This window comes from Lactuca saligna, chromosome 9 (genome assembly GCF_052625555.1).
Source record: "Lactuca saligna cultivar CGN05327 chromosome 9, ASM5262555v1, whole genome shotgun sequence".
Taxonomy (NCBI): domain Eukaryota; kingdom Viridiplantae; phylum Streptophyta; class Magnoliopsida; order Asterales; family Asteraceae; genus Lactuca; species Lactuca saligna.
Window position 1 is genome coordinate 58,550,784 of NC_136425.1, and position 62,662 is coordinate 58,613,445.

The 62,662-nt window shown below is 34.6% G+C and overlaps 2 protein-coding genes, 2 long non-coding RNA genes and 2 pseudogenes across 5 annotated transcripts; 5 read left to right on the plus strand and 1 right to left on the minus strand.

Moving 5' to 3' along the window:
* Window positions 1-781: 781 nt before the first annotated feature.
* On the plus strand, window positions 782-2,488 carry LOC145017978 (transcription factor MYB32-like). Its single transcript, XM_078975917.1, has 3 exons — window positions 782-972; window positions 1,065-1,194; window positions 1,812-2,488. Exons 1-3 carry the CDS (start codon window positions 837-839, stop codon window positions 2,326-2,328), a joined length of 783 nt encoding a protein of 260 aa, XP_078832043.1. The 5' UTR covers window positions 782-836; the 3' UTR covers window positions 2,329-2,488.
* Window positions 2,489-15,323: 12,835 nt separating this feature from the next.
* On the minus strand, window positions 15,324-16,344 carry LOC145016375 (protein LAZY 1-like; annotated as a pseudogene).
* Window positions 16,345-26,998: 10,654 nt separating this feature from the next.
* On the plus strand, window positions 26,999-30,503 carry LOC145015926 (glycine dehydrogenase (decarboxylating) A, mitochondrial-like; annotated as a pseudogene). The gene is made up of 14 exons (XR_013666088.1): window positions 26,999-27,028; window positions 27,112-27,212; window positions 27,296-27,490; window positions 27,560-27,710; window positions 28,461-28,646; window positions 28,770-28,883; window positions 28,975-29,127; window positions 29,228-29,416; window positions 29,525-29,597; window positions 29,646-29,657; window positions 29,690-29,799; window positions 29,900-29,998; window positions 30,091-30,212; window positions 30,357-30,503. The product of XR_013666088.1 is annotated as a glycine dehydrogenase (decarboxylating) A, mitochondrial-like (transcript).
* Window positions 30,504-31,403: 900 nt separating this feature from the next.
* Window positions 31,404-32,085, plus strand: LOC145014509 (uncharacterized). The gene is made up of 3 exons (XR_013665547.1): window positions 31,404-31,476; window positions 31,560-31,875; window positions 31,954-32,085. It is a non-coding gene; the product is annotated as an uncharacterized LOC145014509 (long non-coding RNA).
* A 106-nt stretch (window positions 32,086-32,191) lies between these two features.
* Window positions 32,192-32,595, plus strand: LOC145014896 (uncharacterized). The gene is made up of 3 exons (XR_013665664.1): window positions 32,192-32,250; window positions 32,343-32,440; window positions 32,534-32,595. It is a non-coding gene; the product is annotated as an uncharacterized LOC145014896 (long non-coding RNA).
* A 10,348-nt stretch (window positions 32,596-42,943) lies between these two features.
* On the plus strand, window positions 42,944-43,814 carry LOC145016376 (lipoamide acyltransferase component of branched-chain alpha-keto acid dehydrogenase complex, mitochondrial-like). The gene is made up of 4 exons (XM_078974713.1): window positions 42,944-42,961; window positions 43,076-43,455; window positions 43,546-43,704; window positions 43,805-43,814. Exons 1-4 carry the CDS (start codon window positions 42,944-42,946, stop codon window positions 43,812-43,814), a joined length of 567 nt encoding a protein of 188 aa, XP_078830839.1.
* The last annotated feature ends 18,848 nt before the right edge of the window (window positions 43,815-62,662 follow it).

Here is a 62,662-nt window from a genome sequence, read left to right on the forward strand (position 1 = left end):
GCATAAACTCAACGGTATCTGCTCAGGAGTGAGAATCTCGTAAACCATGCATGCTTTATGACTTTCAAACTTTTTAACAATTTTTTAAAATTGTGTCGTTAATCGTAAGTCACTAAAATATATCTTGATGTTAATATTGATAAAAAAGGAAGTCGCATATTGAAATGAAGATTTTAGATAAAGATCGAATTTTCACATTTTGAACTTGTAAAGTATGAATGCTCTATTATTTAATTGTCAATTCCCATAGGCCATATATGTTAACTGGAAGCGTTTGATTCGTTCAACCTTCTCTCTTAATGAAGAGCCATGTAAATGTTGGCCATTCGTCTAGCGATTTAAGCATTGATCTGGTCTCTATTTAGGTGATATATAGTTATTAAGAAAGTCAATAAACAATCTTGAAACAACTATGGAGGTGACTTTTCATGAACCCAACACCACAACACATGAAATCTCATAACGAATGGGTTAAATGAAAGGTTAATTACTACTTCCATAGATATAACCTTCGACATATGAAATGTATACGCCCACAATGGTGGCAATTAAAGTAAGAAGGTAAATATTATACAAAACGCACAATCAAGTAAAAGTAACAAAGGGCTAATTGACATTCTTTCAAGGGAACATGCAGTTTAGAGAAAGATAAAATATTTGATTTTAGGTAAATGTAAAAGCGGGAATGCAGTCACCATTAAACAAATCAAAATTGTAAGCGTCCAACTCCCTTAAATATACAAAAAAAAGATCGGGATTCCAATTGAAAACCTCAGTTCTATCATTTTATTATATAAGAACATCATTTTCCTTGTACAAATTATCTTGTTTCGAACATGAGGTGCAAGTCATCAGCTAACCAAAATCTAAAGCACAAAAAGGGTTTATGGTCACCCGATGAAGATCAAAAACTCAAAGACTACATCATCAACCATGGTCTTGGGTGCTGGACTTCTGTCCCCATTAATGCAGGTAATAAGTTAATTAACATCATAAAGCTATATGTGATAATAAGTTGTGTCATGAATTTTAGAGTTGACTTTATGGTTTTATCGATATCACAGGTTTACAAAGGAATGGAAAAAGTTGTAGATTAAGATGGACTAATTATCTAAGGCCAGGATTAAAGCGAGGGACATTTACCACACATGAGGAACAGATCATCCTCACTCTTCATGGCATGTTAGGAAATAAGTAAGCATGTATAAGGAATAAACTTCTTTATTTTGATTTTTTACCTCATAGGATTTGGTAAACAATTAATTACTCTATTGATCATGACCTCCATAATTGATAAAGATATAATCACTAAATGTATAACTATCATAACAAAAAGTAAATTAATTTAAGAATGCAATGTATTGCGTTATTGTATCTTGGATTGTTCTAATTTTTTCCTCAAAATCTCAACTAGCTGCTAAGCTATATTGTAATTAAGATCATTTTTTCTGGTAACTCGGTTTTTTATAATTGTAAATGTAGTAGTAAAGTTTAGTTGAAGTATTCACTATGTCCACATTTACAAGAATAATCAAAATATGTTGTTATTTATTACATATAGCCCATTAAGTAATATAATGGTTAAAGTAGTCGCACAAGAAAATGATCAGAACACCACAAAAATCATATAACTTATTCACGGTCTATGTAACGCGTGTAGATAACAAAAAATTGTTTTGCACTTACAACTATATAAAAATAATTTAAGCTTGTAAGTTGATAATAAAAATAAGGCCATTTATATAATTATGAGTTTATAAAAAATTATAAATATCTAAGAACCTAATACGGGCACACTTCAAATATCTCAGGTGGTCACAAATGTCACAGCACTTGCCAGGAAGGAGTGATAATGAGATAAAAAATCACTGGCATTCTTATATGAAGAAGAAATTTGCCAAATTACAAAACATAACGCCTTTAGACACATTATTAAATGAAGAATCCTCTTCTTCTTCTTCTTTAAAGTCAACAAGAACAGGTTCAAGTACAGAATCAACTGATGTGGAACCTTTAGATTATTCAAAAGTAACTGTTCTTAGAATCCCACCAAAGATTTTATTTGCTGACTGGCTTTCACTAGATCAGTTTCAGTTGTTTAACAATAACAATTCAGAAGAATTATCATTTTCCATGGATGAATTTAATCATACTTGTAGCTCTCACGAAAGAGTTATAAATGGGGGATCAAGTAGTGGCATTCAAGAAGGATCAAGAGTGAGTAATGATCTGCAACAAAGCCCTGAATTTCAAAATGTGGAAAATGACTTCTATGATTTGATATTTGAAGAAATTATAGGTCCAAACTTGAACATTAATGCATTGTAGTCCATGGCCAGGACATGAGCAATCTAACTCATGATCTTTTTAACCTTGGAGGGAGCTAGACTTAATTTTTTATGAGCTTTTAAGTTCATGAGTTATCTTATCTTTGAAGTTGGACCAACATATTTGCAAATGTAATAAAAATGTCATATCATTTTATTTACATTCCGTTTTATTATTGAAATTTCGAACCATTGTGCTTGTTTTGTTGTTGCAACCAAAACTTCATTATTGGTGTTGGATTAATCGGTTGATCCAATCAAGGAGTTTTAGGTTTGATCCGTATGGCTTTAATAGAAAAGTTTTATTAGTTTAGGAAAGTTACCTTCATGCAACTTCTGTATTAAATTAGGAGTTTATTTTATTAGTACAAATTATGGGTTTAAATTAGGAGCGTATGTTTTTTTTTTTTTTTTTTTTTAATTATTATTTTTTTATTTTTTATAAATAAAAAGTAGTAAAATCATTCCGGATAACGTCTTGTATTCCAAGCATTGTCTTCATTTCCATTTTTATTTTTTCCATGTTTGAGTTCATGCTTGCAAGTTGTAACATCAATTTTCCTTTTATTGTTTACATTGCATTTACACTTGGTATAATACAGTTTCATTGAAGCGGGCGTGATTTAGTTTTGATCACGAGTAACCCCAATTTCTCTTAATCGAGATTGCTCCTGTTAAATATCATCACTAGCCCAATAAAAAAAATATTATTTAGAAGACTTCAACCCGTTCTAAAATTTTCTAAAAATTCTAGAACATTATTGAAGATTATAGAAGACTCCGGAATATACCGGAAGAGTCTAGAATACTCTAGAACGACATGGAAGATACTGGAAGGTTAAGGATCATTCTAAAAGATATTAGAGCAACTTAGACCACTCCAGAATACGGTGGAACATTCTAGCAACATATGGAAGCCTATAAAGTATGTTAGATAGTTTGAGTTATCTAGTAAGTAGTATGTGTATTGTAGTATCTAGAAGCTTCCTAAGAAGCCTATAAATAGATGTGGAGTTCATTTGCTCCAAACCATCCAAGAAAAGCCTCAAAGAAAGCAAAGTGTACGTAGTAGTCTCTGAAATTGTAAACTCTTCTTAAGTGTCTTAATAAAAGTTTTATTGTTTCCCATATAAAGAATCGTGTTCAACAATACGGTATCTATCACACCCCCAAACTTAGGATGGCGGAAACGTCTGGGGGTGGGATGACTTTATGTATAATATCATAACAACGAGTATATAAGTGACCAGAGTAAACAAAACCATCATAAATATAATCGAAAAAGTTACATGGTTTCATGAATTACATGTTTCAAAATAGATTACAATATAATGATGAAATGAATTGTCTGACACCTTAGCGCCCCATCCTCAAAAGCTTGATAGTTACATGTTTTAAGGATTACCTGAGAATACAGGTAATTTTGAAAGAGATTCAACAATTAAGTTTGTGAGTGCATAAGCTTTGTAATGTAAAGTTGAAAACCTTTCTTTGAGAAAGTAGTGTATGTTCCACAAATATCCAATTTTTCCTTATTAACACTACTAGAAAAACAGCCTTTTACGACGCTCATTCCGCGTCGTAAAACGCTCAGACGACGCGCAAATGCGCGTCAAGGAAGGCCCTGTCATAAAGAGAGACGACGTGCATTTACGGCACGCATTTACGACGCGCATTTACGACGCACAATTATGACACGCAATGCGTATCAATGAAGGCCCTGTAATAAAGGAAGACAACGCGCAATTGCGTGTCGTAACCTTACGACGCGCATGTTTATGACACGCAATGCGTATCAAGGAAGCCCCTGTCAAGAAAGGCCATGTCATAAATGAATATGACACACATTTTTGCGTATCGTAATTTTAAATGTTTAAAAAAATATTATTTATAGATTTACTAATTTTCAAATTAAATTTCATTTAATGTCTCATAACAAAAAACTAAATTACAATATACATAAAATACAATCCATTTCATAAAATTTAATGTCATACAAATAGTCGATCCATGGAAAGATAAAACAAATCAATAAAAATTGTTTTCTTCCTATACATGATTATCACATACTAAATAACAAACTTTATTTCATATTCATACATATGATTACATTATTCATTAAAAAAAACAAATACCTACATCTTCGCCTAGAATGTTATTACATGATGCAAGTTGGCCACTTCATTGATGGATCACCAAGAGGAAGACCAACAACTGCTGTTAAGTTTCACAGATATGATAATTTTGGATTAATAAAATATTTAAGAAAACAGAAGGGCAGATTTGTAAATTGTAATTGAACCTTCTCTGCTCCTAAAGTTTCAGTGGCGGTGCCTCTTGTTTGGCGCCATATACAAGCTTCATCTAGCGGCTCCACAAGCTCTATATCTTGTGGGATTTCCACTTTCATCCGTATGTCTGTCCTGCCTATTTGTTTCATAACAACACACCATGATTTTACCTAATATTTTTTTACTAAAGAAAAATAGATACAATGGTGAAGTGAAAGAGCATGTAGATAGAGACAGTTAATTAATTACCTGGTAACAAGCTGTAATGTTGAATATGATCCGCAAGAAGTCCCAAGACACCAAAATTTTAAGCAAACATTTACGTATTCCTATTAAAGATTCTATAAAACAAAATTTTATAAAAAAGAATGTCCAAACCCAACACAAAGTATCACATCCAATTAGTAAATAAATATAAACATATATTGCAGGGGTAAAATGGTAATTTGTGTAAATTTATAACCAAACACAAATTACCAGGCAAATACATATGAACATGAGAATCTTATAGGCAACAGGGGAAAACCACCTAGGTGGCCCACCATCACTACTAATTAAACGACAAGAGTATAATTTTAACAATAATAGACACATCATGTCAAAGTTTATAAACCATGTCAAACTTATTGAGCAATCAACTATGGCTTTTCCAGTAACTCACTCACCCTGTATGGCCAAGGCAGTAACTTTGTATCTCATGAGCTCTATCTATAGGTTTCTTCGGGAGCATGGTGACCTGTCATTTAGAAAGAAAATAAGAACATACTTAAGAAAATAGTAATTGTTGACAGTATAATAATAATAATAATAATAATAATAATAATAATAATAATAATAATAATAATAATAATAATAATTAGATAAGGGGCCCATGCTTTGCAGTAAATTATTGTTGCTTATATATCCGATGTTACAAATAACATGGGGATCGAAAATGTATTTATCAACCGTCAGCATAAACATACAACATCATCCACATATGTTCCACATGGCGATGACCCTAGATGCAACCTTTGGTTCATATATAAAGAATGTTGGAAAGAATGCAGCTTGTGTGCTAGGAAGGTCGCCACCTGGATTGAGCAAATAGTATGCATCCAGTGGATCGATCATAGGAAAGAATGCAGACTTTTCTTGATATTCACAACATCTATCAAATGTATAAGAAATACTTGAAACAAAAGGCATGCGATACACCTCCTGGTTTCTTAGTATTGGTAGATTTTCCCATGGTAGCATCTACAACCCAATCACATGTTATCAAAACAAAACAGACAAACATGAACATGAGAAGGGCATTCATGTCTTTTTCATAGAAAATAGATTACCTGGATGTCAAAGTCTAGAACTAATATCACAGCTTCTCTATCTTCTTCCTCAATTTCACGGATTGCATCTAGTATCAGTTCTGTTCTGAAACAGAGGAAGATAAGGTGTCAATTTTTTTTTCACATGTATTTAGCCAACCATCAATATAGAGTGTGTATTAACTCCCAAAGTCATCCAACTCATCCAACTTTCCCCCTTTTTTCTCAAGAAAGTGCAATTATGAGAATATAGAGTGTGTATTAACTCAAAAAATTTATTCTATATAAAAGAAAATGTGAGCGGATTTGTTGATGTCTTTAGATTTGTTTGTTTGAATTGATTATCATTTTGCTTCCAATCAACACTGCAAAAGTAGCAACATGTGTTCTCTAATTTACTTTTGGCTTAATTTATAACCTTTAAACTCGATATTGTTAGTTTTCCCAATAATTCGACCAAGAACAGAAATCAAAACATGAACTCAATACAGTTCTCCATATGATTCACCTATTTGTATTATGAGCACCAAAGTCTTCTATCTTGTTGAGAGGGATTGTAAAATACTCACCTACTTCGATCAAATGAAGAGCCACTAGTAATAACCTAAACATCTTCCAAAGAACCCAGAAATAGAGGCTTTTTCAGGGTTTAAGGAGAGAAAGCCATAAAAGAAATTGTAGAAGATTTCAATTTACCTCCCCCTCGATATACTAGCACAATGTGGTCTGCATGCCATGCATTCCCCTCTGTAGGATCACTGATGAGCTTTTCAAGTCTACACAAAATCACCAAAAGGATTTATCATTTTTTTTAAATAAAAAAAAAATTACTTCCTCCTTTTAGCAAACCCAGTTGGATAATAATAATTTTAAATACCACCCTCAACTATGTGCGTACATACATTTAGGCCCCTCTAGTTAAAGTTTGTGTACTGCCTTTGTCTGGATCTTTTGTCTCAAGTTCCTCCAGTTTGAAATTTTTAAACAATAAGGTAGGCCATGTTTCTACTCCTTGGATACATGAATACCAGTGGATTCTTCCTGTGTATTTGCTGACCTGGAAAAAAACAAATCAACTATAAACAATTACCATTTCCTTTTTCTTTTTTCGTTTAGGCTATGAATTTAATATCAGTTCTTTACCTCAAAGCGAAGAGAATGTGATGAGATACAAGCTATTTCATCTTCATCCTGGACAACAGGGCCCTCTTCACTTGGGTTTTCTATCAAATTACACGTCTCACCTTGTCATGAAGTGTGTGAAGAATCTGCTGAATTTGTCCACTATGTGAATACTGAGAGCATCTCACTAGCTCATTGCCATAAGATTCATTATTACATTCCCCTTAAATGAACAAATATTCATCCCTTCTCTTTCTTCAACTGTTTCAAGTAATGAAACATTGCCGACCTGCAGAAACACAAGAAAACATATGATAAACTATCTAACAAAGTGAATATCAAGTTTCAAAAGTAGATATGTTCCACAAAACTGATGGGTTTTTGGTCATAAGACATCCTATGTGCTCATACAAACCCTAATGCTTGGATCTAGGTTTCTCTATTGTACATGCTTTGAATCCAAGACTATAAACCCTAATTCTAGCATATGGAAATCAATATTAACATATAATTAGGTTTAAGAACATACCTTGATTGTTATAGAGTAATAACAATCCTAATTCCTCCTTGAATTGACTTTGGAATGCTTAGAGTCACAAGTGTCACTCCTCTAATGGCTTACAAACACCAAGAGCAAATGGAGAAGGTATAAAGAGAGAGGAAAGAGGTTAGAATTCATCCTTAGGACTCCTTGGGAAGGGATACACGAATTCATGAGCCAAGGGGTGTTTATATAGGTGTAAAGATAGGGTTTCAGTCATTATCCTTATCTAGTTGCTTATCCACAAAGCAACCCATAATATAATCCTTGAATCCTTCTCATAGTCAAATTATAAGGCCTTATCACCTCAAATTCGTTCACCATATATTTAAGATAATCCTTACCTTATTTTGTAACTATCACATAATTACAAATCAGCCCCTCTAGTTTAATTAATTACACTTGATCACAAAATTAATTCCTAGTTAACTATTGACCAATATTAATTAAACAAATATGATTTCTCCTTTAATATATTATTCTTATAACATATTAATAAATCATAATAACCTTTCTCTCTTTATTTATTTCTCCAATCAAGTTGCTTTGGTGAAGGCAACCCAAAAGGACCATGCACCATCGGGTCAAGTACATACCAAAATAGTTATGGACTTAGACACTAATCCAACAGTCTCCCACTTGGATAAGTCTAATAACTATTATGCGTATGACTTCAGATCCTGATCTGCAATCGTAGCTTTCCAAAGCCGCTGTCAACTCTGATCCTATCAGATACGCGTGTCCTTAGATAAGGTATCATAGATTCCTCCATTCTAGATATCGTATGAGATATGATTTCTGATAATTCTCTTTGTACAACTTCTCGATTTCTAATTTATGACGACAGACTAATTGAACAAATCAAATTAGCCCTAGCCCGGCCGAGCATTTACGTTTGTCATCACTAAACCATCGAGGGGCCCAAAGATATCGCTTTTATCCTTCTTTGGATAAAAGGAACGGATAAACTTTGATACAATGCTTGCTTGCACTCACTAACCAAATTACACACAACAATATGTTTTATAACACCAAGTTACTAGTGCATTTTCATATTATCAATGTGCAACCGATTAGCAAGATACAACTCACACATCTCGGTTTCAAGAATATAAGATGTTATCGTCTCACCAATCACTTGTGATCTAATTCATGGAGTGATCCAAGTGAGCGTGGGTTTAATCTAATGCTCAAATCATATTCATAAGCACTCATGAACGTTGCAGCAAACATTTGCTTATGTCTAATACTCTTCTAGACAATCCACACACCAATTCACGATAGTCTTCATTCATATCTACTTCCAACATATGAACGACTATGGCCCGTTTGAATAATTCAATTATTCTTAATAAACTCAATTATTCTGGAAGTCAAAACATGCAAAGTGAAACACAAGAATAATACTAATCCCATATGGCCTCAAACCTTTGAGCATAAATAAAACTCCTTTTTATTTATCACCATATCGATTACTCATTATTTGTCGTTTCGGGTAATCAACTTCTTACTTGAATTATTACACTTGTCCCATGCTCCCAGCATGCACACAATGTTTACTTATGGTTCTTACTTTGTGAAATAGATCAAATTGTACACAATTCCAATCATTCTCATTTCACAACTCCAAATCCTTTTTCATAAGTGAAAGAATATCAAATTCTTGCTACTTATAGAATATGCTAGATTCTAACATTCTATGCAATGATTCTTTCGTAATATCATTGTACCAAAGTCACAAAGACTATTGCCAATGATATTACAAAATCTTCTATCGGAGATTGTTACAAGAAAATTCCTTAGATATGATGTCTCTCACTCAAAGTACATTTCTTTGAACATCCTCTTGCATAAAAGTTTCTAATCTAGTCATAGATTTTCAATATTTACTTCCCAATATGGACACGCTTCCATATTTTCCGTATGACAACTCATTTCTTAATAGAATCTTATCTATTCATAATAATGTCGATATGGTCCATTCAATACCATGCTTCCAACTACTCACAAGCAACCAATCCTCGTCGAACTTTGGATTGTCCTTTGATAGTTGTTTAATTATTTTAGTCAAAACCGATTCTAGTCCCTTTTTCTCTAAATGCACTAGACATTTGAAAAATTTTAGAATGGTCAAACATTAAAGCATTTGCAATTGATCCTATACCCGAAGCGTATGGGACATGATGCACAATGTTTTATTTGCTATGTTCTCAAAATTCGAATTGTGAAAAGGAATTCCGTAATCAGAATTGAAATTTTAAGAACACACTATGTACCTTCGACTAAATTTATTAACATTTCTCAACCTAAGCCTTTAGATTTGAAATGAAGCATAATATTCTCTCCCTTAATTATAGCAAAACAACTTTACAACCCTTACGACTTGCAAGGTATAACTCTTGTTTTCTATAATTAATATTGCCAACTTGCAATACGTGCCTTAATAATCATACAATCATAACATTTATGCTCCCACTATCATGATGATTATTATAAAACATAACACTTATGCTCCCACTAGCTACGACATGTATTCATAAACAACTTAACTTTCAGAAAAACAATACTTATTGAATTTCTTAAGTTCATGTTTCTAATACTTAGTACTTTGATAATCTTTTATCAATGCTTCTTGAACTTGTACACCTTTGCCTTCGATAGTTCATATGTGTGTCTAAACAATTAAGACTAATTGCCAAACCTCACAATCTTCTTAAAATCTTTCTTGAGGGCAAGTTAGATTTAAAGTGGTGTATTTGTTCCTATCTTCTTAAAATCTTTCTTAGTGAAAGCATTTCCTCACAATCATTTTCATGAAGGAGGAAATCTTATGACACTTGGATTTAAAGCGGTGTATTTGTTCCTATCCATGTGAATTTATTAAAACCAAAGTTTACGACAAATTCAAACTCATATGGATCGAACTTTCTTAATCTTGATTTCTTGCCTCATGATAGCACAGCTGCCCACCACGTCTTCAAATAAGTTAAGCATCTCACCTTTTTTCTTATCAATGTACCTTTTATTGATCAAGGTGCTTTGCCTTTTATGCGTTCAAAATGAGAACTCATAGAACTCACATGCATAATTAACTCAATTTGAATGGCATAGAAACAAAATAACGTCAACACGATAGGTCGTGAACCTCAACTCGTGTGCTAGTGATGATTGATAAGGTTTATTTGATTTGTTCTTGAAACCTTTCCAGACCATTAAGACTCCCACTAACTTCTTGACATATAAGATTCTCTTGTCATTAACCATTTCTTGACAAACAAATATTCAAGAGTTAGTGTAGCTTTTATCAAAACACTTCATAAATTGGTCCTAGTTGGTCTTTGTCTTATCCAATACATCACAACTCTCCACATTTGATGAATGTTATAAACCTTTAATACTTTTCACTCATTGTCACAATCTTAACTTTAAGACTTGTTATTGGAATGAATTATGATTGACTTTTGATTTAACCATTTCTTCAATTCTTGATTCCTCTACTTAGACATGCAATTGTACTAAGACTCACTTAGAGGATCAATTAAGATATGGTTCTTAATCATAAAGACATATCATAAAGCATAAAAGGTACTCTCCCTTCTTCTTAGAATGGAGAAACTTTTATCTTTCTGCCTACTTGATTCTTCTTATTCATTTTGCTATTGATTTAAACCTTTTTAATCAATTCGGAATTACACTTAATCTTGTAAGTATAATCACATTTACTAAACTTTTAGTAAATCATGATGAATATCTTGTTACTATTATGGTGGACTTTGATCAACATGCAACTTTGTGTACTCGATCTCCTAGTCCTTTCACTTGACACTTTGTCAACGAATTAGTTTAATTATCAAATATGAAATTTCTCATTCATCATGCAACCAAGTTGCGTGATTCCAAATTTCTGTCCAATTGAAACTTTGGGCGATGAGAAACTCTCCCTATTTGGTAAATTCTCGACATTTCCATAAATAACATAACTAAGAATCATATCCATTTGTTGTAGAAATATGCAAACATCAATTTTCATACGATTTCATTGCAAGGGAATAAACAAATAAATAAGTCAAACAAAAATTTATTTTATTTATAAAAGCAGCGGAAAAACATTTGTCCTTACAATGCAAAATCTATTGAAAACTACATAAAAGGAAAATTTCTAACAACTTTATCATAACTATCTAAGCTCAAAATCCAATCTTCAATTCCATGCGATCGAGATCCATCTCTTGTGGTTAGATTCATCTTGCTCTCTTATCAAGCTTCCTTTCTTTTCACCGATTCAAATGCAATCTTATCACATCATGTATTAAGAATCAATGAATAGAAACTTAATTAAGTTAGATAATGGATTTATCTGAAGCGTAGTCATACTTTTGACTCTCCCATCTCTTAGATCTCTTAGGTAATTAGGGCAACTTCGTCTCCAATGCCCCTTCTCTTGGCAATAAAAGCAAATTGACTCTTTTGGAACAACACATGGAACTACTTCAGACATCGCCTTTCTCTTATGATCAAACTTTTCGATCATTGCATGTCTTTAATTGCCATTGTCTATATCCATAGAGGTCTTGAAGGCAGATTCACCAATCAAATTTGCTTTTCTATTGCGCCAAACCATTGCTGATTCAGCAGCAATAAGCATATAGGTGAGATTAATAAGGGTTACGTCGTGGTTCATCATATAGTACTCTCTTACGAACTCACTATACGAGTTAGGAAGTGACTGAAGAACCCAATCAACATCCATCTCTTCACTGACAACAGATCCCATCATTCTTAGCCTATCAATGTGTGACTTCATCTCTAAGACGTGTGCACACACCGACTTTCCTTCTTTATGTTTACTTGCCAAAAGGGCTTGAGTGATATTGAACCTTTCAATTTTACAATCTTGTGGGTTAGGGAGAATAATTGGAGGATGAGGAGGAAGTGAAGCATGATTTCTTGTTCCTCGATCAAATCGTGGAATATCATCTTCATGTGGAATGCTTGTTCCACGGGATTTGGGAAGACCATAGTTGTCGAACTTTGACATCTACAAAACAGGAGAAAAATGAATTCAAGTTAGTTGATAGATTGAGTCCTTAGTAAATCACCCAAATGAAATACTAAGGCTAGGACCCAACACAATACGCTACAACCTAGAAAAGGGATGCCGTAATCTAGTTGAAGAATATTTGAAGGTAAGTGAATAACGATTCACTAATTTCCACCATGAAAAACGAAAAATAAATTTAAGTTTTAAATCTATGAAAACTCCTAGATCCTTTGAGATTCATTGAACATTTCAATGGCATGTTTAAATCGCGATATGCCCCTCTTGTTTGTGACTGGGATGCCGAGGATCACAAAGCGGGTGTGAATAACCATGCAAACTACATGGTGCCCTCACATGTTACAGTCACCTATTCGATGTGCCGGTAAACCATACACGCTCCACCGAACTATGACAAACATTGAGTCACCCTTTGCTACCTTTGCTTAGAACCATTTAGTGTGCCGGTAAACCACACACACTCCACTAACGTCTTCGCAAGGGCACAAAGTGTAATTCCATGGAATTGCATCAATTCACTTTTGCCTAAGTAACTAAGATTGGGAATTTGAAAAACATTTAGTTACTTTGTATTTCATTATACTTATAATGGAAGGTTTCGTCCTATCCTACCCATTCAGCTAACGACCCTCCACTAGTCAAGAATGCGGTGGGTAAGAGTGGATACCCATTCAATCGCCATTTTATAGGCAATTTCCTTAAACACCCCTTATAGACCAGCTTCGTGAATGAGGCCTACTAACGGTAAGACTGACTTTTACTCATACATATATATAATGTTAGACTTTTAATGTTATATATATAGTATACGGTGCATTTTATACTTTTAAAATACTATGTGGTTAACTTTAACAATTACACTTTTAATTTAATTAAATGGTTAACCCAAACTTTTATGGATTTATTAAATCTCTTTTAATTATACTCCTTAATTAATTAATAAAACCATAAGGGTGTATTTGAACTTTTCAAAACATTTCTAGGGTTTTAGAATTTAACATTCCTAATTAACTTTTAATCAACTTTTAAATTCCAAAACTTGAGGGCAAGTTTTGAAACATTTCAAAACATTAGGGTTACAACTATTTAAATTTCAAAACAACAAAACTTTTGGGTTCAAATTTAAACTATAAAACCTAAAGGGAAAAATATGAAACTTTTCATAACAACAAGGATCAAATAACAAATAATTTTAAATTAACATTTAATCACATAATTATCCATATTTGATTTATTTAATGATTTCTTGCAAAACAATTTATCAATTTACTCAAAATAATTAATCAATTATCTTATAAGGAAACAATTATCTTATTAATTGATAAATATCTTCATTTAGATCAAAAATATAGTCAAATATATCATATAATCGGATTAATATTGATCTAACATGACAAGGTAACTATCCATATGCAAAAACAGCAACAAATCCCGAGATAAGCATTATCTGACGAGTTGACTCGTCGAGTCAAGCCTGGACTCGTGGTGTCACCCTGGACTCGGCGAGTTCAGCTATGGACTCGGCGATCCAACCTCTAATACACCAAAAAAATGAATTTTTCAGATATACAATGCATCAATACAATTGAAATCATCCTAGGCTCTAATACCACTGATGGGTTTTGGTCATAATACATCCTATGTGCTCATACAAACCCTAATGCTTGGATCTAGGTTTCTCTATTGTACATGCTTTGAATCCAAGACTATAAACCCTAATTCTAGCATATGCAAATCAATATTAACATATAATTAGGTTTAAGAACATACCTTGATTGTTATAGAGTAATAACAATCCTAATTCCTCCTTGAATTGACTTTGGAATGCTTAGAGTCACAAGTGTCACTCCTCTAATGGCTTACAAACACCAAGAGCAAATGGAGAAGGTATAAAGAGAGAGGAGAGAGGTTAGAATTCATCCTTAGGACTCCTTGGGTAGGGATACACGAATTCATGAGCCAAGGGGTGTTTATATAGGTGTAGAGATAGGGTTTCAGTCATTATCCTTATCTAGTTGCTTATCCACAAAGCAACCCATAAGATAATCCTTGAATCCTTATCATAGTCAAATTCTAAGGCCTTATCACCTCAAATTCGTTCACCATATATTTAAGATAATCCTTACCTTATTTTGTAACTATCACATAATTACAAATCAGCCCCTCTAGTTTAATTAATTACACTTGATCACAAAATTAATTCCTAATTAATTATTGACCAATATTAATTAAACAAATACGATTTCTCCTTTAATATATTATTCTTATAACATATTAATAAATCATAATAACCTTTCTCTCTTTATTTATTTCTCCAATCAAGTTGCTTTGGTGAAGGCAACCCAAAAGGACCATGCACCATCGGGTCAAGTACATACCAAAATAGTTATGGACTTAGACACTAATCCAACAGTAAATAAACAATTGATCCATGAGTTCTGAAGAGAGTGTTCACTTTAAAATGTGACAGTTCCTTTCTCTTTTAAAATTTCTCAGCAACCTAAATGTATTTGGTCCACTAACTCCTAAAGATGAATCAACATGTAATCCTAAAAGTAAATTCCAAAATATAATAAAGAAAAGATACCATACCATGATCTCCTTCAATGAATCATACTTCCCATCTATACTAGATGAAGTACGATGCAGACTTCTATTCAATTTTCTCCAGTGAGACTAATCTGGAGTGTTCTGAAATAAAAATAAAAAAAAGTCATTGATAGTTCAAAACACTTAATCATAAGTGGACCAAAAACTATATGGATAGACGAGTAAGTAATGTATCTCACGTTGGCACAAAATATATAAACATTGACTACCTTAGTTTGACCACGCCTATGTGCTTGACTTTCAACCTACAAAGGTCCATAAATCCATCAATAAACCACAATAGCTAGAGATTCTAAAAGCACCACATTTTGAGTTTTTGAATCACCTGTTGAAACCCACTACCATAAACAGAAGTATCCACCAGAGGAAATAATGTGAGATGGTCAGACTTAGGTGCAACAGTTTCAGGGTGAACTTTCCTATGGAACATTCGTTGGAGCTGTAAAAAGCCCCACCAGATTAATGTACATACCTTGCCTGGTTTTGGTTTTTTATCAGCCAAACCAGGATAAAGGGTTCTTCCTTTTAATATCTTTTTCATCAAATGGAAAACAAATTTCTCCTTTCTCTTTTCTCCATCATTGTTTTTAGGTCCAACACTTTCTTTTTCTTCCATTTTAGTTCTCTAAAAGAGCTCTCCAAGTGATGCTTGATGTTTTTTCTTTCCCGTTGTTGTTTCAGGCAATCCAATTACCGAACTTAACAGATACGTCTGTAGTGGACAAACAACTGCTCCATCTTCATTTTCTTCTTCTTCTTCTTTTTCTTCTTCTTCTTTTCCTTCGGTTCTTAGCACCTTTTCTAACTCACCATTGATAAGGTTCAGTTCATTCTCAGTTGCTTCAGTTTCTTTCCATGTAATATTCTCAATAGAGGTGGCAAATATTGGTGTTTCTGGTTCAATAATAGCAAGAGTCCCAATTGCCAGGAATCCATGGAAGAGTACTTCACCAGATGGTTCCTCTTAGTCTGATGTAGCAGTCTCTATGCATGCAAATGATTTACGAAAATGCTTCTCTCTTTGTTTATTATTGCTTTGAGCCTTGGAGTAACAGTACGGTGATTTAGGATAATATTGTAAATCCATAAGAAACGCACATGAGTTCCCTGTTCATTAATAAAGAATGTGTATAATGATATGGTTATAAAACATAAACATGTGAGAGATTTGATTCATAAATCAATAGAGTTAAAAAGAAGGTTGCTTTTCAGTTCCCTGAAGAAGGTCAGAAATGGGGTTTCCTTATATGGTTGCTTTTCAGCTACTGTGGAGTCATCTGCCTTGTTGGAATATCCATGAAAACATTATGATTAATAAAAAACCTCAAAGACTTAAATCTTAGTTTGATTTTCTTTTAACATCCATATTTTCAGCTACTGTGGACTCATCGTCCAATTCCATAACAGAAGAAAAGAGATTTGATTCACAAATCAAATGAATGTTTTACGATCATACCTTGAAAAGAATCGTCGGCTGGAAAATAGCGATAAATTGTGGTGATTCTTTCTCTTGATAGATACGACCTTGAACAGGTATCGCCTTCAGTGAATTGAACATCAACGTATTCAATTTAGCAGTTGTATTCTGATCCTCTTGTTTATATGTGATCCAATCGAAGTGCAACTACTATACAACATAATAAATATAGCCATAACTTTGAATTTAGGGCGAAAGAAGTATACTGGTCATCCTTTTGTGCTGCTCTCATTTGAATTTAGGGAGAAAGTTGTATTCTGATACGACCTTGAACAGGTACCGCTGGCGTAGATAGTTGGAGGTACTGGTGTTGGATAAGGTGTCTAAGTCCATAACTTATTTGGTATATACTTGACCCGACCGGCATGGTCCATTTGGGTTGCATCTCATCCAAACTATTATGGATAATTTTATGAGAGTTATACACATATGTTTATTAATATATTATGGGTTATAATATATTAATATGAAGTTACGTTATTTAATTAGTTTTAGTCTTAAATTAATTATGAATTAATTTAGAGATTAAAAGAAAGACTAATTAGATTATGGGCTATTTGTTTTATATAGTGTGGGCTAATACTCATTTGTTAATGGGCTAGGCTTATGTGGAAGTCCATGGATGATCCATGGAGCTTTTAACCCATGGATCCTTGGAAAAGGAAAAGACATGGGTTATTAGGGTTTCACCCTAACCATGCACACTATATAAGCATGCTTATGGAGCATGAAATGGAGCCTAAGAGAAAACTAGTGAACTAGTGTGTGTGTGCATGTGTGTGGCCGATTTTATACAAGGTGTATACTCTCTCAAAGTTTTCCAAGAGTTTGTGGTGTTTGTGATTCCATTTGAGGCATTCACACTATTGGTGCTTGGCCCTCAAACTCCTTAGAACCAAACTCACCAAAAGGTATGTAATCTCTTCTAACTCTTTTATGTTGAAATGTTCCCCATGCCATGTTAGATAGGTTATAAACCTTGGAAAATTATTATTTTTCATGTATTTAGACAAACATAGATCCAAGGTTTATTAGGGTTGCATGCACACTTAGGAAGTGTTAGATTGCTCAAAACCCAACAGTGGTATAAGAGCCTAGGCTTGCTTGTTTGATACTTGATGCAAAATAGTGAAAAAAGTCGAAATCGTTGCTGTCAGCATGGTGGACTCGCCGAGTCCATTGGGGGGACTCGACGAGTCCAAGGCAAACTTCAACCTACTCGACGAGTCAGTTCATGCACTTGACGAGTAGGATCGAAAGAGTGCAGATTCTCGACTTTTGCTGCTGGAAATGGACTAGAAACATTACCCTAAATTGTTTTGGTGTTATAAAACTTATTTTAGTTGGTGTAATGGTTGTTCTAATCCATTTACAATAGCATATATCAAAATTCCATGATTTTATGTGTTCATATAATTCTTGAATTTTTGATGATCATGTTCATGTTCTTATGAATTTAGAAAATGATAGGAATTATTTGCTGAATTGTTTAGAATTAATTCTTGATCATTTATGTGTTTTAATGGGATTCATAATTTGTCCTCAAGTTATGGATTACCAAAGGTCACTTTTATTTAACACACACTTAAAACACATAAGTTACATGAAAATGAAGAGTCTTCATTTTTCTGAACCTTTAATTCATAAGTTATGAAATGAAGAGTTTTGCAAAGTTACAAAACTTGCCCTCAAGTTTTGGAATTTGTAAAGTTTCACACACTTTAATAAACTTTAATTCCAAACCTTAGAGTTTTAATAGTTAAAATTCAACCCTTATACTATTTATAACATTAATGGTTAATTATTATATATATATGTATAAGAATAAGTCGTTTTACCGTTAGTAGGCCTCATTCACGAAGCCGGTCTATAAGGTGGGTATAAGGTTGTTGCCTATAAAATGGCGACTTAATGGGTGTATACTCTCACCCACCGCTTGCTTGATCGGTGGAGGGTCGTTAGCCGAACGGGTAAAACAATGACTTTAAATCCTCATTAAAAGTATAATGAATATTATAAAATAACTAAACTCTTTTAATTCCCAATCTTAGTTATTTTAGGAAAATGTGAACATGGTGCTAGTCCATGGAATTCACACTTTGTACCTTACCAAGTCGTTGGTGGAGCGTGTGTGGTTAACCGGCACACTAACTAGGACTAGTAAGGATCACGAAGGGTGACTTAATGTTTGTCATAGATCAATGGAGCGTGTGTGGTTAACCGGCACATTGATTAGGTGATAATATTAAGGGTACCAAGTGAATTAGCATGGTTATTCACACTTTGTTTTGTGATCCTCGGCATCCCAGTCACAAAACTTGAAGGGCACAATCGAGATTGAAACATGCCATTGAAAAGTTCAATGAATCTCAAAAGAATCTAGGAATTTCAAATCCAATTAAACCTAATAAATCATTTCGTTTTCATGGTGGAAATTGGTGAATCGTCATTCACCTACCTTTCAAATATATTATTACTTAGATTACGGCATCCCTCTTCTAAGTGTAATATATTGTGATTGGATCCTAGCCTTAATATTACATTTGGGTGTCTTATTAAGGATTCTATATATCTAATCTAAACTTACTTTCTTCTTTCAGATGTCTTCCAACACTAATGCTTCAGGCTCTAACCCAACTGGTTCTTTCTCTCTCATGAATCTTTGTGGGAGGGTCATCTTTGATGGTTCCAACTTCATGGATTGGATTAGGAACATCAGGATGGTTACTCGTTATGAGGACAAAGGATATGTCCTTGATAAGGAGTTAAAAGAACTTGATGAGTCTACTGCTACTCCTGAGGAGATCGCTGAATTCAGGACTCATGAGAGAGATGCTACTAAGGTGACATGTATCATGATGGCCACGATGACAGCCGAGCTCCAAAAGTCATATGAAGATTTCTACCCTTTTGAGATGCACCAAGACCTGATGGAAAGGTACCATCAGAGTGCTCGTCAGGAGCGGTATGAAATAATCTCCTCCATAATAACTACCCGCATGAAGGACGGTGAATCCGTCATGGGCCACATGCAAAAGATGCAAAGGTATGTGGACCGTTTGCTGAAGCTGAATGTTAACATCCCCGAGGAGTTGGCAATTGACATCATTTTGCACTCCTTGCCTTCTTGTTATGATCATTTTCGAATGAGATATCATATGAACAAGGAGGAAGTTACCCTCAGCAAGCTTCAAGGACTCTTGAAGACCGCGGAATCCAGTCTTAAGGGTAAGGCGGTTGTTACCTCTACTACTCCTACTCCAACATCTACCCCTGTTTTAGCTATTGGGCAAGGCAAACGGAAGAAGAGGAAGCACCCTTCGAAGGGTACCAAGGGAAAGTCTCTTGAAGGCTCCTCATCAAAGACCAAGAGCGGTTCTGCCACTCCTTCTGCCATTCCCAAGGATGCTGAATGCTTTTATTGCCATGAAAAGGCACACAGGAAGCGAAACTGCCCTAAGTACTTGCAGGATCTAAAGGATGGGAAAGTGAAACCCACCCATGCAAGTATTTACACTATATTGTCTAATTACTCAACATACTCTAACTCTTGGGTGCTTGATACAGGATGTGGTATTCACATATGTTCTGATTTGCAGGGCCTAAGAAGAAGTGAGGATGTGGAGCATGGGAAGATAAACTTAATCATGGGGAATAGGAAGGCTTCACCTGTTTCCAAAATTGGAGTTTATACTTTATTGCTTAATAATGGGTTAAAATTAGATTTGAATAAATGTGTGTACTCGTCTGAAATGGCGAGGAATATTATTTCTTTTCATGCATTGTACAAACAAGGTTTTACCTTTTCGTTTGATAATGAATGTGGTGGTATTAATGCTTTCTATAAAAATGTGTTTTATTTTAAAGCGTTACCTTGTGATGGTGTGTATGAAACTGTGTCGATTGTAGACAACTTAGGAAATAATGTGTTGTATATTGATTCTTCTACTAGCCTAGATAAAGCATCATTGTGGCATTGTCGTCTTGGACATGTAAACAAGAAACGCATAGGCCAACTCCAAAAGAGTGGAGTCTTGGAATCATTTGACCTTAAATCGGATGATAGTTGTGAATCTTGTCTACTTGGAAAAATGACAAAATCACCCTTCACTGGAACTTGTGAGAGGGGTGAGGGTTTGTTGGACCTAATACATACTGATGTATGTGGGCCATTCAAAACCGCCACAAGGGATGCTAATCGGTATTATGTGACTTTTATTGATGATTTCAGTAGATATGGGTATGTCTACTTAATCAAACATAAGTCCAAAACCTTTGAAAGGTTTAAGGAATTCAAACAGGAAGTAGAAAATCAATTGGGTAGGAACATTAAGATGCTTCGATCCGATCGAGGTGGTGAGTATCTTAGTACCAAGTTCCTTGACTATCTTAAGGAGTGTGGGATTGTCTCACAATTGACTCCTCCCAGGACACCACAGCTGAATGGTGTAGCTGAGAGGCGTAATCGAACTTTGTTGGACATGGTTCGCTCTATGATGAGTCGAGTTTCGTTACCAATCTCTTTTTGGGGGTATGCCTTAGAGACTGCCGCCCATATCCTTAATCTAGTCCCTACAAAGAAGGTTACCAAAACACCTCATGAGATGTGGACTGGGAAGGTTCCCAATTTGGACCACATCAAAATTTGGGGTTGCGAAGCTTTCATGAGGCGTGAAACTCATGATAAGCTTGAACCCCGAAGTGAAAGGTGTATTTTCATCGGCTACCCACAGAAATCCTTCGGTTACCTCTTCTACAAACCCAGTGAGAATGTGGTCTTTGTAGCACGAAGAGGGATCTTTCGCGAGAAAGAATTTATAAGCCAAGGAGACAGTGGGAGGCAGATTGATCTTGAAGAAATTCAAGAATCAATTGGTGAAGGAACCTCAGACACTAGTAATCAACCTGAGGAGGAAACTCCTGTTGATCCAGCTGACGAGTCCGTACCTCCGAGGCGTTCCACACGGGTTAGGAACACACCTTCGTTTTATTATGGTTTTCATATTACTACGGAAGGTGATACGTTTATTAGTGATAGTACATTGGTAAATTTGGATGAACCTAGCAGTGTTAAGGAAGCCATGGCAGGCCCGGAGTCTGCTAAATGGAAGGAGACTATGAACAACGAGATACAGTCCATGTATGACAATCAAGTTTGGAACTTGGTTAACCATGTACCAGGACGTAAAACAGTCGGGTGCAAATGGATCTTCAAGAAGAAGACAGACATGGAAGGAAAAGTGCATACTTATAAGGCTCGACTGGTTGCGAAGGGTTTTACTCAAACTCAAGGTATTGATTATGATGAAACCTTCTCGCCGGTAGCAAAGATTAAGTCTATTAGGGTTATGTTAGCCATTGCAGCATTTCATGATTATGAAATATGGCAAATGGATGTCAAAACCGCTTTCCTCAACGGAAAGTTGGCTGAGGATGTGTACATGAATCAGCCAGAGGGTTTTGTCAGTGCAGAGTACCCTAATAGAGTATGCAAGCTTGAGAAATCCATTTATGGATTAAAACAAGCATCTTGTAGCTGGAATCTTTGTTTTGATGAGAAGGTAAAAGAGTTTGGCTTCTCGAGAAGCGAAGATGAGTCTTGCGTGTATGTCAGAGCTAGTGGGAGTATAGTTAGCTTCTTGGTACTGTATGTGGATGACATACTACTCATAGGAAATGACATCCCAACCTTGCAGGAGGTTAAGTCCTAGCTTGGGAAGTGCTTTGCTATGAAGGACCTAGGGGAGGCTACTTATATCCTAGGGATAAGGATATTAAGAGAAAGGAGTAGAAGACTAATTGGACTTAGTCAGAGTATCTACTTGGATAAGGTGTTGAAAAGGTTCAACATGGAGAATTCCAAGAAAGGAGATTTACCGATCCAAAGCAATACTAAACTGAGTAAGACTCAGAGTCCGAGTACAGAGGCAGAGATAGCTGAGATCAGCCAATTACCGTATGCTTCCGCAGTTGGCTCGATCATGTATGCCATGACTTGTACCCGTCCTGATGTGGCATTTGCTTTGAGCATGGTCAGCAGGTATCAGGGGAACCCTGGCAAGGCTCATTGGACCGCGGTAAAGAACATTCTCAAGTACCTGCGGAGGACTAAGGATTGGGTCCTTACCCTTGGTGGCAGTGATGACTTGAAAGTATTAGGGTATAGTGATGCCGGTTTTCAGACTGATAGGGATAATTTCCGCTCTCAGTCGGGCTGGATCTTTACCTTAAATGGAGGGGCAATTTTTTGGAAGAGTTCCAAGCAGGAGACGGTGGTTGATTCGACTTGTGAATCAGAGTATATAGCAGCGAGTGAAGTAGCGAAGGAGGCGATATGGCTAAAGAACTTCATCGGAGACCTTGGAGTTGTACCAGCTATTAAGGAACCTATAGAGATTTTCTGTGACAACAATAGTGCGGTTACCTTAGCCAAGGAACCAAGAGATCATGACAGATCCCAACACATTGACAGAAAATATCACTTCATAAGACACAAGATTGAAGAAGGACTCCTTGTGACAAGGAGGATATCGTCAGATGAGAATCCTGCAGATCCCCTTACGAAGGGAATGACGAGTGTTAAGCATTTTCAGCATGCGAGACGCATCGGGCTGAGGGACGATATTAGTTTTACAGATTAGATAGTTTTCCTGAAACTTGTAAAATGTAATCGACGTTTGATGATGAATAAAATTTGTGATTTATTTATGAGTAAAGTGTTACTATCATTGTCAATTATTTACTATTGTTTCAGTTTTGCATGTTTTGACTTCCAGAATAATTAATTTATTCAAACCTCCACAATCGATCATACGTCGGAAGTAGGTATGAATCAAGATTGTCATGAATTGGGTTTGTAGATGCCTTAAAGGTGTTTAGACATGGCAATGGTTGCTGCAACATTCATGAGTACTCATAAGTTATGAGTATTGGTATAAACCCACGCTCACTTGTATCACTTCATGGAATTTATCTCGAGTGATCGTGAGACGATAACATCATATAAATCTTTAAACCTAGAGATATGAGTTGTTACCTATGAGTTGGTTGTGCATTGATTGCACGAAAACGCATCAGTAACTTGATGTTATAACACGTGCCTTTGTGTACAATTCAATAAGTAGTAGAACAAGCATATCAGTCAAAGTTTATCTGTTCCTTCTAGAAATAGACGCGATATCTGGGCCCCTCGATGATTTTGTGTTGACCCATGTACCAGGCCTGGTCAGAACTAAACCGATGTGTTCAGTGAAGTTCTTCGTCAAACAAATCGGAAAATCGAGAAACAACTGCTAGACAATAAGCAAGACATAGTTCCATGTGTTTGTCCGGCTGATATCATGAGAACAGAGGATTGTGTGATCACTTATCTAAAATGGCGCTTCATAGTTCGACAGAGTCTTCATTGTTCGAGGGAGTTTTCGAGAGCTACGATTGCTGGTTGGTTCCTGAAGTTATAGGGCAATATAGTTATTAGACTTATCCAAGTGGGAGTCTGTTGGATAAGGTGTCTAAGTCCATAACTTATTTGGTATATACTTGACCCGACGGGCATGGTCCATTTGGGTTGCATCTCATCCAAACTATTATGGATAATTTTATGAGAGTTATACACATATGTTTATTAATATATTATGGGTTATAATATATTAATATGAAGTTACGTTATTTAATTAGTTTTAGTCTTAAATTAATTATGAATTAATTTAGAGATTAAAAGAAAGACTAATTAGATTATGGGCTATTTGTTTTATATAGTGTGGGCTAATACTCATTTGTTAATGGGCTAGGCTTATGTGGAAGTCCATGGATGATCCATGGAGCTTTTAACCCATGGATCCTTGGAAAAGGAAAAGACATGGGTTATTAGGGTTTCACCCTAACCATGCACACTATATAAGCATGCTTATGGAGCATGAAATGGAGCCTAAGAGAAAACTAGTGAACTAGTGTGTGTGTGCATGTGTGTGGCCGATTTTATACAAGGTGTATACTCTCTCAAAGTTTTGCAAGAGTTTGTGGTGTTTGTGATTCCATTTGAGGCATTCACACTATTGGTGCTTGGCCCTCAAACTCCTTAGAACCAAACTCACCAAAAGGTATGTAATCTCTTCTAACTCTTTTATGTTGAAATGTTCCCCATGCCATGTTAGATAGGTTATAAACCTTGGAAAATTATTATTTTTCATGTATTTAGACAAACATAGATCCAAGGTTTATTAGGGTTGCATGCACACTTAGGAAGTGTTAGATTGCTCAAAACCCAACAACTGGTTGGGGTGGTAGCTAGACCGACATCTTCTCTACGACTGCTCGTCGCGAGACGTCCGGCACCAGAGGACTCCCCGGCTTCGATTCCCATTTTTATTTACTCTCTCTCTCTCTCTCTCTCTCTCTTAATTATAGGGAGTTTTCAATTTCACCTTTTATTTCCACCGGAGATGCCACCTAAGGGTTCGTCGGAATGTGATTGTCGTCGGAATATTATATAAGGATTTTGCAAGGTTTAACAGCAAGGTTTAACAATGGTGATGGTGGATGAAGTGTTGGTCGATAAGGCCAGTACATCGTCGTCGTGCAGGCCTGAAGAGTCAGTGTGGGTGGGAGGTAGTGGAGGTGGGTGAGGGGCGGAGACGAAGGAGAGGAGATATCAGAGAACAGATCAAAAAGAAATAGGAGAAGAAAGAGAGGTTTAAAATTTTTCGGGATTTCATTTTCCCTCTAGGAAGAGAGGCGCGCGTTTCTTAAAAAAATATAAAACGACATTCACAGAGGACGCACAAGTGCTCTCCGTTTTTTTTCTTTTTTTTACATAAGACATTAATTTAAATGCATACAATAATGCGTGACCTAAATCAATAAATTTTTTTAAGAGATGACACTCTTTTAATGTCACTCTCCTTTACGTAACATAAATCAATGAGTGTCGTGATTTGCGCGTCGTAAAAGGGTCTTTTTCTTGTAGTGTAAAGGAAATACAGTCTTAAAACCCAAGACCGAATGTACAAGTGTTATTTCATACTTTTGATAGTATGTTCAGTTTTAAAGCGAATAAAACTGTTTGAATGTAGAAATTCCCCGTAAACTATATGTATTGTTATTTCCCTATGTGAGTTATTATAACCGTGCTAATGACATAGATGACCTGTTGCGACGTTGTTCATGCGTCGTAAATGTCACTATAAGAAAAATACCCTTTAATGACGTGCGAACAATGACATTCGCTAATTTACGATACGCATTTTTATATGTCCTTAAAAATAATGTCAGCCTTCCAAATTTTGAACGATAGAGGACACGTATTTGTGCGTGCCCTAAAATTATTGTCCACAAAAAAAATTACAAACACAGAGGGCACCTAAATTAAATGGATGTCGTCTACAAATTTTTCTTTATATTTTTTCATTTAAACGCGCGTTTTTAAAGAGGGATCCTATAAAATTAGAAAATTCTAAAATTTTGAAGTAATCTCCCTTATCTCTCATAAAATCGCACAGAGAGCCATTTTCTCCCTCCTCCTTCTCTCTAACCCTAGACACAACCACCGTCAATTCGCAACGATGTCTTCATTTTTCCTTTCTCCAGATTTGTGACCTTCTTCGAAGCTATCTTATCCTCCCCCAACTAGTATTACCACAATCAAAATCGATGAAACCCTATCGGCCCTTCATCATCAACAATCAACACCTCTATCAACCAGCTAGGGCTTTTATGGGAGACCTCCACAAAATTAATCAAGTTTCATCCTCGCAGTGTCGGCGACTCCTTACTCTCACACATGCCTATGCTGACGACTACGAATTCTTACACTCACTAGCGATTGGGGTTCTAAGTTTTGGATCCACCTCCTATCAACCGTACTCCATCTACTATGACTACCAGGCCCGACCCAAGGCATGGCCAGGTTGGGCAATGGTCGAGGGCATCATTCCTGAGGTGGCATAATGTAATTTTGGTCTGGTTCGGTAGCTATATGTGATATTTTCATCCCGCTGTGCTCAAAGCCCTTAATTTCGTATCTGATTGGCTTTGGCAATGGCCGAGGGCATCATTCCTGAGGTGCATTCTCTCTCTCTCTCTCTCTCTATGTTTGTCTCTGGAAAACCATAATCACCCTTCTGGTTTTCTGAACCAGGCTCATCTGTTGTTGCCTCCGCTCCTATCTTTGGTGATGTAAGTATCTACACACATGATTACATCTAATGGCTAGAGTTGGCGAAATAACGGCGACAACTGAAGTGGGCTCTCATGGTGGAGGTTCAGGATGTTCAAAGTTTTCGCCTTGGGAAAACCGGTGAGTTTGTACTTTGTCCTTTCTTTTGATATAACAAATATTTATATAAATCAAGAAACTTGATTCTTGATTCTTGATTCTAGGTGACATTCAGTGCCACATCACTTGCAGCACAGGTTCGGGATGTTATCCCTTCCGGACTTGTTAGAGAGACCCCATATCTGACTCATTCAATTTTCAACACGTATGATACTGTTTTCAAAACTTAGTCACTTTTTTAACATGTAAAAGGCTTTTCCTGGTTCTTTCTTTATTTATTTATTTTAGTTATCATACGGAGCATGAGCTACTAAGATACATTAGTAAGTTGTAGTCAAAGGATCTGTCATTATGCCACAGTATGATTCCTATGGGATCTTGTACCATGAAGCATAATGCAACTACAGAGATAATGCATGTGACATGGCCAACCTTTGCAGATATGCATCCATTTTCTCCTACCCAACAGGCACAGGGGTATCAGTTAATCAAATCTTTCTAATTTTGACTTACAATTCCAAATTATATTTCTATAGATTTTTTTAACCTGAGACAAACATAAAAAAATATCTTGCAGCAAATGTTCAAGAATTTGGAGGACATGCTGTGTATCATAACCGGATTTGACTGTTTCTCTTTGCAACCAAATGCTTGAGCTGCTGGAGAATATGTTGGGCTGATGGTTATCCGAGCTTATCATATGGTATGCTAAATTATACCCTTTTATATAATGATATATATATATATATATATATATATATATATATATATATATATATATATATATATATATATGGGAAAAGTGAATATACCCTTAATGGTATATAAGCTTAGGTACCCAAACTCACCATAATACGTCGTTTTGTTTGATATATTTATTATAATGTTCTTCAACCTCAATCCTTAACTTGATTTACTTTAAAGATTTTAAAATTTTCATTGTTATCTTACTCATACATCACATCTTTTTGACGAACAACAATTAGGCTATATATATTATAGTTGAAAGTGAAAATTATGTAAAAGGAAAATAAATGTGAAATTTATAAAAATCTTTGAATGAAATCAAGTTAGAAGTTGAATTATAAGAGCATTAGACAATTACAATGTATATATATAATACAAAACGACGTAGTATGGTAAGTTTAGGTACCAAAGCTTATTTACCCTTAAGGGTATATTCACTTTTCCCATATATATATATATATATATATATATATATATATATATATATATATATATATATATATATATATATATATATATATATATATATATATATATATATATATATATATATGGATGATGCATACATTACGATGATGATCTCATCTCGCCTATAGTTGACCAAAGTCAATGACTTTGACTTTATATATATATATATATATATATATATATATATATATATATATATATATATAAAGTCAAAGTCATTGACTTTGGTCAACTATAGGCGAGATGAGATCATCATCGTAATGTATGCATCATCCATGTGTCTGCACATGGAACAAATCTTGCAAGTGCAGCTATGTGTGGAATGAAAATCATTACCGTGGGAACTAAATCCAAAGGTAATATCAATATTGAAAAGGTATGCAAGGCTGCTGAAGCAAACAAGGAGTATCTATCTGCTCTTATGGTAAGCAATTTTTTTTATCAAAACATTATATATATATATATATATATATATATATATATATATATATATATATATATATAATAGACAAAAGATTAAAAACTAAAGTAAATTCTCTTTTTTTAGGTTACCTATCCTTCTACTCATGGAGTTTATGAGGAGGGTATTGATGACATTTGCAAGATTATTCATGACAATGGAGGTCAAGTTTACATGGATGGAGCTAACATGTATGCACAGGTACATAAACATTATACTTCTTGTGTCGTTTTAATGGAGCTAACAAAATTGAAACATCATATAAAAATTATTTGGGTTTTATTTTTTACAGGTTGGATTAACAAGTCCAAGGTGGATTGGGGTTGATGTTTGTCATCTAAACATTCACAAGACATTCTGCATTCGACATGGTGGTGGTGGGCCTGGAATGGGCCCCATTGGTGTGAAGAAACACTTGGCAGCCTACTTGCCTTCACACCCTGTGGTAAGACAAAACAATAATTTTTTATGTTTGATGTTTATTTGTAATTAGAGTAATATGTTGTTGAGTTTATATGATTTAATTTGTAAATCTTGATTTAAAGGTTGCAACTGGAGGCATACCAGCCCCTGAGCAAAGTAAGCCACTTGGCACGATTTCAGCAACACCTTGGGGTTCAACACTTATCTTGCCTATATCATATACATACATTGCCATGATGGGATCTCATGGACTTACAAATTCATCCAATATAGCTATCTTGAATGCAAACTATATGGCAAAACGTCTTGAGGTTTCAATTTCTTTCTTTCCCTATTCATTAAGAACAAATATATAATATTTTTTTAATTATTATTATCAAGTTCTCATTTTTTTTCCTTTGGGATTAATTACATTGCAGAGTCACTATCCCATTCTTTTCCGTGGTCTGAATGGAACAGTTGCCCATGAGTTTTTGAGACCCTTGAAAGTAAGTTATAATATTATTTAGTCATATTTTTTGTTAAGTCAAAAAGAAATAGCAACTAACTTGAGTCATATTCATAATCAGACAAGTGCTGAATAGTGCCAGAAGATTTTGCAAAACGTCTGAGTGATTACGAGTTTCATGGTCCAATTATGTCATCGCCAGTTCCAGGAACACTCATGATTGAACCCACTGAAAGTGAAAGCAATGTATTTTTTTAAAAAGAGTAAAGTTTCTTTAAAAGTTATAATGTTTTTTTCCTTTCCTTTCCTTTTATATAACATAACATGTGGAATTTTTGAGTTGTAGGCTGAGTTGGACAAGTTTTGTGTTGCTTTGATCTCCATTAGACAAGAAATCGCAGAAATTGTGAAAGGAACAGTGGACATCAACAACAATGTCATCAAGGTAATTATAACAATAACTAAGTTCTGACTGTTTTTGTATTATATGTTCAAGAGTTATATGAGGGATAATGAGGGAAACTATAAAATTTGTAGGGAGCACCTCATCCACTACAACTACTCATGGCTGATAAGTGGACAAAATCATACTCTAGAGAATATGCAGCTTACCCTGCACCATGGCTTCGTGCTGCTAAGTTCTGGCCTACTACATGTTCGTCTCTCTCTCTCTCTCTCTCTCTCTCTCTCTCTCTCTCGGATAAAATTTAATCTGAATAATTTTTTTTTTTTTTGAATATTGAATTGTTGATTGATGTGGTTAAAGATTGATTAACTAAGGTTTGGTTAATTATGTGTGATAGCCGTGTGGATAAATTGTATGGTGATCGGAAGCTGATCTGCACCATTCAGCCACCACTTGAGTATAAAGAGAAACTTGAAGCTACTGCTTAAGAAATAAGAAGATATACATGTGAATGATGTGGTGTGGTTTTAAGGTTCTTTTTCATCTTTATACTTAAATCTTGTTCTTGTATAATCATGTTTCGTATTTGTCAGCCTTATATGGCTACTACTGCCTTTTATGGTATTATTCATGTAAAATCATGGTGACCAGCTGCTCTTAATTATACTAATTCCTTTTCATGATGATGTATAGATTTCACTTGTTGTGAAAGATAACATCTTAACCTCTTTATCAAATTTAAACAATTTTACCTATTCAATGATTCAATCAAACACTCTTTGAAGTTTCAACACCACTTTATCACAAAAATTAGTACAATTTTAACTATTGAATGATTGAATCAAACACTCTTTTAAAACTATCAGTTCCTAACAACATTAATAAGTTTAATATTGGCACTTGATAGAATAGTAACTGCATTTGAATGCACCTCAGGAATGATGCCCTCGGCCATTGCCCAAACTATAGTATCCAAATGCAGTTCCTATGCATTTGAATATCGACACTTGACAGAACAGTGAGGCTATAGTATCCATTGACATGCATGCAGGGATATCTGAAGTTCTTGTGATTGATGATAAATATGCTAGTCCAGTTCACATAGCTGCATATCTACTTTCTCAGGTTGCTTTATCAAATAGTCGGTTATTCCTATTAATCACTAGTATTATTTATGTAAAATGATGGTGTGATGTTATTTTAATTAAGAAATCACCAAGCAATGGTAGAAGTTAGTTTTTCTTTTCTATTCTATTCTTTTCAGTTTATTTTTTATAATTTGTTTTCGACTTTTAACAACCTGAATCTTGTTGGTTTTCAACTCTCAGGCGGTTACTTTTTCTAATGATTGTGAAGTATGGACTTTATGCAGCCTCTTCTGAATGCTATAGTCTATTTGATTTTCATTCTTATTGTTTAAGAAAAATGACTCTATGTGCATATATTGAAATGTTAAGGTTTCAAGATCGACTTCATGCACATAATTACTTTAGGAAGGCAGCAGTTTGAGCTATAAGGTAATGCGGATGATTCGGTTACATTTGTAAAATCTCTCATTACCTTTTGAAATTTGATTTTCTTTTTGTATTGTTTGATGCAGATGTTATATTAAGTTGTATGATTCTCCTTCAAAGTCATCTATCGAAAAAGACGATGATTTGGAAAAACTACCGGCTTCTCAGAAAAAGAAATTAAGGCAAAAACAGAGGAAGGATGAAGCACGAGCTAAGAAAGTATAAATTCTTTACATATTATGGATACAAAAACTGTTTAATTTGTTTAATAGTTATTTTGTTTTATGATTTCTTAAGGAGGTAGAAGTGAAAAGTGAGGAAGTAGTGGGTGGTGTTTCTAAGTCTGGGATACGAAATGTGAAGCCAGTTGATCAAGATCAACATGGAGAGAAGCTATTGCAGGTAACCCCCCCCCCCCCCCCCCCCAATAGATTGCTTGATGGAATTACTCTTGTAATATTTTCTAAATGTAAATATTAGACTGAAGATCCATTAATGGAAGCTGGAAAGTATCTAAAGCTGCTTCAAAAACATTCATTTGATTCCTTGGAGACACATTTGCTTTCTTTTGAAGTAAATATGCAAAAACAAAAGATCGTGCTTGCATTACAGGTAATCTTATTTCAAATAAAAATATGGATGGAAATTATAAAAAAAAAAAGAACAAGTTTCTTTTATTTGATTTCGATAATAACTTAACTAACTTTTGTGTGTCATTAGGCCCTGAAGGAACTTCAACGACTGGAAGCTGGAAACCCGGACTCTCACCGATGCTTGGTATCCCAATAAGTAAATTAATTAATCTGATAGGTGTATTTTTATAATTTTTTTATTTCTCAATAAAAAATCATATTTTGTTCTTTTTATAGATAAGATTCTTCCATAAAATGGCATTAAGGCCAGCTCCTGTCACTGATGGTGAAAAACTGATTTTCAGTGTCCTTGAAGCAGAGCGACCTACTTTTAGGTTGTTAAATGGATTTTTAATTACCTTTTAGAGCATTAAATCTTTTTATTTTTTATGTATTGTGAAATAAATTCTAGGTTTTCTCTTTTGTAGTCAGTTGCATGACAAATCTCTGATGGAGGCAAATACTGTTTTCCTCGAACAACATAAAGGTTATTTCTTACTTTACCATTAATGTTATAAAGCAAAGTGCTGGAATACTTGAACCTGGAATTAAGAAGTTTATTTTATCATCAATGTTAGGAGATAACAATCTTACTCTTACTTTACCATTAATGTTATAAAGCAAACTAGTAAAAACTGCAAGATAGGAAATAAATGTTAAGAGAGTTGATTTAAAACCAATAAAGTTGATTCCTAATAAGAAATACGATACATTTCATGAGAAGTAAAATGGAAGTCTGGATCATTTGATTGAAAGTTCATTGTTGTGAGTTCATGTACAGAAGAATTAGTAAAAATACAAAAATGTGGGTGAAATAGTCATTTTACGTGGATTTAATGGATATCTCAGTTGCAATTTAACATCATGTATGAGTTGACAAGAACCAAATCAGAGTAAATATGTGTGCATTAAGTAAGTGCTACAATAGTAATATTGTAATAAAAAGCTCAGATTCAAAATTAAAAGTTTAACAATGAAGATTTCAAGAACATAATGATGGAAGTTCACTAGTCTGCAATGAATAAATAGATAGGATGCCTAGAGATATGAAAAGATCAGGTGAAAAGAACAGAAAAACCAGCTAAATTGAAATTTACCACTATGCAAGAGTTGACAAGAACATAATATGTGCATGAGGAATCTTTAGATTTACAATCAAAAGGTAAATAATCTAGATTTCAAGTATTCCAACACTTTGATAATTATTACATTTCTATGTTTCACATCTAACCCTGTTTTCAAATATTGTTTTTGGTTAAACATGTTATTCCTCAAATTTTAACAGATTCTCGAATTGTCACTCACCCCTACAGCTTTCTGAATGCAGGCTTATTTTGGTGCTGGATTAAGTGGAGGTTTCATGACTCTATATTTAGCTGCTTTAATGATTCATGATTTAATGACACTTATGTGCTGCATGTATAAAACAGTAAGTGATGTTTGGATATGAGTAAATAGCCGTTTTACTCTTGTATATATACTCATACTATCATTTTCATGTCAGAGTATTTGGACCAAAATTGGCCTTTACAACACCATGATGCAGTTAATATTTGGTTGGGCGTCTTGCTCTTGAGTTTCCCTTTTCTATTATTTCCGATTACATGTACAGAAGTAGGGGTGAGTCATAAAAAATCTCAACACAATACCAGGTCAACACACACACAAGTTAACCGATCTATTTATTTTCTATTTTAAAATTTCATTTATCTAACCATAATTTAATAATTTAATTAGTTGGTAATTTGGTGGGCTGGTCTAACCAGGAGTTGTCTCTGTTTCATTTGCATTCAAACACATCTATTTATTTAAACCATTTATTTTAAAATCATCATTTTTAATCAATTAATTAAAAATTTGTCATGTCACCACCTTCGCGTGTTGTTGTCCATAGAGACATGTTATGAAATGCTACTCCAATCATTTGTTGGTGTGATTGTTTTTTAACATATTAGGAATATCTAATAAGTTTATTATTTAGAGTTTGACCCATTCAGAAAAAATATCTGAATTTGTCTTGGTTTAGCCCCCTTACTTATATTGCTTGTGTCCTGCCCTTGATTTAAATTGAGAAAATTTTACAAAAGACAATCAAAATTTTAAGAGGATTAACATTGTAGTTAAGTAAGTAGTTTTTATTTTTATTTTTAACTCTTTTGTCTTCTGTCAGGTACCTATCATTCAGTAAATATGAGTGATATCAATTGATATCTCAAGAGATAATTGTTGATTTCTTATCAGTATGCAGGTAAAGTAATTTTATTTGGTAATTAAGTTTTTATTTTGTATTTATAGTACATACTTATGCGTGTTTTCAGGGTCTTTTAATTTTTTTTTGGTCTAAATGAAGAAGATATAGAGAATTGATGTTGATTTGATTCTATTTAAAGATGATTAGGTCATTCAAATAGTTTTTGGACATATTTGCCCATGGTGTTGGTGGAAACTAGCTTGTTGTGTAGACAGCCAAGGATTTTAAGGCTCATGTATGAAAATTTGGGGACTTCAATACTCCCACTTGCTTATAAGGTGGAAACTAGCTTGTTGTGAAGATAAACCTTATTTTGTTTCATCTAATGCTTCAAGCCCTTACTTGCCATCAATGCCCAGTGGACAACCGCCCATGACACCAAGTTTAACATTTTTACCTGTTACACCAGGTGGCAAGCCAATGACATGAAGGATCGGGTTATATAGTTAGGGATGTAGTATCATGTTATATAGTTAGGGAAAACCCCTTAATAACAATGTACAAATAGATCCCCTTAATATCAATGTATTACAATTTTTTGATATTGTTTGACATGATGTTATTGGATAAAATTGATTGTTTTGGTATATATTTGTTTACATATTTTTGTATTATGCGTAAATGGGTATCGTAAAGACATATCGTAAATGCATATAAAAAATGGTTACTGAAGTTCATGACACGCAAATGCGTGCCATCTTCATTTATGACAGGGGCTTCCTTGATACACATTGTGTGTCATAAACACGTGCGTCGTAAGGTTACAACACGCAAATGTGTGTCGTCTTTCTTTATGACAGGGCCTTCCTTGATACGCATTACGTGTCATAACTGTGTGTCGTAAATGTGTGTCATAAATGCGTGTCGTATATGCGCGTCGTAAATAGACGACGCGCAAAAGCGCGTCGTCTCTCGTTATGACAGGGCCTTCCTTGACATGCATTTGCGCGTCGTCTGAGTGTTTTACGACACGCATTGCGCATCGTAAAAGGATGTTTTTCTAGTAGTGCGTTATGACATTTGTCACCCCAGACCTACCGGTCTAGTTGTTGCATGCAACTTAGGTGCGATATTGTCAATCTCAATATAGATCTATATACAAGTATCATGCTCTCCCTCCAAGAGATCCTGGTTTATAATTACAGGACTTTAACTCGTACCATAGGAGGTACAATGAAGTAGTATCGCACAAATTTGATTTAACGAGTTTACATGTAGTGTGAATGAAAAACCCTTTTTGTAGTAGATATGAAACCTTCCTTAATATGTTCGTGTTATTAATGAACCATAAACTATAGCTATTATAGTTTATAATATGTGTTTGTAGTGATCAAAAATCCCTTATGTAAATGATTATTTATTTTTCATGTTATTAAAATATGATGAAATGTAATCAACATGTATTTTTATATTGCTACAAACTTTGTTCAACATGTTATAAAGTGCAAATGAACTTGCAAACATATTTTTTAGTATTAACATTTCTGTCCCTGATATTAGAAAAATTATAGAAAAATTATCGTATGTCGAAAAGCAGTTCCGTAAAATTTTAGAGTTTCAAAAATGAGTATACTTTGTTCATAATTTTTATTATGATTTTTAGTAGTATCAAACCGGTGTGAAAATTTTCATCTTCACAGACTCGTCCGAAATCACTTTTGAAATGATAGGCAATTTTGTAAAAATGGCCATAAATTATAGAAAAACCGTATGAATGATTGAAAGTAGTCATTAGAAACGTATAAACCTGAACTATCTGCATATTGAACAGTTTTGAAAAAAACTAAGTTTATGATGGTCAAAACAATTCGTGATTAGACCATAATTTTTCTGTTGAAAGCTGATGTTTGAGTTTAGAATATGTTTTAGAGTTGTAAATTGTATTTTCCCTGCTTAAAACTTGAAGAAAGCATGAAAACGTAGGGGTATGAACTCGCCTTATGTGATTTATTGTTGTGGAAGGTTGAGAATGAGGAGTTTCAAGTCAAGAACACTTGAAAAATGCTTGAAGATTTGAAAATCCTATGAACAATTATGTAGATATTTTTGTAAATGTTTCACGATTTGTATGGAGATATGAAGATTGTGTAGAAGTTTGAAGAAAGATACTTACCAAAAATGGACGAACTCAATCACTTATTTGAGAAATAGTATTATATATATATATATATATATATATATATATATATATATATATATATATATATATATATATAGAGAGAGAGAGAGAGAGAGAGTGGGTGTGTGTGTGTGTGTGTGTGAAAGTTTGCTTTTGGAGAAGAGAGTTGGTAATCTTGGAGGAGAAGGAAAGGATCTATTGGATTTGTTTATAAAGATTTTATAAAGGTAGATTTAATGGCTTCTTCGGAAAGACGATGAAAAAGACAATGAATTAACTAGTTAGATGTGAATAGTGACATAAAGTTGTCATAGACTTGTGTTATAACTTTATGGGAAAAGTCAAAGAGTACCTTTATGTCCTTTTGATCTTATCCTAAATAATAACAATACTTATATCTAATAAATCTCTAATATGTGGATAAAATATGAGTTTGGAGGGTTTAAGATGTCAAATTTAAGAATTTGGTTAAAATCCTACGTCTAAAACGAACTCAAAATGTAAAATTGGTCAAAAACTGGGAAATAAGTGTGGACGCGAAGTTCGTAGGGGGGAGGGGTATGCGAAGTCGAAGTTCGGAGTAAGGTTAAGGTTCGTCGTCCACAGTCTGCGAATGTGTCCAAGATGCGAACATGGAGACATATCACGAATCCGAAGTTCGTAGGGAATGTGTGCGAATGTGAACCTGAAATCTTGATGTGAATCCAAACCTCAAGTCCTGATGTGAATCCGAAGTTCATGTTTGGTATTTAAGGTTTCACATTTTGGGGTGGTTTCGCATCAGGAGTGCTATTTTCCATAAAATCTTCCCGTTTCAAGTGGTTTTCAATTAATTGAAGGGTCGAGATGGCCCGGGCGTATTTAAAAAGTTGAAAGAGATTCCGAGAAAGATTTGGGAGAGATTTAGGAGATAGAGAGATATAGCGAGATAGATTGATAGAGACATTCTTTGTAGCCTTTGCTAGTGTTTGGCCCCGTAGTGCAAGGTTTGTAAACCTCACTATGCCTCGTTATGAGTGTTATTCACCCCCGAAAGGTACATATTAGTGTTTTATCGAGTCATTACATTACTCACCCTATTTAGGGTTTGGGTTTTCTGAACATTTGAAACTTCTGGGTGATACATTGTATTAAGATAGAGAGTTATACATTAGTAGACATAGAGTAAGCCCTAACATACAAGCACTATTTGTGTTGACCATTTTAACTTGTTGACTTTGTTTGACTATAACCTGACCTAAAATTGATGTTTGTCACATCATCCCTCCATTAGAAGGAATTTCGTCCTGAAATTAGCATTTCAAATTTGACTTCAAGGGTTGGGGAAAAGATGTTAGTATTTTTGTTTTATATGATCTTCGTGTTCCCAGGTGAACTCGGGCCCCCTTTTGGCGTTCCATTGGACCTTCACAATGGGGATGCGGCTTTGTTTCATTCTTTTGATCTCCCGGTCCATGATTTCTACCGGTTCTTCTACGAAGTGGAGACTCTCATTGATTTCGATTTCATCGAGAGCGATCACAATGGTCTCGTCAGATAGACATTTCTTCAAGTTGGACACATGAAAGTTAGGATGTATATTATTTAGTTCTTGCAGTAATCGGAGCTTGTATGCTATCGGGCCAATCCTAGCGAGGATCTCCATCGGTCAGATATACCTTGGATTTAGTGTTCCACGTTTTCCAAAAGGTATAATTCCTTTCCAGGGTGAGACTTTCAACAATACTTTGTCTCCAACCTAGAATTTCAAGGGCTTCCGTCTTTTATGCGCGTGACTCTTATGTTTTTCTCTAGAGACTTTTAACCTTTATTGAATTTGGACAATCTTTTCGGTCATTTCTCCTATGATTTCCAAGCCAGTGAGAGTGCTGTCGGGAAATTGACCTTTAGCTAGTTGCTTGTCACCCACTTCGGCCGAGCATAAAGGTGATCTGCACTTGCGGCCATAGTGGTTCGAATAGGGCAACCTTGATGCTAGTGTGATAACTTTTATTGTATGAGAATTCGATAAGTGGTAAATGGGTATCCCAAGCTTTAATAAAGTCTATCACACAAGCTCTCAGCATGTGTTCTAACATTTGTATAGTTTTCTCACTCTGCCCATTGGTTTGTGGGTGATAGGTTGTAGTCATGTCCATTTTATATAAAATACTTGATATCTATGTGTAAGATTAAAGGGACTATGCACTCACTTGAAAGGTGGTGACTTAGCACTCGGACAGCGCTTCGATACTCTCAAAACAATTTCCTTCGATAAAACCTAGTATCAACACCACTAGGGTTTAGTCTAACGATAACCGTGACAAATTAATAGTCTAACTATTATTATAATCATATAAGTGTTAAATAACACTCAATATAATTCATAATAATAGCCCAAATAATTATTTTAAGGATCTAATAACATTCCTATAATTATTTGAAAGCTATATTAACAGTTGCGTAAGCGTAGCACACTTACAACGAATTTTATCGAAAACCGGAACTTTATTTGGAGTAGCGTTTCGAAACCGAAAGACTCCTTTTTCTCGGGACTCCGGGAGCCTCGGGGCTTTCTTAGGGTGCTAGGGGATCACCTAGGCTTAGGGGAGGGTTAAAACCCTTAGAGAGAGAAAGAATTTTAGAAAGAGAAAGAAATTGGTGTGTTTTGCTCGGCAACCCACGCAGCCTATTTATAGGTGCGAGCCTTTGGAGGTACGATGGGCGTACAACAGCATTACGCTGCGCGTAGGGGCAGGTGTCTCGCTCCGGGTGGGGCAATGTGGGCATTCTTCGGACCGCACAAGAGAGGAGAACATTGGGCGTTCTGAGCTGCGTACGCGGGGCGTATGAGAGGGCTATGTGTCCGAATCCAAACACCAGACCGTGATCCGCAAGCTACGGCCCTGATCGAACCATGTCATCACCCATTGCACCAGCTTCGCAAATTCGAGTTACAACTTCAAAAATTCTTAACTTTCGCATATGACCTCCGTTTTCGACGTTCTTTATATCCACGCGAAGGTGGGAACGTACTCTACAACTTTCGTTTAGACTCCGTCGGCTAACTTTGACTCGATTTGAAATTTTATATTATTAACAGGCTGGGACAGGATTGGTCCGTTATATCCTCATAACTTTTTCATCCGACGTCCGTTTTCGTCCATCTTTTTCTCGTTACGCTACTTTTAACGAGATATTTGATTCTCGTTTAGGTCATGTTGGCTAAAAATTGCTCGATCTAATATTCGAATTTCGGGTCGTACACTGCTAATCCGAAACTTCGAAAAATAATAACTTCTTCATACGAAGTCAGATTTTGGCGTTCTTTTTATCGATGCTCTTAGTTTAACATATTCTACGACTTTCGTTTAGATCGCTAAGGATAGAAAGTCCTCCATCATAAATTCACTATTTACGCTTCTCGGTGCCGTGCCGGTTCCGTCGCGAAACTTCGACAGGTCATAATTTCTTCGTTATAACTCGGATTTCGGCGTTCTATATATGTATGGAATCCTCGTGACACATACTACAACTTGGTTCAAATTTTCTATTCTAAATAATCTTTTGGCGAAAAGTCGTTTTCGACCCCTATTGCCTCTAAATTCACTAGTCCGGACCTACGGGCGTTACATTCTCTCCCTAAACCAAGTTCCTCCAACTCTCTTTCCAACTGAAAAGCATTCTCGATACCATTTTTCTGATCACTAGAGCTATTTTCCACCAGATCTAGAGCAGAAGGCCATCATTTCCAGATCTCTTTTCACCGGATCTAAACAAAGCTACAGTTTCTTCTAGTTGTACTGGCCACCGCCGTCATCGGTACCGTTGCCGCCACTATAATGTTTCTCCGATGATCATTGTTTCACCGGACATCAGATTTGGTTTTGTCGGCCTCCGCTAACCATGAAGGCAAAACAAGTTTGAAGAAATCGGAACAACATCAATGTGGATTGAAGTTTGAGTAGTCTCTAATAACCGAAGGAAATAGTACTAAGTGGGGGTGAAGTCTGAGATACGAAATGATCTGTAAATGAAAACAATGGTTTGTGGAAAACAAAAATGAATCAATAAGAGTATAGGACCACTATTGCCATAGAGGAAGCCTCATCGGAAGAGGTATAATTACCTGAACAAAAAGAGGACCTGTATATCTAAAAAAAGATGAGGAAACACTAAACGTTTTTTACTTTTCAAAATTAGGTTATACTTTTGAAAACGGAACATGTTTTTGTAGGCTCATATATTTGGTATCAATTTCATTGAAATTAATGGATATATTTTGGATATAATATATGGACTTGACTATAATATATGGACTTAGTCTTACAATATTTAATATAAGACAAATAAGACAAATGTAGATGGAATAAAGTTTTATTTGCTTATCTTTTTTTGTGGGTCCATTTTTTATTACAATTCATGTATTTAGTTTGTAGGTTCATTATATCATTTTTTAATTAATATATCTTTAATTAGATATAATCACTACTAGAAAAACAGCCTTTTACGACGCTCATTGCGCGTCGTAAAACGCTCAGACGACGCGCAAATGCGCGTCAAGGAAGGCCATGTCATAAAGAGAGACGACGCGCTTTTGCGCGTCATCTATAGACGACGCGCATTTACGACGCACGTTTATGACACGCAATGCGTATCAAGGAAGGCCCTGTCATAAAGGAAGACAACACGCATTTGCGTGTCGTAACCTTATGACGCGCGTGTTTATGACACGCAATGCGTATCAAGGAAGCCTCTGTCAAGAAAGGCCATGTCATAAATCAAGATGACACACATTTTTGCGTATCATAATTTTAAATGTTAAAAAAAATATTATTTATAGATTTACTAATTTTCAAATTAAATTTGCATTTAATGTCTCATAACAGAAAATAAAATACCATATACAAAAAATAAAATCCATTGCATAAAATTTATTGTCATATAAATAATCATTCAAATAGTAGACAAATATTTGTACATTATTATTAAGAGGTTTTCCCTAACTATATAACCTAGGACTACATTGCTATTTCCTTAGTTAATTTGTGTACATTGTTGTAAGCAAGTGTGTATTGAAGCACCTTCCATGTAGTAGTACCCCCTTGACCAATTCTAGTATCAGAACATAAAGCACCTTTCTGCACAAAAAACAACAATCAATGAACAAAGAGTCAACATTCTTTAAAATACTATATGAACCTCCTCAAGTGATGCAAATGGACCAAGAATACCCTGAATTACAATTTACAATTTACAACAAAAACAAGAATTGATTGAGTGAACCTAGAAGAATAAAATGCTAGGTCAACTTAGCTAAGTATTGAATCCATATGTAATGACTACAATCACAAATGCAAGTGATTAATGTCATTAATGGAATAATTTGTTGCCCTTGTCTTACCTTTACTAGCACCATATATCTTGTCTCATTTCAGCTCCAAAATCAACAAATTCAAATATCCATGATTTGGACCTAAGAACATGGGAATACAAAGATACAAATAATATTTAATAACATTGTCCCAAATATAAACACTAAGAGATGGTGATAGAAGAGAGCGAAAAATGTTATCATATCTTACGAAGGATGTCTTTCTTCCAACATGTCTTTGTTGTTCAACTTGTAACTTATTCGTATGCGCATAATGATTGCTTTCTGCCATAACAATCAACATTCATCATGTAAACGATATTTTAAAAAAAGCACACAAACATTTCATTCCATGATGATTTATTTATAGTTACCTTGCCATGTTGAGTGTTGGTAACTCGTAATTTTTGTGTTATTGAGCCATTACCATTTGCAGGAAGAGAGTTACTGCTAGCAGGTTCCAAATGCAACTGAAGAATTTAAAAAAATAACTTTTTTTTACCAAAGTTTATTATACAATAATAAATAAATAAACATACTAGGTGGTGGAGGGGTAGGACCAAATATGTCTAATAAATCCATCATAGGTGAAGGTGATGAAAGGCTGCCTAATGGAGGAACTGAAGTTTTCATATTATTAGTATTATCTTGATTTATTGATAATATATCATCATGTGGTGTACATGAACCATTTTGATGAGTAGCTGAATAAACATACCTTTGGGTTCCGGGTTTCAGTTCAAATAAAAAAGACTTCACCAACCCGTGACCCAACAATTGTGAGATTAAGTCTTTGACAAATCTTTATGTATATTACACTAAGTCAAATTAAGTCATACATCAGAAACTAAGACAACAGTTGTAATTTTGAGTAACTTTTACATGTTTTTATGTGAACAAGGGTGCATTCCATTAAATTAGTGGTGTTTCATATGAACCTTGATAAAACTTCATACAATGATCATAAAAGGTAATGATTTGGTTGTATTAATTATCTAGTTGAGCAAACTGTACAATGTTAAGGGGCACTACTTTTCAAGTAATGCAGAGGATAGTCAACACGCTGGTGGCATTATAGATGTACCTTTAGCACAAACTGGTGAAGGTATTGCAGAATGAGGACTCCTCAAATGGTTTGTCCAAGATTCTGCATGCTCCTGGTGACATTATAAAGGTAAAACACCGGTAGTAGTATTAACAATTTCCATATATATGGTAAAGTTATTTTGATTTGACTTTGATTTCAGGTTAGAGAAACTCTATTACAGTTGGTGGTTGATGATTTTGCAGTTCCATTTAATGATTCTGATGCATCAGTAGTTTCTGATGGGTCAAAGTCTGATGAACACAAGCTAGAGCTCAGAAAGAGTCATGCAAATGACAATTTATCCACCCCTGTTGTTAGAAGTCTTGCAAAGCAACATGGTATTGATTTAGCTTATGATACTGGAAGTGGTAAACATGGAAGAATATTGAAAGAAGATGTTCTAAAATATGGTGTAGAAAAAGGAATTATTGATGACAAACCTGCTTTTAATCCTACTTCTATCGAACCGATGTCTGGACCTGAAGAACAACTTCAAGAGACGGCTGAATCACTTTATCATGATAATATATTCTCTCAAAGGTATTATTATTATTATATAAACAATAAAAAATTTCATGAATTTGATTGAAGTAAACATGTTATTAAAGTTGTCAAGTTCTTTGTTGTTAGGGCTTATCAGCGTGCAATGGTTAAGTCAATGACTACAGCTGCTAGTGTTCCTCATTTTCATTATGTGGAAGAAATAAATTGTGATGGGCTTATGAAACTTAAATCAGCTTTCCAGAAAGAGAATACTGATCCAGATATTAAATTCACATTCCTTCCCATGTTAATAAAGTCATTATCCTCTATTCATTTATGTTGTAACCTCATATTTTAAAGCTCATAAATAATCACATGATATAACCTTTTAGATATAACCTTTTAGGCATAAATAATTAAGCACCTTTATAAACAAAGCTGATGCTGGTAACCGAACCCAGCCTTTGGAGGAATTATAGCAGGTGAGGCCGGCCCGTAAATGTGAAACTATTCATAAAATGAAGAATAAAAATGTGAAACTTACTACAAGCATCATGAGTACAAATCCGGTCAAGGCCATTACAACTCCTGTAAATCAGTTCAAGATTACCAATTAACAATTAATATTAAGTGTTGTTTGTATAAAAAAAGTATATAAATTACATTTTGGTTCTTGTGTATAGCTGATTTTTTTCAATTCTAGTCCCAACATGTTTTCTTTTGTATTTTTGGTCCTAATTTTTAGGTTTTTAGTTTATGTTCCAACTAAAATGACTAAAATTTTGGGACCAAAAGTAGTCATTTACTTGGTATAGGGACCGAAAAATGTTACAAGAAACCTCAAGTAAGACACAAAATTGCATTAAAAAAAAAAGAAACAGCTTTAATTAAGGACGAAAAATGTGATTTAGTTTTAATAAAAAACAGTCCGTCACCAAAATATGGAACTGTTAAAACTACAAGTAGTGTGAAGAACACCAAAATAGAATCACAGTTGTCAATGTTACAACTCCAAAAGTTGCTCAAAAAAACCTTTGGAATTAGTCCCTTTATTTGAGTCAGGGGTAAAAAAGTAAAATTACTGAAGGATATAGAAATTAGAACCTGAAATATAGGAGAGTAACTGAGGTTTCTCAGCCAAATTGTTGGAAGGATAACAAGGGTGGATATAATGGCACATAAGTAATGAGAAAGCAAAGAAGCTACCTTTTAAATGGTGTCCGATTACTAAAATCCCACCGAACAACATTACACCATTGGTTAAGTTTCTAGGGCAAGTCATGGTGTCCCCTGATCATTTTGTGAAATACAGATACATCACAGTTTCACTTGTTGGTCTAATTACAATTGGAACTTCCAATTCATAATCCCCCGATCTCGTCAACCATGTAACCTGAAAGGGGAATAAGGAGGGCATTCATGTCTTCAAGAGAATAAACAACATGAGATAATGTATCAATGATGCATGTTTTAGTCCTTCCACCAGATGAATCACGAAGAAGACTAGTTAATTTGCTATCCCTGGATTACCTAAATGATAAAACCTAAAAATCAAAATCTTGAACCCATGAATGTTAAGTGTAAATTCTGTATTTAGATGAACAAACACAAGAACATAATCAAAATCTGAGACCTGTAGACATCAAAATGATTATGCACCAAAAATCCACGTGACCACCAAAGCTTAGAGTTATAACTAAGTATGTATGTCTTATGGAAAAGGAGGTACCTGGTGAGGTTTAACAGACGATAATGGAGTACCTGGTTAAGTTTCTAGGGGGAAATCAAAGCCTCTCTGATACCATGATAAAAAGTGTATTTTTGTATTTCATTTCTCATCAATTCATAACAGAAAGGAAATACTTTATAAAGGAGCATAAGAAGCTAAAAAAGGACAGAGGCTAATCTACTCCTATAATCAAGGAATTTACATAAAAGAATTTATTCCTAAAATACCCTCATGACAGCTCATGCCAACATGTGTGTGGTGTGGTGGGTTGCTTCATCTTCAACAGAGCAGCCAAATGTCGGACAACCACCATTTGAAACTTTCCCTGCATTTTTCCTATCGTGAGAGCCCTGGTACAAAAAATTACCATATTACCCTTCCACCAAGAAATAATATTGACTTTTTATTTAAAAATTATTATATATTATATTGTGAGGGCCCTGGTGCAGTCATATTCTTAATTAAATTTTAAACATCATTTATCCAAACAACATTGAATGGGAAGAAAAAGAAAGAACATGTCAAGTCTATCTGTTCCAACCAACAGCAACAACTTTGGGACATATTCTTAATTAAATTTGAAACTGCTTTTGTTAGCGATTCTGTCGGATACAAGTTTTTTGTTGAATAGAAAAATGTGTTGCATTTATGTTTTATAAACTTATGGTGTATTATGAGTTTTGGTACAATATAGGGGCATTATTATATGGCATGAAAAAAACTATGGAGTGGCACTGGAAATCAACATAGTATAAAATTTGCATGAACAGGTAAACTTTATTTGTTGAGTACCTTGTCACCAATCCGGATGTAGAACAAAAATTTTGTAAAATGAGCTTCTCTAACTTCACTTTCTCCTAAATTTTTCTTCAGCATCCACGGTTCTAAATAAAACAAGAACACAAAAAAGATGGTGAGACAGGCCAAACCAATCTATCACTCACTTTTGATTTGCATTTTCTTTAATAGCAAACTGGAAGCCATGGAGTTTGAGGTCCTGAACATAGATTCCATTAACTTTCTTACGATGGAACATGGAAGCACCTATACAATGTTACATTGCAATACAAAAGCCCAAACTCCAACAACTTGTATTATGATCTTAAGTTCATGGTTCGATGGATTAGAGTTAGACTTGTTCAATTCAAACCTATTCAAGCATAACTATTGCAACATTTTCATGTAGGTATCGGTGGTTATATAAAAAAATGCCAATATCATTCAGTAACAGATTCAATAACAAATCCATGTAAAATGCAGATGGATTAAACATACGAAAAAAAATTGTTGCAGAAATAAGAACATCTACCTTCAAATTTGAGGCCGTTAAATCTATGTACATATATATTTATGAAAATAAGCATGGATTAGTAGTGAGATGCAATGAAACATAGCTTACTTTTCATCAAGCTTCTTGAGCTCTTCGGCAATCCAAGACCTTCTAGTCGAGTTCCAGCACGGAATTCACGGCTAGGGTTTCGTACAGCGGCGCCATGTCTTCAAAATCAAAAATCCACACAACATGAAGAAAAAATTAATGAAAGTTCATAAAAAATCTATGAGATCCAATCAGTTAATGAGTGGAGATGATTACCATCGGATGTCTTGTCATTCATGGCTGGATTTTCTTCCAGAGCGATGATGACGGTGGCTACGTAATAGGAAAGTGCAACTTGTGATCATTGGGTCACGATCTCCACAACATCGTGTTCTTCCCCCTTGAAGTACAGCAACGATAATGGTGCCCTAGGGATCCCGATGTCAATTTTATCAATCTGATCAGAGAACTCTATATTTGTCTCCCTTAGATCTGCCAAAACCCTTTGGTTTAGTGAGCAATGGAGTATACCGTTGGGGTTGATCACCAGAGGAAATGTTGACGTCTGTAGTAGACCAATGGCACAACTCCGATTTAACCTCCTATTGGTGTAGCTTTCCTTGAGATTCTTGGGATCACTGTATCATCTTCTCAACAGATTGAGGCATATCATTGAGTAGCTCTTTCATGGCTCTCGAGAGGTCCTTCATCTGTTTATCTTGAGGAATTGAAGATTGAGAGAAGTAAATGGAGGGTATATGAACTGAAACCCTATTTCCAACAATAGTCGTTGTTCCAACAACTATAACCCTTTGATTTCAATTTCATGGCCTGGTGGCCAAAAAACCTTGGATTTCACTAAAAACGGGAACCGATTGAAGGTTTTTTTTGGTATTTGATTGTGTGTGTGTGTGTGAGAGAGAGAGAGAGAGAGAGAGAGAATAACGATTGAAAGAAAGTAGAGGAGAACATGGCGGCTTTTCAAAATTTTGGAATTTCATTTCCCCCGCGAGCTTCTAAAACGCATGTTTATGAAAAAAAAATATAAAGCGACGTGCGCAAACTCCAAAAATATCAAAGGGAGGAAGAGTTACAGCCGCATAATGAGGTCTAGGGTTTACAGAGAAAAGGAGAAGCAGAGAGCGAAGGTTGTTGGCTGGTGGAGAGGATGAATTCGTTATTCCTTCCCGAACAGAAACAACTTGATAGAACGAAACCTGCAAATGAGGTATAGGGTTTACATGGAATCCATAAAAGATGGATGAAATGCGGGGTTTTTAATTTTTTAGGATTTCATCCCCCCCCCCCCCCCCCCCCCCCCCCGCTATTAAAGGATGGAACGCGCGCTTCCGTTAAAATTTATAAAGCGACATCCTTAGATGACACACATGTGCCCTCCGTGTTTTTGATTTTTTTTCTTTAAGACACTAGTCTAAGGGCGCGCAATAATGCATAACCTAAATGCTTAAATTTTTTGAAGAGACGACACCATTTTAAAGTCACTCCCTTTTGCGTAACATAAATCACTGAGCGTCGTAGATTGCGCGTCGTAAAAGGCTATTTTCTAGTAGTGAATAATGACCTATTAATAGATATAACAAAGTACCGATAAGTTAGTAACAAATTTGTTAAAAATTGGAATGAACTTTTAGCTAAAACTTTTGTTTATAAAAAATATGATATTTTAACAAAAAAAAAAAAAAAAAAAAAAAAAACAAATATAACTTACAAGTTATACTATTATATTTTAGACTAAACTACACAAATGGTCCCTGTGGTATATCAAAAATTGCCACTTTATACCTGTGAGAGAGAGAGAGAGACCGTGAACAGTGTTAGGGTTTCCTATGACATACTCGGTGCTAGGGTTGCTATAAGAGGCGGCTCTAACGGTGGGTTTTCAGCACCAATGAAAAGGCTCCGATGAGTGCTAAGATCCGGCTCCAACGAGTGCGAAGAGATGGTGTTTCGGGAAATAGATCTGGAGACCGATGACCTTCATGGTTTCGTCATGGGTAAGAGGAGGTGTTTCGATGAGAAATGTGGGGTTCCGGCAAACAGATCTAGAGACCGGCAAGAGTTTCTCACTCTCTCCCCCATCTCCCTTTCTCTTTCACACTCTTTATCTTGATGAGGTCCGACTGGATTTGAAAATCGAGCCACCAGAACTTCGACGATCAGAACTCAAACTTGAGGAGATATGTGGAGGCGGATAGCTAAAGTGGAGATGGTCACCGGTGGTGACGGTGTTGATGTTTACCGGAGGCAATAAAGATGAAGAATGGGAAAGAAGAGTAACATCATAAAGAGAAGGGGGGATAACACATTTTCTGTCTTTTTTTTTTTTTTAATTTTAAATCAGAAATAAAAAATAACAAAATAGAAAATTAAATTAACAAGGGGAAATATGTCATTTTAAAAAGATTCAAAATTGATTGGACCAAACTCGCAACAAAATCAAAGTTATGGACTGGTAGTGCTAGTCCAAACTTTTTTGGACCAAAGTGGCAATTTTCGACATACCACAGGGACCATTTGTGCAGTTTAGTCTATATTTTATCCAGATTAATCATATGTGATTAAATATACGAGATATGGGTGTGTAGTGTCAAACATATAAAGGGACTAATGTAACTGTTAGTAAATTGATACAGTTTATTCCAAGAGTTTTGAGTGGTCCAAAAATGACAGCTAAAAAATACCAACTTGTAAATTTAATATAAAATAAGCCAAAAGTTACCTCATGAAGCTCATTTGAAAGTTGGAATGAGGGGCTTATTAGATTGGAGTTGAATACGTCGAGTTTTGGAACCCCAATTCCTACGACGTGGCATTATGGCCACCACGGCGTGGCGGCTGGGGGGGTGTTGATTGTTTTGTCATGAAGCACCTACAATGTGGCCTAGAAGTGGTCATGACATGGAGACCTACTGAGGTTAACTTTCACCATTGAGTTTTGACCATGGTTGAGTTTTGGTCAATTTAAGGTTTTTAGGGTGTAGATTGAGAGGTTACTCTTTATTGCTGTTTGCTGTCTCATTGGATCGGTCTTCACCATGTGAGTGCTGTTTTGTTTTGCTGCTATTTGCAAGGTGAGTCTTCATACTATATTTACATGTTTAGTAGTGTATACATGCTAACCAATTAGGTTTTATTTGTTGATTATTGGTAAGACTGTAAAGTTACATTGTTGGTTTGATGGGATAACATACTAGGTAAAGTAATATTTCGCTTGGAACACCCAACCAAGCGGGTTTGATCCGTCAAAGTTGGGGCGATAGATATTTGGCCAGTGTGGGTGAGTATTAGTTGGTGGCAGCGATGGTGAGGTGGATTAAACCTCTAATTCGTCATTGAGGGTTGCATTGGAGTTTTTGGAGGTGGAATTGAGGTTATCAAAGGTTTAGACAGATTGAATTAGAGGCATTAACACCATGATGAAAGCAACAATGATAGGGACCCATTGAGTGGGTTAGGCTCTAAGAACATAAGAGAGAATAAACAAGACATGGGTCAAATTTCTGCATTTTTCATTCATGCTTCAAACTTAACTTATATATAAGCTAAAAGTAACTAAGAAATGTGAAACATGCTTGCATATCGAAGTCATGGCCTCCTAATCAAATGCAATTACTATTTGACTAATCAAAAGAAAACGTGGCTAAACAAAAAAAACGGCTAATAGTTTCGTATCATATGATGACAGATTTAGTTATGATACTTCATCGTTTTGTTTCTTAGGCAACACCAATGTTTACCAGGAATTGATAGATTTGGTATGCGGCGATTGAAAGGAACTGTGTGATTATGGTCATTATGCGTATACAAATGCATAATCAGTTGAATTTTTGTACTTTTTTCAGTGTGTGTACAATATATATCTTTTTTGTTCATCATCTATAAAGATCGTGGTGTGTGTATTCTGCTATCTTTTGATTCAAAAACCATAGTTATCATACTATGTATTTTGTTCATCATCTATAAAGATTGTAGTGTGTGTATTTTTCCATCTTGTTATTCAGAAAACATAGTTGTAATATGATATTCTATAGGTTTATAAAATTGGTTTAAAGCTGAAACTAAATAACTTTTTCCAGCTAATCAAGATGATGGATATTTAAGTGAGTTATGCATTTAGAAGAAATCAAACGGTTTTATATGAATGCTGGAAAAGAAGATTGGAAGCTGAAGACTTTATGTGGTCTCTATGAGACATTAGTACTCACTCAAAGTGTGATATTTGTGCACAGACATAGGAAGGATAAATGGTTGACTGATAAGATTAACAGCCACAACATTAGCAATCACTTGTGAAAATAGTTTTTCTTATTACAACATTGTATTTTGAAAGTACAATGATATAACAGAGATACACTACACTCCGCCTAAGCACGGACACCCCTAGTTACCAATAAACAGGAAAAATTAACAACATAAAAATAAAAATAATTTCATACAATAAGGTGAATTATATATAATGAAATTACTTTAGGACAAAAAATACATTCCCAATATAAATACATATAATTATTTGTAGACCATTATAAATTCATTAATTTATCATTCATAGACTTTTCTTAAATGCGTAAATACATTATTTTTCCTGCCAAAAGACTTCATCTTATTCTATCATCGATTGACTTGGTATATACAACACTACATCTTTTCAAACCACTCTCTAGAATCAACAACATCCAATTTCTTTTCTAATATACACAAGCACCGATTCAATTGTTAATACACACACACAAGAGAGAGAGAAAGAGAGAGAAAAAAAATGGAAGAAATTTAGATGGGCTGCTATATGGAGAGATAACACAAAAGGGAAGAGAGATGGATGTGTAGAGGACATAAAAACAGAGGAGATAAGACAACATTACACCCTCTACAATCTAAGAGTATCACCCTCAATACTTTGTATCCTAGTTTCTCACTCAACACTCATCATTTTTATTTCAATAATTCTCTGTTTTTTTCATCTATCATGCCCTCACCGAATCACCCACCAGATTCATGTACTTACGCCTTTCTAAATGCTATGATAAGTCTCTCATATCATTATTTGTGTTAAATCTTTTTCCCCTACTTCACATCTTTAGAGGCTTTTTATGTTTTTTTTCTCCTTTTATACATCCCAATATTTAATGTCTTTGTTAATAGGATTCAAATATAGGATACAACTTGCAATTATTTTGATGCTCTGTTTTTGTAGCAGATTGGCTAACAATAAGGGTAAAAATGTCAAAATATAAAACTAAGATAAAAAGACGAATGACCTGAACTTCACCAGATGAGTTTTCGAGTGTATAAATGGTATACTCCAGCAAGGAACGTAAGAGGAGTAATCAGCAGGCAAAAAAGAATCAAATTAACACCAAGGGCAATATTATCAAAATGTGATGCAAATTAGGAAAATAACAGGCACCAGGGATGGAGAAATATGTTGCTAACTTCAATTATCTTGAGCTAATGGATGAAACAATAAAATAAATCACTATAAACATTTAGAAATTATCCTCAAATATCTTGATAGGCTGAGAATAAAAGTTAAATTTTGTTTCATGATTTGTCAAAAAACTTGTGCATTATACCCATGATATATATATATATATATATATATATATATATATATATATATATATATATATATATATATATATATATAACACACACAGAGAAGATCGGGTGAGGATTCATTATAAAGTGAGGAACCGTGAGTACACTTTAAAAAAATTGAAAAATAAAAAATCTAAAAAAAATACAAATCATAAAAGTGAGCATAGTACTACATTGGAGAGAAAAAATAAATGGAAAAAAAAATAGGTCATTAAAATTGAAGTGTGGATCATTTTTATGATCCTCGATTCAATTTTATGATCCATGATTCAATTTTAATGATGCAAAAAAATTCAATTTTTTTCTCCCGGATATAGTGCTTTGCAATTTTATGATTTGTATTTTTTTCATATTTTTTTTCAATTATTTTAAACTGTTCTTATGAGTGTCCACCGAAAAGAGAGTACTCACTGGAATCAGACCATATATATATATATATATATATATATATATATATATATATATATATATATATGTGTGTGTGTGTGTGTGTGTGTGTGTGTGTGTTCAAATGAGAACAATTATAAATATGAGAGCAAATGAGAATAATTTTCAGCCACAGATTTCAAATGCTAAAAGTTTAAAAACTTTATTAAAAATATCATTCGCTTCTACCCCCAAACCCTAACCTACCCACTCGACCATCGTAGAAGGTGTCTAGACCCCCGAAAACCGCCTGAACCACCAGATCGTCGCCACTTCATTAACAGATCTTCAGTGGTTCTCCGCCACTTCTTTGTCGGATCGTCGTCACTTTGTCATAGCTGGAAACACCGGAAACCACTACACAGTCGTTTTTCTGTCTCTAGATATGCTACATCAGCCTCTACGGTCCTTCTACCGTCAGAAGCAACCTCTATCTAACTTTTCTCTCCCTAGACCAAGTTCCTCCAACTCTCTTATCAACTGAAAAGCATTCTCGATACCATTTTTCTGATCACCAAAGCTATTTTCCACCAGATCTAGAGCAGGAGGCCATCATTTCCAGATCTCTTTTCACCGGATCTAAAGAAAGTTACAGGTTCTTCTAGTTATAATGGCCACCGCCTCCATCGATACCATTTCCGCCACTATAAGGTTTCTCCGACGATCATTGTTTCACCGGCCATTGGATTTGGTTTTGTCGGCATCCGCTAACCATGAAGCCGAAACATGATTGAAGAAAACGGAACAACATCAATGTGGATTGAAGTTCGATTGGTCTCTAATAACCGAAGGAAATGGTACTAGGTGGGGTTGAAGTCTGAGATACGAAATGATCTGTAAATGAAAACAATGGTTTGTGGAAAAAAAAATGAAGTAATAAGAGTGTAGGACCACTATTGTCGTAGAGGAAGCCTCATCGGAAGAGGTATAATTACTTGAACAAAAAGATGACCTTTATATCTAAAAGATATGAGGTAACACTATACTTTTTTGATATTTCAAAATTAGGTTATACTTTTGAAAATCGAGCATGTTTTTGTGGGCTTATATATTTGGTATGAGTTTCATTTAAATTAATGGATATATTTGGACTATAATATATGGACTTAACTATAATACATGGATTTAGTCTTACTATATTTAATATAAGATAAATAAGACAAATCTAGATGAAATAAAGTTTTTTTGCTTATCTTTTTTTGTGGGTCCATTTTTTATTACAATTCATGTATTTAGTTTGTGGGTTCATTATATCATTTTTAAATTAATATATCTTTAATTAAATATAACAATGACCTATTAATAGATATAACAAAGTACCGATATGTTAGTAATGAATTTAATAAAATTGGAATGAACTTTTAACTAAAAGTTTTGTTTATAAAAAATATGATATTTTAACAAAAAAAAAGTTACAAGTTATACTATTATATTTTATCTAGATTAATCATATGTTATTAAATATACGAGATATGGGTGTATAGTGTCCAACATATAAAGGGAGTAATGTAATTCTTAGTACATTTGTACAGTTTATTCCAAGAGTGTTGAGTAGTCCAAAAAATGACAGCTAAAAGTTACTAACTTGTAAATTTAATATAAAATAAGTCAAAAATCATTATAATGGGTTGAAAGGTAAGAAAACATATCCCAAACTGGGGACTACAATCAAAAAGAAAATAAAGAAATATGTACATAAGTTTATAAGATTAATACAACAAACACAAGCTAAATAATGTTATAATTTTTGTGTAGGTTCTCGAAAAGGAAGTATGTACATAAGTTTCATGATTTGTCAAAAAACTTGTGCACTATACACATGATATATATATATATATATATATATATATATATATATATATATATATATATATATATATATATAAAGTGTCCTCACAAAATTGAGCATAGTATTACATCGGATAGTATTACATCGGAGAGAAAAAAATAGAAAAAAAAATCTGGATCATTAAAATTGAAGTGTGGATCATTTTTATGATAATTTATTTAACTTTTATGATCCATGGTTCAATTTTAATAATGCAAAAAGAAATCAATTTTTTCTCCTGAATATAGTGATATGCTCGATTTTATGATTTATATTTTTTTCAGATTTTTTTTCAATTTTTTAAAAGTGTTCTTACGAGTGTTCACCGAAAAAAGAGTCCTCACCGGAACCAGACCCTATATATATATATATATATATATATATATATATATATATATATATATATATATATATATATATATATATATATGATTTTTTTTAAAGATGGTAGGATAACCTACTCATAAATTGCATTCCCTGGCAATATAACACGACTGTGTTTACAAAATTGGACCGTATGACTACAGATAAAACATCCTGGTTTTGTCAATGATTCCGGGTTTTTTAACTTGATAATGTAGCCCGGTTCCTTTCTGCAAACCCGGTTATATAGTTCTCCCTTTTATAATTCTCGGTTTCTACATAATATTCCCCGGTTTTTTGAATAACTAGGTCTTATATGGCGGGTCCTGGATGGCTTTTTGTAGTTGTGTAACTATAAATGTTTGGTTGTGGAAACCACTAGCTGTAACTATAACTATGTAACTACAACTGTTTGGTCGTCCAAACCACTATAATCTTTCTTTCCTAAATTTTTGGTCATATTGATGTCAATATAACGAATTTAAAATGTTTTATCATAAGTTCTCTACACCATCCACGGATATGAGATTCATATCTTCCTTCCTAAATTTTTGGTCATTGATGTCAATATAACGAATTTAAAATGTTTTATCATAAGTTCTCTACACCATCCACGGATATGAGATTCATATCTTCCTGTCATGCTCCTTTTTAGTCTACCAACATATGGATTCATAAAACATAGAATAACCTTAGTGTCACATTCTAGAATTTTCCATCTTTATATGGCGGGTAACATCCTCCTCACTACCATTGTTGCTTATGGATCATGGACCGAAATACTTGATACTTTCTTTTGTACTTGTTGGCCAAATACATACAACTCCATTTAGATCATTAATGCTGAATTTGCACCATAAATATTTTGTGTTGATTGTGCATTTGTGCTCATTCACACCCACATTTCTTCCAACATCACCCTATACGCATCCAACCTTGCATTCACCTTGGCCCTACTTTTTGCCACCAAAACTATGTCATCAGTAAAAAAAACATACATTGTACGTGGCACCCCTCCCTGAATTTCACGATAAATAATAGTCATAATCAAAGTGAAGATGTATCGCCTTAAGAACACTTTACCCTAAAAGAATGGCAAATTTTGGATAAAACGTGTCAAATAGGATGGTCCATCTGCAACTATATACTATTCTACATTTTGGTCCAAAATAGCTAATGATTGAGCTTCAACATTTGGCATTCTCACAAGAACAAAGGTTTGTTTGCCTTATATCGTTTATCTCTGTTTGTGTCATGTATGATCTGTTTTGCTCTTGAATACTCCAGTTAAGGAGAAATGAAATTCTTTTAACGGTCATAGGATCCGGTTCCTTTAATTTTTATAAGGTAAATGAATACGATAGCCGAATGGTCTAAATATGTTACGCAATGATGTCATTGAACGTATTACTTATTTTCAGTACACATATCGTCTTAAGCATTTCCAAAATGAAAAATACACATGAAGAGATAAAACCATTTCAAATATAATTTTTTTATTTCACATGAAAAATAACTAATGCATTCCCCCTATCATCGATCTGTTGAATTTGTTTAAACGAAAATGAGATTTTAAACGAAAAATTATTTAATCATTTCAACCATATATCCCATTGGTTCTTTCCTCAAGAGATTCCAGACAGAACATCATTTCTACTTTTTAATTTGTTTAGAACAGAAAATCATTGTTTATTGATTGACAATGCCTGTTGAATTATAAAAAGGCCATTGACATTCCAAGTCTCTCTAATTAAATGGCATTGCTACCTTTTCTCATTATAATATAATACAGTATATATAAAATATTAAGAAATAATTGTTGAAGACACCTATTAAAAAAAAATCCATGCTACGTGTTCCTATTATGTTCTTGTGATATGGTATGACAAAGCATGCTGATGCATGTCTGCATTTCTATAATGATTATGATATGAATTATTAACAATCGTTTTATAAAGATTATCATATGATGTAAAGAATGCCGCCTAAGCTGTATGACGAAAGAGTTATGATTTAACCTACAACGTAATAATTTTTAGAATAAATTTTTAATTTTTATACTAGTATAAACATTCGTTTTTATAAGTATATATTCAAATCAAAATCATTTGTTCATAAACAAAAACATATATAGGAGCTATAATGAAAGAATCGCGTAATTCTTAAATCATAAAACCATTGATGTGTGCACAATTACGTCATCGCATTCCCACGAACCGATAAACATTTAATCCGCAACTCTAATTCAAAGGTTAGTAAGTTCCCTAAAGTATCACATAAATCACAACACAACTAAACATATATAATAACTATGGGTTACCATAAACCATGAGTCATCAATGGTTTAAATATTTCATATTAGGATTAACAACCGCTAAGTCATCAACACTATGAAACATTCCAAAAATACCAAGAAAAATTTTCAATTTTTTAATGTAACAAAAAATTCCATAAACTACCTGAAAGTTAAAACTTAAACCGTAAATACCAAGTTTAGTGAGTTTCCAAAAATACCACATATCATACATAATCATATACATATCAGTAAGGCCAATTTCAGCCAAAGGGCCTATTTCATTTGAAGTGATATGTTATGGACTACATCTTAGTCTTACAATCACGCCTTCAACGATATATTTTAGCTAATGTGCCTATTTCATCCCAAGTGAATGCTATTAGTGAAACAATAGTCTTAAGACATCCATGTAGTTGCCATAGGCTCTCCCATGGTCTTTCATGTAAACCCAACATCAAGAGTCACAAAGACAACAAACACATAACACCTAATGTCCTACATAGTATAATGAGAAGACTCACCTTGAAAATGAAGTCGAAAATACAAAAGCTCTTACAGTCGCAAGAATAGTGCTACACACCACCTAATGAAACACCCAAGGTCAAACCTTAGTCTACCATCTAAAACTAACAAATTCACCAAAAGTCAACTTGGCGAAAGTCAATGGTTAACGGTCACCACATTGTGGCAAACTATTGGCCATGTAGTGACCTTTCTACGATAAAATAATCACGATTAGTCAAACCACATGTTGTGGAGAGCATGTCACCAAGTCGTGGGATGTAAACTGAACAACTTAATAGATTAAGCCCTTAATCCATTAAGCCACATACCCATATGATCCAAAAAGTTTCCTTACACTCATAACAATCATAAAAATCCTTGCTTTATAGACATGCATGTACAGTACATGTGATGTAGTCAGGTTAGCTCAAAATGAGAAAATGAGATCGAAATCCCATACATGAAACCATAACTTCATAAAACTTTAGATCTAGAATATATGACTTCATTGGGACCTCAACGATCAATAAAGTTGCTTCAAAACAAAGATATAAAATGGTTGCATCAAAAAGGTAAAAGCTTGTGGACTTGAAATAGTCCAGAAGATGCACCAAGAAATGGATTTGAGTTTATTAGTTGTGCATTTTCTCAACAAGGCCTTCCTTCAACGATCAAATGGCCAAAAACACCAACAAGAAGCTCAAATTACAAGAGGCTAGGCTTGAAGAGAGTATCTTTTGGAGGTGATGGAGGCTAAGATTGGTCGAAACTCTAACCCCTATATCCCTTATATAGAGCTCAATACCCGAAATGTAGAGTTTTATGGGAAGAACGCCACTACGGCATGGTAATTAAATTATCACGTTGTGGTATACTAAATACAATGTTGTAGAAATGAAAATATCCACAACTCAAAATTAATCATAAGGAAAACTTAAGAGAAAAACGCATCAACAATCCGGATGTTACAAGTCTCCTCCACTTTGATCAGATTTCATACTTGGAATTTGTTCCTGCAAAACAACTCAGGTTAATGCTCTCAAATCTCCTCTTTGGGTTCCCCAATCCATTTGGAACCCTTCCGGTGTTGTCATTGCACCTTAACCAAGCTGACTATCTTTTTGTGTAAGGTCTTCGTCTTCCTATCAATGCTAGAAATCGGTCGCTCAACATAATTCAGGTTCTCATCAACCTGAATGTTATTCGAGGGTATTACTACTGAATCATTGTCTAAGCTCTTCCACAACTGGGAAACATGAAAGGTATTATGGATCTGACTAATCTCCATGAAAAGATCTAACCGATAAGCTACCTTGGCCACCCAAGAAACAACCCTGAAAGGACCGATAAATCAGGGGCCTAGCTTGCCCCACTTCTGCAACCGAATAACACCTATCCAGGGCGAAACTTTTAGAAGAAAATGATACCTTACATATAACTCACGATTGGAATGATGCCAATCAACATAACTCTTCTGTCGGCTCTGTGTGGTCTGCAACCTACCCCACACCTGTAGAATCAGCTTTGTAGTCTTAAGCACTACCTCATTGCCCCCCATAACTCGTTGTCTGACCTTATCCCAACAAATAAGGATCCTACACTTACTCCTATAGTGAAACTCAAAAGAGGTATGTTAATACTGGCATGATAGTTGTTGTTATAAGAGAACTCAACCAAGGGCATGTTCGCCACAGAGCATTTGACAGCTTCTAGCTTCTAGCGTTTGACAAAACGCTCCGTTTTGAACAGAAAGCCTCGTTCAGCACTACAATCTTTTAGCGTTTAGTTTAAACAAAATGCTCCAAATCCAAATGCTACTTCATGTAGCATTTAACAAAACATTACAAGCTACAAGTTACCTGCTACTCGCTACAAGCCACCCGCTACCAGCTAATTTTTCCGAACACGCCTCAAAGGAAGGTAAGTATCCTAACTCCCACCAAAATCCAACATATATGGTCTAAGAATATCCTAATGGGTTTCGATAGTCCTCTCTCTCTCTCTCTCTCTCTCTATTTCTCTCTCCGTATGTTTGAGGGTGATAGTAGTACTGAAATGCAACCGAGTGCCTAGTTCTTCACAGAATTTCTTCAAAAACGTGGAAGTGAAACGAACTTCTCGATCAAAGATTACATAAACTGGAACTCTATGTTATACGACCAGCTCTCTGATGTAGACGCTAGTTAGCTTCTCAATGGGAATAAAATGAGTACTCTTGGTTAGTCTATAAACGATCACAGAAATCGCATCACCCCCTATGTCGTCCTTGGTAGCTTGGTGAAGAAATCCATGGTATTTTGCTCCCATTTCCACATAGGGATATCTAATGGTTGCATCATTCCATGAGGTCTCTAATATTTTGCATTGAATTTCCTAAAATTTAATCGCCACTTCACATATGAAGTTACATCCCATTTCACACAAGGCCACCAACAATCGATCTAAAAAGCGAATGAAATTGAACATCAACTTGTAATATGCATAATTAATTCTACAACAAATCATGAAAATGCAAACGCTATAGTTAAGGTATGATGTCTAGTTTACCTTGAATGTTTCCTAAGACTTCAATTTTAATCATATTAAGGTATAAGCTACCACATTTACGAATGGTCCAGAAAGTGACAACTTAAAGTTACTAAAATGTAAAATTAATATAAAATCAACCAATAATCATTAAAATGGGTTCCCTATATTTCTGAAGAAAAAGAGGGAACTTTACCAATATAATTTATTAGAATTTAATAAAGGTTTGAAAGGTAATAAAATAGATCCGCAACAGAACACTACAATTAAAGAGAAAATAGGAAAATGTGTACATAAGCTTTGTAAGAGTAATACAACAAAGCACAAGCTAAATAATATTTTAATCTTTGTGTAGGTTATCAGAAAGGAAAGGATCTATCTAGATCACACTAGCTATGTTTCAAGTTTAAGGAGGTGAGTTACATTAACTGTCATATTATATAGGCATTAGTTGTTTTATGTTATTCTTCACAGATATCCTAATCTGGTATAATGAACAAGAAAAGGCATAACGTGGTTGGTTCTCTAGTGAGACAATTTGCACTCTTATATCTTATATCTCTGTTAGGGAGTAAGGGGTAGTTCCCGAAAGGGGGAACAAGGTTATGGCTGGTACCAACAATCTATTCTAGGAATGTTTATGTTTAGATTATGTTTTATGTGAAATGTGTTATGTGTGTTATGTGGATGTAAGTGATCTACATAATGGTAGAGTAATGTGTATGCTCACTAAGCGTTTCAGGAGAGGCAAGTACTTATAAGAGAAAGAGGTCGGTTTGATTGCAAGCGACATTCTTTTGACGATTTATGAAATAATTATATTATGTTTTTAAACCTGGGATGTTTTGGTTTCCACGATGTTTTAGAATTATTACTTTACAAATGTGGCTAAATGTTCTTGAAAACATTAATCATACTTTAAAAGGGTAATGACCGGTTTTACTTTTTAATATTTAAAAAAAAATGGATTATTACAAGTTGGTATTAGAGGTATGAAACTATTCAATGTGTTCAATAAGGACGTCGTACCGTGTAAAGGGGGTTGAAAGTGGGTTGCACTTGATCGCACACCAGTTAGTAGGGAGTATGAAACATTTCCTTAAAAGGGATATGGATACCTTCCTTGTCACAATGTGTTTTAAATTTGTGAGGGTAGTAGATCTCATAAGAACTTTGTAGTTAAGACTACTCAAGCGAGATAAATTTAGGGATGGGTAACTTATTTGGAAGTTTTCATGTCAGAAGTCTAATGTGGACAATATGGTAATATGTGTTAGAAGGGGTACTTACAACTTGGTATCAGATCATGGTGTGAGGGATATAGACATATATTTATGTGTTTAAGCTCAAACCAAGGCTCAAAGTTTTTCAAAATAAGAATTTGAAAAATCCAAAAATTTTAAAGTTAAATAAAGAGAAAGTGAATGTGAAGTGTTCAATCATTCGGAGCTCAATGAGTAGTGAGCCACTTAATCAAAATAAGTCTTATGTAAAAGTATCAAGATTTATGTAATGTTTATATGCTATAATTTGCTATTATAATTTTTATGTGTTTATAACGCATATATGCTTATGATGTTTTATGTGATTATGTGCTTGATATGTGATTATAATTCTTATGTGTTTATGACGCAAGTATGTGTTTTAGTAATACTTGGTTTATCCTTATAGGTGGCTTGTATCTTGAATGACATTGGTGTATACATCTAGGATCATGTAGGTTTAGAGAACTGATTTGACCTTACTTCATGTTCCTTGTTCTTTGTGGTATTAAGGTTGAATCAACTTCTTAAATGCCTATTTTGGTTTGGGGCTATGCATAGTCATGCATCCATGGTCTTCGTTTGCCTATGGGAAAAAAACTTGAGAGAACATGAAATGATAGAGTATAGATATATCCTCATAACAAGCTAAGAATAATAAAATAATAAATAAGTAGATAAGTATTTGACTCATCATGTAGATAGGAAGTTTCATGTGATCTGTTAGAACAAGTATCTATCAGTGTGAAAGATAGTAAGGGCACATATTATGGGAAGAATATCCTGAAGCACTGATGAGTTATTGTAAAAGTGAAAGTATAAATGATTTATGTAACAAAGGTAAATGTGTAAATGATTAAAGTATTAATGTTCTAATACCCACATATTGTATTTTTTTTCCAGAAACAGGTGAACACTATGGGCAGAATATCAAATGGATATGGGGTTCTGAGACACCTAATCTCAGGGAGATAATAGTGAGTGAATTTCACAAAGCCATTCAAGAGTTGTTTCCAGGTCTGTTTGAGCAGATTAAAGTTGAAATAGAAGACCAAATTAATGAAAAAAAATGTTGTTGCAGTGCAGAATGCTATGGATCAGGGATCGTCTAGTGGATAGAAATATCAGGCCTTCATGGACTGCAAATCGCCACTTTTCCATGTGAAAAGGACCCATTGGTGAGTCTTCGATGGCTAGCTGCCATTGAGGGTGCCTTTCGTACCAATTTCTATCCTTCTACGGACAAGGTACCTTCGACTACTATCCTGTTATGTGATGGGGCGAGAGAATGGTGACGCTTGATGATGAAATTTCACACTGAATAAGAGGTGGCAACGGTAACTTGGGAAGAATTCAAAGTGTTATTTATTAAATAGTACATACCGTTTGTAGAGAT

Bases quoted from the DNA above. Each gene is read 5' to 3' on its own strand.
- LOC145016376 (XM_078974713.1), top strand. The intron at 43,456-43,545 runs GTATTATTATTA...CTTTGTTGTTAG, and splicing joins GATAATATATTCTCTCAAAG to GGCTTATCAGCGTGCAATGG.
- LOC145017978 (XM_078975917.1), top strand. From the start codon at position 837: ATGAGGTGCAAGTCATCAGCTAACCAAAATCTAAAGCACAAAAAGGGT. The intron at 973-1,064 runs GTAATAAGTTAA...TCGATATCACAG, and splicing joins TTCTGTCCCCATTAATGCAG to GTTTACAAAGGAATGGAAAA. The intron at 1,195-1,811 runs GTAAGCATGTAT...CAAATATCTCAG, and splicing joins CATGGCATGTTAGGAAATAA to GTGGTCACAAATGTCACAGC.